The sequence below is a fragment of the Ixodes scapularis genome, unplaced genomic scaffold (genome assembly GCF_016920785.2).
Source record: "Ixodes scapularis isolate PalLabHiFi unplaced genomic scaffold, ASM1692078v2 PGA_scaffold1__304_contigs__length_218370807, whole genome shotgun sequence".
Lineage (NCBI taxonomy): Eukaryota > Metazoa > Arthropoda > Arachnida > Ixodida > Ixodidae > Ixodes > Ixodes scapularis.
This window is the reverse complement of record NW_024609846.1, coordinates 38,227,988-38,293,036: the sequence shown is the minus strand read 5'-3', so window position 1 is coordinate 38,293,036 and position 65,049 is coordinate 38,227,988. Positions and strand designations below refer to the sequence as shown.

General features: G+C 47.9%; 1 protein-coding gene and 1 pseudogene across 1 annotated transcript; both read left to right on the top strand.

Moving 5' to 3' along the window:
• Positions 1-2,194: 2,194 nt before the first annotated feature.
• Positions 2,195-4,495, top strand: LOC120843182. Its single transcript, XM_040214437.1, has one exon. The coding sequence runs from the start codon at positions 2,195-2,197 to the stop codon at positions 4,493-4,495; it is 2,301 nt and encodes a 766-aa protein (XP_040070371.1).
• A 19,728-nt stretch (positions 4,496-24,223) lies between these two features.
• Positions 24,224-24,903, top strand: LOC120843192 (annotated as a pseudogene).
• The last annotated feature ends 40,146 nt before the right edge of the window (positions 24,904-65,049 follow it).

Here is a 65,049-nt window from a genome sequence, read left to right as displayed (position 1 = left end):
GGGAAGACGGAGATAAACAACACTTCCCGACAGAGATCTTCCCGACGGAGATAAACCGTCGGGAAGATCTCCGTCGGGAAGATCTCCGTCGGGAAGATCAACGTCTTCCCGACGGAGATAAACCCCACTTTGGAAGCGCCCAGCAGGCGCGTCCACCCACCGCTGTTTTAACCTTTTGTTTCTCGCGTCGATTGCCTACGTTTTTTCTTCGAGCTGACGAAGAACCCCGGGGGGTGGGGGGGGGGGGGGGGGGGGGCTGCCTGGCGAGGCGTTTGGGGGGGGGGAGGGGCGATCGCCCCCACCGCCCCCCCCCCCCCCCCCCCCCCTTGGACCCGCAACTGCTCTGGTGTCGAATTCCCACTTAACAAGCCCTGCCGTTCGTCAGATCGTAAACAGATTGCTTTAAAGCGAAGAGCGGAAACAACAGAAACCTAATACGATGCACGGTGTCAAATTCGCGATTGTGGAGGCTGTCACGTCGAGACATGTCTCGCGGTGCCAATCGTTTCGTAAACAGGTTGCTATAAAACTGACGGACGTCCACCGTTTCTTCAGAGCGTGCCACTACACGTGAGGGGAGGGGAAAAAATATTTGAAACGCGTTTATTTTGTTTTTTAACATACATTTTTATTACAGGAGCCCACTGCCGCCACCGCCGACCCAATGATGGAGAACCTCGTGGGCAAGCTTAACTCCTTGAAATCGCCGTCAAACTTTGTTAAGATGTATCTGATTCCGTCTGATGTCAATCTGACTGTGTTAGACATTGCACGTTTGGACACACGTTACGGGCCGTCCGTCTTCGTATCCCTCCAGCTGCCAGACGACATTGTCAAGGTATTTTTGCATAAACGCTTTTCAGAGCTCAGTGACGAAGAGCTTGAAAGTATGCGTCACATGACGGGATTAGTTCTGCAGAAAAGCAAGGGCGACGGACGGTCACCCATCATTGTCTTCTCGAAGTTGGACATTTAGGTGTCTTTTCTTTTATTTCTGGGAAATGGTAACCTGTCATTTGTGTAACGTACGGGAAAGGCAACAATATTTCAGCGCAGAGGCATTACAAGTTCATCTGGCTCTAGTACAGAATGTTCCCTATTTTGTGAAGGCCTCTGCGCTTTTCGAAACTTTACGATGCGCTATGATATGCATTTGCACGAGCGCGACGACGAGGCTCACGACGTCTCTACGCTGTTCCGTCATCACTCAGATGCAATGTCCAACATGTTTAGACATTACGGAATGCCGCTGCGTTTTTTTATCACGTTAACCACGGAACTGACACGACTTAACTCCGAAGGTGAATTTGACTTTAGCGTGCATTACTTTCACTCTTTCGTTCCACGATCTGGGCCGAGGGTAACATCGCCGGCGCCCTGCAGCTTGCCTGCGGCGAGATAAACGCCCGTCTAGAGCAGTATCAGGAACGTGGGTCGGGTTTCGCGCTCGTCGCCATCCAACAGTGTAGCATCACAGTTGGACGTTTCGTTCCCGAGACGTTCGGATGTCAAAGTTTCACTTTGCCGAAGGAACTGGCAAACAAACAGTGTATTTTGAATGTGAACGAACGCATGAAGGACTCTGAAAGAAAAATGTGCTTCACCTTTTCCGTGCTTGCGGGGTTGCATCCCACTCAACATAAAACGAGAGCGTCCTCATACAGGGACCATCTGAGCAAATATTCGTTTCCTACGAACTATCCAGTGACGTTTCCAGAAGATGTAGAGTCTTTCGAAAGAAACAATCGCGTGTCCATCAAGGTGTACGGTTATGACCGGGAAAATAAGGTTGTCTACCCTCTCAAAATCAACGATCACGAGTTGGAAAAACATGTAGATTTGCTTTTGATTGACGATCACTTTGCCGTCATTACCAACTTCGCCGGGCTTTTCGAAAACAGGGCTAGCTACCGATTCCGTTGTAAAAGATGCATGATGGGTTTTCGTTTTCGGACTTCTCTAACCAGTCATTTCGCTTTGTGTAACAAAAAAAGCCAGTCCGAACGGTCTCTCCTAAAAAAGGGGACGCGCTTTATTTCCGTAACACACACCTCATGGAGCCTTTCCCATACTTCTGCGTCTACGACTTTGAGGCCATCTTGAAACCGGAAAACACGGGTCACGTTTCGTTTACAAGAGTCACGTACCCAGCTCGTTTTGTGTTCTAGTGATTCGTGCTACAGACTCACGAATCATGGAACATTTCTTGTATCGAGGCGAGGATTGTGTCGAGCAGTTCATTTCAACTCTCAATCAAATGTCCAGACTCATTCCCGAGTGGAGTAGGAGCGATCTCACGACGGTCAAAAAGACAGAGAACTCCGACAGTCCCTGTGATGTATGTGGTGAGTCGTTCGACAAACGTAAAAGAAAGGACAACGATCATTTTACCGGACCTTACAGGCTGTGCCAAGGCTGTAACTTAAACGATAGGAATAACAAAAAAGTCAATCCCCTGGTTGCACGCAACCACTCGTACGACCTTGCCTTTATTTTACCGAAACTACATTTATTCGAGTCGAGAGATATCAAGGTTCTCGCCAGTAGCTGTCAACAGTTTAAGCGACTCGACGTGGGTAACCTACGGTTTCTCGACAGTCTAGCTTTCCTCCCCGCGAGCTTAGACGCACTTGTGCAGGACCTCCATTCCAAAGGCTTGGAAAACTTTCGCTGCCTTCGTGAAGCGTTCCTTCAACATATTGAGTTGCTGGCACGTAAGGGTGTGTTTCCATACGATTACATAACCGACTTCAGCGTCTACGATGAGCCCGAGTTGCCACCACGTGAGTCGTTTTACAACAAGCTTAACGACGCTCACATTTCTGAGACGGATTATCACCATGCCCAGGCCGTTTTTGACACGTTTAAGTTAAAAAACGTGGGAGAGTACAGTGACTGCTATTTGAAACTCGACTGCTTACTTCTATCCGACGTAATGCAAAATTTTAGGAAATGGACCCTGGAAACCTACGAGATCAATCCCCTGCATTTCGTGTCGCTTCCTGCCCTCAGCTTGGCCTGTGCGCTTAAGCAAACAAAAATCAAACTTGAATTGCTCAGCGACGTCGACGCATATCTTTTTATCAAATCGGGTTTACGAGGAGGAATCGTGCAATGTGCAGTTCGACATGCGAGAGCCAACGTTCCAACCAGCGACTTGTTCGATCCTAACAAAGAAGCTTCTCAAATGTTCGACCTCGATGTGAACGGTCTTTACGCGTCAACGATGAGACAATCACTTCCGTACAGGGATTTCCGATTGCTCGATCGCGAAGAAATCAATGCCCTTCAGCTCGCTCAGGTTTCAGACGACTCACCCACTGGTTACATCATGGAGGTAGACCTAGACTATCCAGAGGAACTACACGACTCGCATGCAGACTTTCCTTTGGCTCCGGAAAAACGAGAGGTTCCTTTCGAATGGCTTTCGTCTTTTCAAAAGGTGCTAGTAAAAAAATTTGACCTACCCGAGAGAGAATCTGAACGTAAGCTTCTTTTAACACTATTTCTCAAACGTAATTACGTTATTCATTTCCGAAACCTAAGGTTGTACCTGCAGCTAGGGTTAAAACTGAAGATGATTCATCGCGTCCTGAAGTTTTCCCAGCGAGCCTTTCTAAAAGAATTTATCGACTTCAATCACGATCTGCGCAAGCAGGCTACCAACACCTTTCAGAAGAATCTGTCAAAGCTCTTTATGAACTCGATCTACGGAAAGACGATCGAAAATCCTCGCCAGTACAACGACATTGTCAGTAGCGTTTCTGAGAACGAAGTCGTAAAAAATCTGCAAAAACCTAACCTTAGACAATTTACAGCGATCAGTCCGAACGTGGTCCTATTTCAATTTTCACAGAAAACTTTGCGCCTGAACAAGCCCATATACGCAGGTTTCTTTATCCTAGAGATGTCGAAGATCGTCATGTACGATTTCCTCTATAATCAGATCAGGAGAGTTTTCCCGGATGCTCGCGCTGCATATAGCGACACGGATTCATTTATCCTCCAATTCAGCGGTCGGGACGTCGACGAGAGACTCGCAGAGCTTACTGAGAGCCACCTAGATAATTCCGGTTACCCGTCGGAGCACGCCTTGTATTCGCTTCAACACAAAATGCGACTTGGAGTTTTCAAAAACGAGCTGCCGAAAGATCACATTCTAGGATTTGTCTGTCTTAAACCGAAACTCTATGCGCTCGATCTAGAATCTCAAGAACATTGTGTGAGGGCTAGAAGAGTGAAAAGATGCGAGTGGCGTAAGCTAACTTACGATCTTTACCTTCAGACTCTCGAGACACAAACTCTGCACACTATCACCCAAAGAATCATTGCTCGTAAGCAAAATGAAAACAAAAGTGTCGTCGTAGAAAAAATTGGATTGAACCCTTTCGACAACAAGCGTTTTATCGAAGACAACGGACTTTCGACGCTTTCTTATGGACATTTCAGACTCGGCGAAATGTCCTCCTCCAAGACAACCGGGTGTGTTCGGTAAAAATGTAATGGCGGCAGTGTATATTCTTTTTTTCTTTTGGGAGGAAGGGAGTAATGATATGTTTCCAATCTTGGAAATGTCGCCCCCACCCTATGTACTCGATACAAATGTTATTCCGACACTGTAATTTTTATTATTTTGAATTTTTTTTTTCTATCAGACTCTTGAGATGTTGCCCCGCGATAAAATGTTATTATGTTAATGTATTCTTATAATATGTTATATTGTAAGTGTGTATTCATGTCTGTTTTCTATGTATAGCGTTTTCAATGCGTATGAATCCATGCAATAAAACGATTCATGCTTTACTTTTTGTGTTTGTTTTTATTTGACTGAAAAGAGATTACAAAACGCTGCAGCAGGATCGCTCTAACTTGGGAGATGGAAATTGTATCCGCACAAGTACAGATATCAAGCGATCGTTCCATCGATGATCGGTTGGCGAAAACGACTTGTTGCATTCGCGGAGTGGTACACCACAACACAGGAGAGCGCCGACGTATAGACAGTAAAGTCCACACGTATTTGACTTGAATCCTTGAATTCTCTTTTTTTGAACAAGAAGCTGGAAACATTTCCGATAAAGTCGTAAAATTCTTCGTGTATTGGAATCATACCAAAACTGTCAAAATAACTAATCGAATTGTCCTTTGGAGATATGAAAAAAAGAAACGAGTGTTCGCCGGAAGATGATCTCGGTGCCGTGTTAAGTACGTAAAGACCCTGGCTTGCTCTCTCCTGGCCAATCTCGTCGCAAAAAAAAAAAGTACCGCGAAACCAGGGTCGCGTACACTGGTTGCCTGCGAACACCGAATAAAATTCGTGTTCTTCGATTTCTTCAATTAGCGATCCTGACCCGTCTCTCCTTGTCAATTTCCAAAACGCGTGGTGTTTCTGACATGAACAGGATTGTGACTGCCTTATTTCGGTCTTGTTTGAAAGTCAGGGTGAGCCTCACATTGGCTGTGAGGATCGGACATAAACTCTGCTCTTTCCTGTCGGGAGTCAAAGTGTAGTAGAGAAGAAAAGAGTCTTTTGAGAAGGCACCTTTAGAGAACGGAACGTCTTTTCGATTGAGTCGATGCAGGAAGTTCATATAGGCCTTCATAAAGATCCTGATTAAAATCGAACTTTTCCGTCCGCTGAGACCCACCAATGTCTAGTACGGCCGTTTTCAGATTGAAGTGTTCAAATTTGAAGGGGTCGTGTTCGCGTCTTTCCTGAAACGATTCACTATTTACGAACGCGATGACGAGCTTAGATGGAACCCGATGAGAATAGAGGTCGTCGAGAACGATATGTGACACACCGGGAGAAACGGTTCTGGTTTTGATCTCCACTCCACGTAACAGGTATGATGCGCGAGTAGATTGCAGTCGCCTTTCGATTCCGACAAGAACTGTCGGGGCCACTTGGACTCGTCGAATGTACAGAACGATGCGAGGAAGCTGAACAATGTGCTTTTGTTGAATCGTCGAAGCAGCCAAGAGTCTGAAATCTTCGGTATTTTGTCGCAGCACGATGCGGATGTCCACGCCATTAAGTAGGAGCTTTTCTTGCTGGCAAATGTCGCTGAATATCGGACAGAACAGGTCGCAAAGGTTAGATCCCTCGGTACGCTTGAAGCGAGCGGCAAGTCCCTTGGCATCCGGTGTAATTTCCAGCTTTTCCGGTGAACTGACTGGATCCTTTTCGTAGAGCATCGCAGAAAGAAAATGATCTCTACTTACCTGGTTTGCATTAAGCAGAATATCAAGATATGAACGATAGGCATAGTTTTCGTACTGGCTGACAAGAGTTTGATTCAGATAAACGTGTAGGTATTGAAAGAGGGAACTTCCAAAGGACTGAACCGGAATCAGTTTATCGTTCGTAACCGACCCGTCGAGTGCAACAGTGCCTGCAGGATCGCCATTAGCTCGAACGATTTTAGATTGAATGTGAAGGAAGCTCGATTTCAAATCGTAAAAGTGTGGACCCAAAGAAGGGACGTGAAATTCCAAAACGGACGTGTAGGTTGCACTCGCGACGGGAAAGAACTCAAGATATTCCGATTTTTCCAGGACAAACGAAGTAGGCAGCAGCGAGAAAAGTTCTAGTTCGCCGGTTGTACACAAACAGGATCGTTCGTGGAGGGTAAAGATACCGCTCGACATTCTCTACGTATCAAAAAAGTCCAAAACCTTCCGTCTCTTTTCTCGTGGGTAGACTGAGGAAGGTTTTTCGGTCTTCTTTCTTTTATGACCTGCACCGGAGAGCTTTTGCAGAAGCTCGTCCCTCGTGTTTCGCTACGTCTTGCCAATTCCTTTTTTGAGGGCATCCCGAAGTGAGGAACCTTGTTTGACGAGCTCTGCTACGTCTCTGCCGGTGGCCACGAGTTTTCTACCGAGGTACGGAGCTACTCTTTTTGTAAACACCGGCGATATTCTTTGATATATGTCGGACAGTAGACCGCTCCCCACTTGGAACACAGGCCCGGACACAAAATGCGGCAAATATTTCTCTCCGGAACCGGAAAAATGGTCCACACAGCACGGTGCAGACTTTACGTGCATTTTCTAAAATTCAGGGTTGCCGCGACAGGACCGGATTCGTCTAGAAATGGAATGTAAGTTCCTTTCTCACCAACGAGCTCCAGACAAATGGTGTTGACTTTCTTTACGATCACCCTCTTATATTGTAACAAATTGAATGAATACGATATCACCTCATTTCGCTTGGCCACCACGAAAGGTACGACTCTCAAAAGAGGGGCTTTCACGTCACCAACGTGTTCCGCTTCTATGATATCGCAATACGTAAAAATGTAATTATTTGGATATAATATGACTTCACGATCTGTTACGGTAAAGGGGGTATACACGGTCTTTTCACCAAATCCGAGCATGTGTGACAAGTGCTGATTGATCAATATATATCCATTGTGATGCAACTGCAACGCTACGAGTTTTATGTAGGGGCTATGACGAAGCAGCATTTTTGAGGGAGGGAGTTTGACTGTAGATTGGTACGCACTGTTTATCGCATCAATGAAGTGTTCTGCCGATTCGTAGAAGCACTCGAGGATCTCAATACGGTCCTGTGTCACGACGTGTTTAACTCTTGTCAGCTCTATCTCAACCTCTTTATCGAACGTCAATTGCTCTACGGGACGGCCTTCCATAGACTGACCTATACCAAATATTTGCTCTGAAAAGCCAAGTTTTTTGGCTAAGAGAGACGACATGTGCAAAGCGTTGTTTCTCTGGAAGGTTAGGAAATAAAAGCTTTCTTTTCGATCGAGGCTCGCTTTGGGACCGAACAATTCTCTCAACCCACTTCTCAACAACGAGAGGACGTCTTGTTTTGCAGGGATTCGAATCTTTTTGCTGGATTCCACTTGCCCAGCGTCCGATGGTCTGACCAAATAGATCTCGTTAGATGGCCTCGTCACATTCTTGATGCTAAATGGAAAATTTAATTCCTCTAGGGCGACCTCATACGGTTCATTTAAAAGGATAGGTTGGGACAGCTGTACCTTAAACTTACTTAAAGTATTATCGTGAAATATGTCACTGGAGGCATTGGAGAAAAGGTTCACATAAAATTGATCGCTCATTCTAAAGACCGATCCTGCACTCGGTGAACACCAGACTGACCGGACCGATAGCGAGGCCCGATCTTTTCTATCGGACAAAATGAAAGACAAATAAATTAAGATGGTAATTTATTGTCACGAGTCCACACTATCCGCAGTGACCAGCCTGTATCGAAGAACATCCGCGGCCAGCCGATGCACGTAGGTTGCTTCGATGTGATGCTTGCACCGCACTGACCGCTTGATGATATGCACCGTGTCCGAGAGGAACTCCACCACGTCCGTGGTTTCCGCTTCGGTCACTCTGGACATCACCTGGCTCACCCATCCCGACAAGAATGTGAAAGGACCCTCGTGCGATGGCCACTCCTTGTACTTTCCCTCGTAGTGCTCGTACACGCGGGACACTACACGGAACACAACTGGGTCCACTTCGTAGGGAGGGAACTTTCCGAACACAATCAGGTCGATGAGCAGTTCCAGTGCAGTCACAAAGAAGTCGTTGTTTGTCTTACGGTCTCCAGTGCAGACTTCTATCTCGCTCCAGCGAGTGTGTTCTCCTGTGCAACTAGTCAGACGCCCGCTCGAAAACATCTCGACAGTTCGATCTTCACCACACGAATGACATAGAGAGTTCGTTGCCTGGGTTATACGACACCTTACGAACCTGTCAACAGATTGAAGGTCACCGATAAGATAAGCCGCACGACTCGCGACATCTTGTGGGAATATCACCAACCACACTGCACATGGCGCCGTCCAGCGGCGTGTCCTCACACTTTTCCACGAGTCAACGAGGTAGGCGGGGAGTACGCTGATTGGTGTGGCGACGGCGACCTCAAGCGCCACCTTGTGGAAGCTTCACCAACTATAAACTGAATTGACAGAGCGTAACAGAGCGGCGAACCCTAGTACTACCCACGATTGCACACAAAGTCTAAGTATTGAATATTCCCTTCCCTTTGCGGCGCAGGGGTACCGCATCGGGCTACTGAACGAAAGGGTCGCTGGTTCGAAACCGGCCCAGCCGCAAGTATTTTAAAAGCCTTTTTCGCAGTAATTAATATTCGCAGTTGTCACGTGGTTTCACTTGACAACTGCGTGGCACTGATCGTCTATCGGCCGATGATCGATCATCGGTCGAAGATGGATCATCGTTCGATAATAAATTTTTGATTTTCGATAATCGATCAACAAATTTGAGAAACAGAAACGGATGTCAGAAACATCTGTTTCTGACATCTGAATAGGATAGGATTGGCTTAGGGCCGGTCGCGACTCCTACGTCAGACCCAGCGGCGGGCGCGCAGTTAGTGATTTAGATATCCGAATAGATAGGATCGATGTGAGAAATAGACACCCGCATATCGATTCCATAGATAGTATCGATGTCAGAAACCGGACACCCAGATATCGAAAACACACAGCTAGCCATTTAGACATCCGAATAGATGGGATCGATAACCCGGATATCAATTCCTTAGACAGTATCGATGTCAGAAACCGGACACCCCGATATCGGAAACACATGTTTTAGTATTGATGGATTATTGGGCTGATCGTGCACACTTTTACTCTGACTCTGGTCGCGTTTTAACTTTCATGAAGTCATTCTTGAAAGACCGTCATTTAAGTAATGGTAGGGCCCGTCAGAGTGCCTGAAGGGGCAGTTCTCTCGCCCACCCTCTCTGATATTTCTATGGCAGAGCCCACCTTCCGACTTGAAGAAGTGGAAGGTCTCGTTTTACAATATACACTCTAAGAAAAAGGGGAGCGCGACTTAGTCCCCGAGGGGAGGAAGTGCGTTTCCACAAGCATTATACCCCTCGGGGACTAACGGGAAGGGGAGTAACAGTTGCGCCCCATTAGTCTCTCGCACTGGCATTGTTGGAACTTACTGTTACGCCGTTTCAATTGCACCTCAAGGACGAACTGTTAGGATAATAATGCAATTAAATGCAAAGGTGCAAGCGAGCTGGACAAGAATGACGAAAATTATCCCTGGAGAAGGGAAGCTAGAGGGACAAATGACAAACCAAAATATCCAAACACAGCTAGGTGACTGGTGCGCGACCGAAAAAATCCGCCTGGATCTTTCCCCGTTACAGGTGGAGCGCTCTCCCAACTTAACTAACCAGGGGTTAGACGTCAGTAGAGCAAACGGGTTTTATCAGCCGCCACCACTCTAACACCATCAAGGCTTCACCCTTGTTGGTGTTGGTGTAAAAAAGATAGGCCATGCGAGAGACCGAGAGTCATTTTCTACCTTCATCAAATATACAACAATTTCGAAAGGACGCACCAGAGACATGATGTTCCTCTGGTGATATCTGCATAACAAACTAACGGTTTTGCGACCAGGAGTTGCCAACAAAAATGAATTCAAGCGTATTTGCTCAGTCAGACATAGGAACAAATATGTGGAATATACGATGCGCATCGAGTATGGGATTCCGCTCACGAGCGGCAAGGTATACGTTAGAGATAGGTCGCTCAGGAGCGAGTCGGATCTCCTGAGCCGCTTTTTTTAAAGAGCGAGTGAGCCATGGCTTAGTAAAAGTGAGCTGCTGTTCTTTTGGGAGCCGGTTCTCTCTCGCTCAGTCAGCCCTGCCGAGTCCTGAGTGAGAGCCGGGCATTGGCCGGGTCTTTTGCCGGGTGCGATTTGCACGCCATCTATTAGTAATGCGGGAAAGCACCTCCATTCCGTTCTCGGAGGATATATGAATGAGTAGAATAACAGTGTTATAAGTAGTTCACTGCTACCCTCGAACCCCGCACCAGCACAAGATGCACGTTTGGCGAGAATCGTGACACATTGTTCGAATGGCAGCGGTCAACAAACGGCGCCATCCGTGGACCCGGCCACCCGGCTCCGACAGTACGGTTCGGGACATCTACGGGCACGGCTCAGTGAACGAGAGAGAGCGGACTTTCTCTCTCCTAAAGAACCACGGCTCAGTCGTTCTTTAAAGGGATACTTCAACGAAATTTGAAATATCCCCGTCGTGTTCAAATATAGGTTGAATTTGATCCACAATATCCGTAAATGACAATCGCACGTTTGTATTTTGAGCATGGTGGCTGTATTTTTCGTTATAAACGGCCCACTTTGAGAAGCGCTCGGAGAAGGCCCAGCGAGGACCACGTGACATACAACGCAATCGCGACGTAGGTTGTCTCGGGACTAGCAAAGCTACGGTGAGGCTGACGTCGAGAGGATGGCCTAGTCGTTCCAGCCACCGAAGCGGCTGCTTTTGTACGAATTTTGAGTGACGGGTTGATCTTCTATAATATTGTAGGGGGACAATAGTGACTTCTGCGACACACAAAAGTCATTCTCGAGAAGAGGGGAGTTAATCCTTCCTCTCTTCTCTCGTCGTTTCCGGAGGCGAGACACTCACCGTCACTAGCTGTCAAGGTTCCCATACGAGCATTACAAGCGAGGCGTTAGCGACATCCACCAGGTGCTCTTTGCTAATCGTTTAATTCGTTTTAAAATTCCTTTTCGAGACTTTTTTTAACAAGATATTGGTATGTTCGATGTGATACTGATTCTTTGAACACACATAGACCAAAAAATGAGCGCCAAAATTTCGTTGTAGTATCCCATTAAAGGAGCGGCTCAAGAAGATCCGGCTCGCTCCTGAGCAACCCGGTCACCGAAGTGAGCCGGTGAGTCGTTCAAATGTGCCGGTTCATTTCAGTGAGCTGAGCCGTTTCGAGCCGCTCACTGAAGTGAGCCGTTTTGCCCATCTGTAGTATACGTTGGCCAAACAGGTCGATGTTTAAATGAAAGATTGCGTAAGCATGCTAGGTCTCTGCAGTCGACAGCTGGGGGGGCACTTGCCGTTTCATTGTGCGGATTGTCGATGCCAGCCCGACTTCCATCACGTAACGATTGCAGGAAGGGGGTGACATCAGATGACTAGGTAAGTTTTATAAGTCCAGACAATCAAAGTAAGTGACTGGGTAATGTGTAAGCCAAACATCGGTCCTTCTACATAGCAAAAAGATATTGTCACGAATGACAAATGATGAGGCGGGGAATAACTGAAGAAACTAAACGTTTAATGGGGCGAACTTGTGCCGAAAACGAAAATAGAGAATGGCTAGCGTCGCAGGCGTCGAGCGCTGGGGCGAGACTGACTTCGGCTTGCCAGGTGGAGTCCCTTTTGTACACGCGTGGGCTTCTGGAAAATTCGGCGTAGAATATTCTGTGCGTAGAACATTCTAACCCCGAATCAGCCAAGAAGGCTCTCGAATTCACCAGAACATCACATTACAGAGTAAACAAAAATGTGTAGCCAGGGCCAGGAATCTCACCCTGGCCTTCTGCGTAAAAGGCAAGCGCGATAACCGTTAGGCAACGGGCAGGCTGCCTAGATGGTCAGCTGCGCGCGCGGCAATATGTTATCTGGACACATACTGAATTGGCAATGGTGGTGAAATACTGGTGTTTACGTCGGTGTTAATTTTCAGTAAACACTTAAGTGGCGAGTAAGTGCTTGTCCCGTGTTCACCTTCTACTTCGCCTTCGTTTCTTGTGCGCTTTGTCGAATCTACTAAGCATGAGACAACTAGACAGCATCGCCTCCCTAAGTCGTGGTTCGTGCTCCAATAATCAAAATTTTACGGAATATGAGATTACCGAGGTTCGCGAAGAAACATTCAGTTTTTATTAAACTTGCTTATTTGCGCAACAACCACACTCCAAAAAAAATCACAACCCTGGGTAGTCAAAATACCGTTTCGAGGCTTTGACTACCCGAAAAAGCGAGTGACGAGCCTTTAGACAAAATGTCGGCCCCAAGCCGCTATGCAATAACCATTTTGGAAATCAGGGCACCCCATAACCCGGCCGCTGTACCGGCCCTTCCTAGATGCCTCCTGACGCCAAGTAGCAGCCTGATCGTCAAACCATCAACATCGTCGCCTCTCGATCAGAGAATCACTACACTTTAGTGCCTCGGCCGAGCCTGTCGGCCAATCCCGTTTTTTTTTTTTTACTGTATACCTCTTTCCAGGGCAGAAAAAGCACGAGCGCAAGCGTCACTTGCGCTCGTACTTGTTCAGTTTTTATAGGGTAGTGTATAAGCTTCTGAGGTTCTTTGCAGTGTTCCAACGCTTGTGTTCCTTCAGTTCTTTCAGGACTGTAAATAAATCCCTGAGGTTCTTCACAGTGCTCCAACGCTCGTGATCATTCAGTTTACCCGTCTGCCCTGCAAGACGTGACCTTTTTAACCGTGTGATATTTTCCCTTCGGCCAGTCGCTCTGCTGTACCGCTTTTGTACTTCACAAAATTTCATTCCATTGAGACATGCTGTCCTATACTCCATTCACCCCTAAGCTGAGACTGCAGTGGGAACTACGTCCCTACCGTACCAATCAGCCGCCTCCTTTCATCATCTAACATAGTTCTCTGCACGTGTGTATAAGCTGGAGTGTGATCACGTGGCGAAAAAGATATGTATGATCGGTCCAACGAGTACGTGGGCTTCACCACAGTCTCAGCTTAGGGGTGAATGCAATATAGTCAGCGCGCAAGATGACCGCCCAGCTCCGGCCTCCGAGGAATTTGGCGTTTACAAGACGACCGCTGTCGTCATTGGCCTCGTCGCTCGATACCCTATGGCGAAGAACCCTCGCACACCAGCACGGGCCACGAAGCTTCATCAACGGCTGCCCGTCCGTGAAGGAGCTGGCATCTCCTCCGTTCATGACGAGTGCTTTTGCTGAATTTCATTGTTGTGAAATTAATTTTTTCTCTTTTGGTGTTTCCTTCTAAGAAAATTGTTTTCACCATAGACGCCTGGGACCTCAACAGCAGCCGTTGAGCCGACATTTTTCTCCTACTGCAAATATCTCATATATGACTAACTTTACATGAATATGCAATTTTTTCAATATAAATTTTCATTGACTACTTGTGTGTTTCAAAAGATAAGTCTCGTGCTCTCATGTTTTATCACTGTAGTCTCTTTCTAGCTATTGTTAAAAGAATGATATGAAAAAGAGAGCAGAAGGTTTTTGTTCTTCTTTAAAGGGGTGCGAAAGCGAAATTTTCGCGCCTATTTCTTTGTGTAAACGTGGTCTCCTTTATCACAGCAGCTCACAAACAGCAGTCTTCCCTCCGTAAACGCAAGAAAAGCAATTTTAAAACGAATAAAACGATTTCCCAATACCACCGGGTAGTTTAGGGGGCCGAGTTTTGTTCGAATGTCTCACGTCACGGGGCCACCAGGAGTAACTCCACGGCGTGGCGTGTCCGATGGTGGCGCGCAGGAGCGAGCGGCACTTGGCACACCTCTCAGTTTTAGCACACCATACCTCTAGTATACCCACTCGGCGATATTGTAATGCGTTGACGATAAAGCTGGCGCCACCTAGTGACGACGATCGTAATTATGATATCCCTGGGGCTGTGTGGGCCCATGATGTTGGGAGCGTCACGTCACGAGCAAATATCACGAGACGCAACGCGCCAACTCGATGGCTGATTTTAAAGCGCTCGCCAGATTCCGTCGCTTGGAACAAAAAATGATGTAAATCTGTACAGCATGAACTAATTGTATTTTCGACGGTGATCATAGCAAAAATAGCATGTTGTTATCTCAGAGGTTGACAGCAGACGCTTGTGAACTTGAGAGACTGGAAGGGTCCTTTTCCGAGAAGCGTTCTGCACACGCGCGAGCGCCCAATGTCAAGTGGCGGAAATTGGCACGAGAAATCGAGGAAGTTCGGAAGGGCGCTGTAGACCAGCGAGTAGAGCACGTAATTGCAGCATATGTATAATTGCGCTACAGAAAAAAAGGAACTGGACGGAAAGAAAAACACGACGTTTGGGTGGACGCCGCGGATGCCCCTCTTTAAAGTCGCGTTGGTCGTGCGACCCGTCAACAACTCCGTCGGTAAAAAGTACCTAGAATGGCGGCGCTACAGTATCTCTAATCGCTGTAGTCGTCAACTATGCAACCTGTGCTTCACCGAAATCACCAGTACTTCACGCCTTCATCGCCTCTTCCTATAGAGTACGGTCAATCCCCGCTCCCGCGGCGTGCCCATGGTCACCCAACTTTTGAGAATCCGCCAGGTTGAGCAAAGAATTGCTATTTTGTGATTGGCCGTCCCTCAATGGGATGAGGCGGCGGCGTCCACCGTCTCCCGTTGGCGCCGGGGACGTAGAACACCGTCGTTCGGCTTATTTCGGCTCCGGCAGCCCGATTTCCGTCCGAAAACCTTCTGCCCCGCGCGAACGCCGCCCGGCTCTATCGCCAGGACGGGGTAAAAGACGGATTTCTGAGTGCCTCCTGTGACCTGTCACACCCGTCCACCGCCATTGCCATTGTGTCTCGCCAGCTTACCTTGCTTTTCGCGTGTTCCCCCTGGTTCTCCCTACGAAGCTGATCATGAGGTATGAGAGTCCCTAGGTGCGTACCTTCGTACTGCTCGTGTGGCTCGCTTGCCGTCGCGCACGCAGCGCAGCTCAGAGAGCGAAGAAAGTGGTAACATAGCTCCCATTATCGATTGGTAGCGCAGGTCTCTTGCTAAATATTTAGATTGTGCAGCCACCGCCTGGTGCTGTCGGTATGTGGGAAAAGCTCATTACAGCTATTGCGACTCCAAGATAAAACGAGATTTCAGCTGCTCGCAAGGCCACGGCCGGGATGTGGAAATGAAATTTCAATCCTCTGGTGGGGCGTGCTTGTTGGTTTAGGCCGTGAAACTTCAAACATTTTTTCCTTGCAATGTCAAAATGTTGAAAAAGCTTTTTTTTTTGTGCGTCTAGTTAGCCTAAAACATCTCTGTTTGCTACATTGCTGCAGGTTTGTCACCCTGTTTCTTTTTTTTTCTGTAGTCATGTAGAAGTGCTATGAGCAACACCGGAGCCCACCGCCGAGTGCAGCATCTCATGTGGCAAGCATAAGTCAAATGACGCTAGAGAGGGTTGGCAGACAAGTCCCATCATGTAATCGATCCCACTAGCCCCACTTCCGACAAGCCCACATATAGTAAGCAATATACCAGTTGTCGTCGTTTACCTGTCTCGACCACGACACGGTGGCAGCGGTGGGATCCAGTGTTGCCGACGACAAGAACAAAGGCTGGGTATTATAAAAATGATAGGAGACGAGTGAATATTGCAGTATGCGCTCCTGCCATTTGCATTGCAGCCGCCTACAGCTTGTCAGCAACCCTTGAATAGACCATTTCCAAAAGTGTGCGCCATCTATACTCGGTTTGTCCTTAAGCAGAGACTACAGTAGGAGCTACGTGCCTGCCGGACCAATCAGCTGCCTCCCTCTTATCATCTGACCCGGCTCTCCGCGCATGGGTATGGCCGGGAGCGTGATGACGAGGCAAAAGAGAGGCGTATGACTGGTCTAACGAGGACGTAGCTTCCACCACAGTCTCAGCCTAGAGGTGAACAGAGTACGGTAGCTGCAGCACCAATTATCAAAGTCCGCCATTGATGGGGCACACACTCTGGGCATGTATTAGACACGAGGGCTATGCAACCATTCGGCGTGAACTCGGCTCGGCTTGTATCGAGAATGAATGTTGCGCCAGAGTTCGGCAAGGACCCTGATGCCATTACAGGCTTCGCGCCTAAGAGATGGTGACCGCCAATGTTGCTTGATGAGGTAATGAAATGTACTATTACAGAGATAATTTCCTTATCTCAATACACCTTATGCGAAATTGCTTGGTGGTCGGACAACACTGAGAGTGTCGCTATTTTATTTTTAGGCAGCGTTGTCGGTATACGTTGGAGGCATCGGGGACAACCGTACGGGCAGTGTGTGATAGCGCGGCAGCTGTGTTTTCCGTCTTCCGGCCATCAAATGTGGACGAACAGTTTAAACAACCAACCACAACTGTCTGACGAAACTCTCAGAAGCATGTGTACACGCTGGCGACAACCCACAGTGTGTGAGCTTCCTCAGCGAAGGCGTAGGACTTGCTCCACTGCTTCGACGAGGTTGTTACCAGCGTACACAGGCCTCCAAGAGTTTCTTCAGACAGTTGCGGTAGGTTGTTTAGACTTTTTGTGCACATTCCATGGTCGGAAGGCAGTAAACACAGCAGCTGCGCCATCGCACATTGCCTGTACTGCTCTCTCCGATGCCTCCACCGCGCTTCTGTAACGACGACGCTTGCCAACATTAAAATGGCGATGCTCTCAGAGTTGTCAGACCACCAAGTGATTTGCATAAGGTATATTGAGCCTAATGGACTGGTTGTCACTTTTTTATAACAGGCAAATTTTCAAAGCTTTTGACATAGTAAATCATGCTAGGGTGGCCGCAAAAGTAACCGGAAAGAACTTCTGAAGGGCGGGGTGTTTGTAGTACCAGTTTCCGCAGCTTGCAGAGCTTAGCAACACCCTTTCCGAGTGAGTTTGCCGACAGGAATTGTCTGCTATGATTTTTTTCCCAAACGGTTAAAAATCATTTAATTAAACTTGAGGAAGAAATCGAGAACGGACGGACACTTTATAGCCAGTGTATATATATACATATATATATAGTATAGCTTGAATTGTAATGCCCTAATATTTTGAGCTTCATACACGCTTTGTATGAGGTGTCCCCATGCTTGGATATATTTTTTTTTTTTGCAATGTGCGATACGAAGGAACAGCATGCGGCCGGGAAATTTTCTTTTCTATTAGGGAAAATGGTGCCGGAAACTCTTGTAATGCTTCATAGAGCTTACAAAAATGATGTTAATGAAATATCGGAAGTCTACGAGTGGTTTTCTCACTTGAAAGCCGCGCAATTACTATTGATCGCCAACCAACCTCGTTCAGGGCGACCCTCAACCTCCTCATCTGGTGAAAATATGAAAACAATTTGGGTATTGTTCACTTCGAGTTTGTTTCTCTTAATCAAACTGTTAATCAGGTGTTTTACATGGAATTTCGCGGCGTTTGCGAAACTCAGTAAGAGAGAAACGCCCCCATGTGAGGGAAAGGGGAAATGATAGTTACATCACAGCAATGCCCCAGCACACACTGCTCTGTCAGTGAAACAATTTTTTAGCAAAAATGGCACTATGCCGATTCCCCATTTACTCTATTCTCAGGACCCCACCCCGTGTCACTTTTTTTCTCTTCGCTCGTATGAAAAGTCGTGAAAATAAATAGTTCTGTGAATGTGGGATATCCTTCAAGTGATACACTGCAAAAAAACGAGGAATGATTTTGAAGTGCTTGGGGAAAAAAATAACACAGTTCCACAAGATCCTTAGCAGACGACGCCGGTGGGCAAACTGACTCAAGAAAGGTGCCGCTTAGCGCTGCTAGAGGCGGATGCTGGTACTACGAACGCCCCGCCCTCCTGAAATTCATTCGAGTTACTTTTGCGTAGCCCTTCATATTTTTTTTATTGTTAAAACTGGTCCCATGGCCCAGTATATTGCTTGGTGTAAATCAGATAAGTTTTGTGTTTTACATTGTGGGAGACAACGAGCCACGCTGAACGTGGATGGACGGCCCCGTGAGCGGCGAGGAAGAAGAGAAAGGGACGCTCGTGGTAGGTGCGCGTGGACAGAGTTCGAAGGGCCGTGAGAAACGAAAGAGGCAGTGCTGAACGAGCCCAGGCAAGACCCGGACCACAGGGCAACCGTGGCCTTCCACAGCATCGACGGCACAATTTGAGTATTTATAAAGTGTTTGTCTATAATAGCGCTCCTTGTGTGACTTCCTCGGAGCGAGTAGAACTTGGCCTGATCGGGAATTGACAGGCGACCCACATAACTGGCGCTTCTAACGTGGGGCCCGATCAGTTTGCCGTTGTTTCTTTTCGCTCCCAGGGAGTCCCACGAATCGCGATTTCTAAGTTTAGGTTTGTTTTGTTTTTCCATTTGCATTTTCTTATTACTCCGCTGGACATCATTGTTTAACGTTCTGCCGCCATGTCCAGGTTACGGAATAAGGCCGCCCATCCCGAGGCCTCAACCCAGTCAGTGGCGGATATTGACTCGGACGTGGGAGAAGGCACGAGTGGGCAAGCGCGCGTTGCGGAAGCGCTAGAACCCCCAATTCCAGCTGTTAACACGGCAGACGTCAGCGAACTAATGCACGCCATGACGGCGAGGTTCGCGACGTTTTCTAGACAGATGGGTTTGGCCCCAGGGGTGGTGAATCCCGCGCCTACCCCGTGCCTCGCCCGCGGTTGAGCTTGCCCACGCCGACCTATTCGGGCTACTCCGACGCAGCATCGGTTCACGATTTCTTGCAGGACCTAGACGCGTACATTGCCGCGTTGGGCGCGTCGGATGAAACGGCCCTGATACAGATCGTCCCAATCGCGTTGACGGATGACGCAGCGCGTTGGAGACGAATGCAGAGGCCGTTCCTTTCGATGGCAGATTTCCGGACACGATTCAGAGAGGAATTTCTGCCTCCCGACTATGAGATGCGGATCAGAGATGAGCTAGCCAGCCGTACTCAGCATCCGGATGAGAGCCTCATAGAATACATCCGCGCTCTCCAGGAGCTCTACTCCAGAGCCGACCCCACAGCGTCAGACGCGGAGAAGGTAGCTAGGGCGATCCGCCAGTGTCACCCTAGATTTAAACCCTACTTGCGCAGACGTGATTTCGCTGATCTGGAAGCACTTGCCAGAGAGGCGCGCATCGTTCAGGCGAGCTTGCTCGCCGAGTTGACGTATCTGCCCCCTCCACGCGCAGAGGAATCTCTGGAGCCGGGTTGCGCCTGGACAGGACGAGGCGCGGGAGCTTGCGACGACTCACGTACGCCGTACGTGGCCGTTACAGGACATAGGAGTGGCGCAACTGCTGTGCCCCGCGCCTTAGATCCCTTCGCTTTTGAACAGAGGCGCAGAGCAGCTAACGCGGGCTCTTCCAGGGCGCATCCCCGTAGGGGAGGCGGCGCAGCCGACCACCGCGGAGTCGCGAATCATTACGAGGGTCGCGGGAACTACAATGACCCCCGGCGCGACACTGCTTCGCGTGATGGTAGCGGCGGGCGCTCAGCACACAATGGCAGGAGACAGGTCAGGTGCTATAAATGCAATCAGCTTGGGCATATCAAGCGTCAGTGCACATGGACGGCAGCTCCCCCCCATGGGTCTCAGGGAAACGGGAGAGGCCGGCGCCACTAATTGGACTTCCCGACTCGCGGTTGCCGGCCGCTGCCAAGGCCCCTCATCAGTGTGCCAACGGGGCTGGAGTTGCGGTCAGCGACAGGTCGGTGTTTGCCCCGTCGGCATGTCGAACCCAGGGTTTGACATCTGAGAAGGGGCCGTACGTGCGCGTCGAGATCGGTGGTAACATTTGCTACGCACTAATTGACACCGGTTCTACTCTTTCCCTAATCGGCGACAGAGTCTACGAAGACTGTCGCCGACGAGCACTTCACGTGCGGGAAGTTTCCACCACGCTGCGTTTAGCAGCAGGATCGGCTAGGGCACAAAGCGCTATACGCCTTCACCTTAGCCTCGACGGCAGTCGAAGGAGGCAGCGTTTTCTTTACCTGCCAGGCATGCAAATCCCTCTGATCTTAGGACAGGACTTCGTCTGCCGGGAGGGGATTATCATAGACTTGAAGAATAACGGGTACCACTATAATCCGTTGACTCCCCTTATCCCCTTTGCCGTCCCACCGAGTTTCGGTCAGGAGACAGAAAGCTCACTCGTCGCATCACGAGAGGGCAAACATTAGCTGCGCGAGTCGTATCGGGAAACGTTGAAGCGATTGTCGCTTCTTACAACGGGCCGGTAGAACAACGGCGTAGGTTAGCAGACGCCTTGCATCGACACGCAGCTATGTTTACCGAGAGGCCAGGACTTACAAACATTTTACAACACAGAATCGACACAGGAGATGCTAGACCATGGGGTTGTAATCCCAGACCGCTGAGTGCGCACAAGCGAGCTCTCCTAGATAAGGCTCTCGATGAGATGATAGACACAGGGGCCGTGAGGCCGTCACAGAGCCCCTGGGCTTTTCCGGTAGTCTTAGCGCCAAAAAAAGACGGTACCGCTCGTCTCTGCGTTGACTACCGCCGACTTAACGAGATGACACGAAGGGATTCATATCCCTTCCCATCTATTGAGTCCATCATGTACTCGTTGTGTAGCGCGAGGGTTTTCACTACCTTGGATTTTAGCAGAGGTTTTTTGCAGATCCAGGTAGCACCACACGATGTCCAGAAGACGGCGTTCACCTGTCACAGGGGTCTGTTTGAGTTTATCCGCCTTCCGTTCGGATTGTCTAACTCGCCATCGAGTTTCCAACGGCTTATGGACATCGTGCTGGGGGACGCGAAGTTCAACTTTGCCATTGCATACATGGATGATGTAGTCGTATTTTCAAAGTCATTCGAGGAGCACCTAGCACACCTTGAGATTATCTTAAGCAGAATGAGGAAAGCGGGGTTAACGATTAATCCAAAGAAGGTCCAGCTCGCGGCGTCAAGGGTCAACCTCTTGGGTTTCGTCGTAGATGATGGTACCTTGAGGCCGAACGAGGATAAGTTGAGGGCCATTCTTGATTACCCACCACCGCGCGACGCGAAAAGCCTTCAAAGGTTCCTTGGAATGGTCGGTTTTTATCGGCAGTTCATTCCAGGGTGCGCTGGACTCACACGGCCACTGAACCTGCTGCTCCACAAAGGCTCGAGATGGGCCTGGGGCGAAGAACAAGAGGTAGCTTTCTCTTCCCTCACGAAGGCGATAGCAGCCACGGCCAGCCTGTGCCTGCCAGACCTTAACCGTCCGTTCGTGGTACAGACAGACGCGAGCGACTACGGCGTCGGTGCGGTGTTATTGCAAGAACATGACGGACAGCTGCGCCCGGTGGCATTCGCCAGCCGAACCCTTACACCGCCAGAACGCAATTACAGCGTGACGGAGAAGGAGGGGCTGGCCGTCATGTTTGCTCTAAAGAAATTCGACCTGTATTTAGACGGGACAACCTTCGTCATTCAGACAGACCACGCCGCTCTCACCTGGATTCAAAGGTTGAAAGAGCCGGCGGGGAGGTTAGCTCGGTGGGCACTCACTTTGCAGCGATACTCCTATACTGTCGAGTACCGAAAGGGCTGCACCAACAAGGTTGCAGACGCACTTTCTCGGGCGCCCCATGATAGTGGTTGGAAGGAGGAGACGCAACCAGGGGATTGCGAGAGACAAGCTTCCCGCGCGGCCGCTCATAAGCGAGACAGCGGGAAGGGATCGATGCAACAGGAGCTCGTCGCAGTGTTAGGAGGCCGCACGAGGGAACAGAAGATCGTGGCTTGGGGTGAAGTGGTGAGCAAGGAAGAGCTTGTCGAGGCCCAAAAGGCAGATGGTTTTTGTCAGCGGGTGTTGGGGAAAATTGCGGAAATGGCAAGCAACACCGGGAACGCTGGCGGTCAATTTAACGAACATATTGATTCATACCTGCTGGGTCAGGACGGCTTATTGCTCCGCTACATTCCAACAATCGACGACGAGGAGGGGAACGACTCTCCGTTCAGGGTGGTGATTCCTAGGAAGCTACGGAGGCGGTTTATCGGATACTTCCACGACTCGGCTTTGGCTGGTCATGGCAGCGGCAGCAAGACTTTTCAAAAGTTATTTCGCGTCGCGACCTGGCCGGGGATGAGACAGGACACACTCGGATACGCCCGTAGCTGCCCAGCCTGCCAGAAAGCGAAGCCGCGAGGGGGAAAGCCCCCAGGCCTGATGCAGCCTGTAGTGAGTCACTACCCGTGGGAGATGGTTGCTTGCGACATCATCGGCCCACTTCCAAAAAGTCCCCGTGGGAACCAGTATTTATTGGTAATAACCGATCATTTCTCAAAATGGGTGGAGTTACACCCGCTAAGGAAGCTGGTCTCGGAGCGCATCTGGGAGAAGTTGTTGGAAACTTTCATGCGCTTCGGTACACCCACGTGTCTCATCAGCGATAATGCTAGCTATTTTACCAGCAGAGTGTTCACTGACTCCTGCTTGGCGCTAAACATAAAGCACAAAAGGACGACACCATACCATCCTCAGGCTAATATCACTGAGAGAGTGAACCGAAACTTGAAGAGCATGCTGATCACACTAACGGAGAGACACAGGGACTGGGACGAACACATTGTCGAGATGGATTTTGCAATCCGGACGACCGTGAACAGATCTACTGGGTTAACGCCTGCGCTTCTAAACTTGGGTAAGGAGCTATCGTCTCCGCTGGAGAACGGGTTACGAAATAACCAAGGTTCGACAGAACGCCCACTCTCTAAATACGCGGCGGAGTTGAAAGTTCGCCTTTCGAATGCGTTGCACGACGCCAGAGAGAACCTCGTTGCAGCAAGGATCAAACCGGCGGCCCAGTACGATAAGACTCATCGTCACCTGGAGTACAAGGTGGGGGACTTGGTCCTCAGGAGAACCCATCCTTTGAGCAATGCAGCGAGCGGATTCGCAGCCTCACTTGCTCCGAAGTGGGAAGGGCCCTACGTGGTAAAGGCACGACTTTCACGTCTTACCTACAGGCTCGCTCAGGAAAATGCGAGCGAGGAGTCTGGCCCGGTCCACATTACAGACCTGAAAAAGTACCATCTTCGTGATCGGGATGACGATGAACGAGAACAAAACGAGGAATCCTCCGTTCCGCGTGAGTCTCGCGCGCGACCGGCAACGCGGCCTAAGCGCGGTAGCCGAACAATGCGCGAACCCGTCGGTGAGAGATCCGATAGGTGCTCTGCGCGGCGCTATAATCTGCGGCCTAGAAGTTGATCTAATCTTTGCAAGATGTTAATAGAGCTTGTTCTGTCCAGAAATGCCCCCCGGAGGAACCAGAATGGGCGGCGCCATACGGGAAGGCGACCTTCCACTTTCCGGGATACCGGCGGAGCCAGCTGGCCCAACTCCCAGGGTGGTCAACCCTTCCGGCAGAAGACCAGTCAGCCCAACGCACCGGGTGGCCAACCCGTTCGGCAAGAGAATGGCCAGACAAGCCGACAGGGTGGTCAACCCGGTTGGAGGGAGAACGGCCAGACCAACCAACAGGGTGGTCAACCCGGTTAGCAAGGAGCAAGACGAACCAACCGTCAGGGTGGTCTACCTGGTTGGCAGAGACGGGGTGAGCAATCCCGACGTCGACCACGTCAACGAAGGCAGGGTGGCGGAGACGCGGAGAACCGGAGAGTCCCAGGGACACGCTGAAGGACGAGGTGCTGAAGACTATGCCGGTGCAGAAGCAGACGCGTGCCGGCCAGCACACCCGCTTCAAGGCCTTTGTGGCCATTGGGGACTTCAACGGCCAGTGCTCCAAGAGCTCCAAAGAGGTGCCAGTCCTGCCATGTGCTCCCAAGAGGTGGCCACGGCCATCCTTCAAGCCATCATCCTGGCATAGCTGTGCGTCATCCCCGTCCGTAGCGGCTATTGTGGAAAGAAGAGTGGAAAGCGCCACACCGTACCCTGCAAGGTGCGTGCTGATGCGGCTGATCCGGAGCCCCGCGGTACAAGCATCGTGTCCGCCCCAGTGCCCAAGAAGCTGCTGCAAATGGCGGGCATCGAGGACTGCTACACCTCGGCCCGACACTCGACAGCCACGCTGGGCAACTTTGCCGAGACCACCTACCTGGCCATCCAGCAGACGTACAGCTACCTGACCCCGGACCTGTTGCGGGAGCGAGAGCTCATCAAGTCCCCCCACCAGGAGTTCACCAATCACCTGATGCACGTCCACCGCCACCAGCAAGGCGGAGATGGGCGACTTGGAGTCCAGTGACTCGGTCCAGGGACTCCGGATGCTCCGGACCCCCCCGGAGTTTGAGGCTTGAGGGGAGGGGAGTGTGGGAGACAACGAGCCACGCTGAACGTGGATGGACGGCCGCGTGAGCGGCGAGGAAGAAGAGAAAGACGCTCGTGGTAGGTGCGCGTGGACAGAGTTCGAAGGGCCGTGAGAAACGAAAGAGGCGGTGCTGAACGAGCCCAGGCAAGACCCGGACCACAGGGCAACCGTGGCCTTCCACAGCATCGACGGCACAATTTGAGTATTTATAAAGTGTTTGTCTATGATAGCGCTCCTTGTGTGACTTCCTCGGAGCGAGTAGAACTTGGCCTGATCGGGAATTGACAGGCGACCCACAACATATTTTCAGATTTTTTTTTTAGAATGGTGAAAAGTTGTATGCTTTAATATGTTTGTAATGCATACATAACATTGTTTTTTTGGTTAAATGTTCCCTATTTTCATTGAAGTTATTGGTGTGTTTCATATTCAGAGGTGCCAATAAGAAAGCTGCAAGGTTGTTTCTGGCCTCAGAAAGATCATTACTATAATTATAATAGTTTGATAGCCCAGTACTGGAAAAACATTACTCTTTCAGATTTCCATTTCTATAATGTTTCAAAAGTTGTTGTTTTAAAACAAGGTTGTCTTAAAAGATTCCAATATTTTTTAAAGAAAACTATTTTTGATATACAATTTTATATCAGGATTGGAAAATGAAAGAATATAAACAAATGCCACCTGAACACTAGCTGTCTCCATTATAGCCACTTTATGTATTTACAGTATAGTTTTTATTGTAATGCCGTAATGTTTTGAGCTTAATACACTGTTTATACGAAGTGTCCCCATGCTTGAAATGTGCCAACCATTTGTTGTCAACACAAAACTGAAAGATTTAAAATAATATAATAGGAGTGTATATGTTCTCCAAATGGAGCGCATAAAAATGGCTATGGTAGTTATATATATATATACATATATATAATTCTATCACAATACTTTTGAACATACATTTATTTTTGTTTTTTTTTAAATAGAGAGAGTAGAGCGACTCATCGGTCGCTCGACCAAGACTGGATAGCGTGCCGGCATCGTTTTCCCGCTACAAGTAAGTCACCTATTCGCAAGCACTAAATTTAAGGAAAAAAAGAACGAATCGAACAACACAGGACTAAGAATTATGTTTCTTCTAGTTGATTACTGACTATGATTGAAGATATTTTTGCAACTTTTGCTGCTATTACACGCGCGGAACGAGAATGGGGCAACATGGCTTGAGTATGCTTGGCACTACGTGAATTTGAAACCGAAACGGATCGGGAGCATGTCGTGCGGTGTTACTTTAGCCGATTATGTTCATATCATGTTACCCTTCGATGCGCTAGATTAAGAGAGATTTCTAGCCTGCCAATTAGAAAGGAAACAACAACAAAAAAAAACAAAAAAACAGAGGACTTATATTATAATAATACTTGCAAATCCTCTTATTCATCTAGTAAACAGGGGCACTCACTTGCGTAATCATTGTCAGAAAATGGTAGGGTATATAAAAGAATCGGGTCAGTAGGGTGGTTAGGGTAGGGAGTCGCGGAGGTGTCATGTTGGAGTTGTTTGTGCCCTGTACTACTGACATGTATGTACCTGTTCGGTATGTTGGTTGTTGTTCGTGCGGCGTGTGGCAGTGTAGGACTTGTTGTACAGTGAAATCTGGAATAGATAAACATTTCTTTTTTTAACGCCATCTATTGGTCACTAATACACTTCCTAGGTGGCGCAAGCTGCCGCCTAATTCATTAAGCTAAGTGTTTGCAGACACGTATCTATTGAGTTACGGACAGCTGGTCTGCAATCCACTGCCCTCCCTACCTCTCGTTCGATAACAATCTTGATAATTGTGCCCTCAGCTGATCGGGTGTTTTATGCGCTGAATATCGCCAAGTGCGTGCACAGTCGTGGTGCGGATTACCAGGGACTTGAAAGTGGATAACGAAAGCTAACCGGTGAGCAGGAGCGTTGAACGGTTTTGAAGCGACGCCCCTTGAATCGGTGATGCCTCGCCTCGCCGCTGTCAGCCGAAAATGCCGGATCCCTTACGGCAAGCACAGCAGTAAGCAGATGCTATGTTCAATAAAGACGGCATTCCATTTGTCGCTATACGATTCATTCTTTGAATGTTTTCTGGCTGCGAAGGAAATCCTATCGGCCGCGCGAAAGGATCGCGGGCAAACCCAACGCGTATCCCCCCCCCCCCCCCCCCCCCTCACATTTTCGCCCCTACTCGTAATAGCTGCCGGGGCTTCGAGGCGCGTTTGGGAGTGCTTTAATGAGTACGGAAGACAGCAAACGGGCGTACGCACTTGAGAATCGTATTTTAGCAGAGAGCAGTCCACCTCGCTAGGCCTTACTCGTATTACTCCTCTGTCGCTTGCCAGCCGCCGTGTTTCTTTTGCGGGTAGCAGGCGTGACTACATATTGATTCCGTGCCGTGTGACTACGCATGGGTCATTAGCATAACTAAAGGGGGGGGGGGGGGGTCACGATATCTGTGACGGCTTCTGACTACCCCAAATCTAGTACTCTACGACTCTCTTTTTGTTTGGAGTGCACGGCAGCGGACTGCGCTTTACAAGTGAAGGAAAACGGGAGACAATTGCCAAAAGCAACCCATACGGTTTCCAAATTGATAACCTGTAACTGATTAATTAAATTGGTGACTTTCGGTATCATATAATCGTGCGCTAAAATTAGAAACTTCTGAAGAAACCGTGCTTTACGTGGTTTGTTTAAAAGCCCATGAATCAAAATCTCAGGAACCTCCTAAACCCCTCGCCATCACGGCCAGGTATCGGGACGACGTGGGGTTAAGCAGGAGCCAAGGGGCTAGCATGTCGCGAGAAGTCAGGAACAACATGACAGCAGCCCGCCTTATTACAGGCCAGCGACATCAGCACTCAACCCCAATCCGGCGTCGTCGTGGTCGACCATCATACCTGTCAGCGTTGCGATGCGTCCGGCTTTGGATAGCTTTGGCTCTTTGAGCCTCATGCAGAAGTAGCACATTTCTGCTGTTGCAATTCAAAATTTATAATCAGTAGGGTAATTGTGCCTGTGCTTAAAAGGTAATATTAACACGGACATACTAGGTAACTAGATGTAAATAGGCATATACGTTTTTTTCTTTTTTCTGCAAAATTAGAAATATATATATGCGACACAAGTGGTTTGGTCCGGGGCTTACAAATATGATCTCTTTATTTTTTTAAAAAAACTAATAGACTGAGCTTACCAGTTTTTATATTTTTCTAAAATATACTAAGTATGAATGCGGAATTCTGTATTGTTTGCTGGCTTGCATGTACAATTACCAGGACTGTGAACGCACGGAAGAATGAACTCGTCCATGATGGGGCTAATTCTAACAAAGTAGATGGGGAGATCGGTGGCGTTGCATACCTCTCCGGAGGCGGTTATCAGTCCCATCAAGTTCAAGCGGCCATCCTTTGCCTTGTACAGCAACGGGCCTCCATAGTGTGGGAACCATTGGGTTCCCTCTATCCCTATCTAGGCCTAGCTTCAAGCAGGCCGTGGGAGTCGTCGTCACCAATGGCGTCGGCCTCCCGGATACAAGGAACCACGAGGCCGAATTCCCCGAAGGGGCCGGTTCTCCCTTGCCCTTTTGGGTGAACGCGCCATCGGCACACCCTTGGGAGTGATTATGGACGCGTCCCGTTTTCGAGTGACCTTCTACCGGCCTCCCCGGGCGCGTCTATTTCCCGCAGGCTACATAAGCCGGCCACCCACCTGTGGCCGGGGCTCTTGGTTAGGGGGGGCTACGCTCGACGGAGCATTCATCGTTATTTTCCTGCTCCCCCTTTTCCGTGATCCTGCCAGTTCCGGCAGCGCGGACCCTTCTCCTGGTGATCCTGTCAATTAAGGCAGCGCCAACCTCATTTCTCTTTTGTTCCGCCTACGGGCGCAAAGCGTGTGGCGTAAGGCCAATAAACACGTTTCTACGGTATCCCTGTGTTTGGTGTGGTCTCCCGTCCACCGGAGCCTAGCGGCAACCAACGGACGGACCCGGCCGTAGCCGCCATAGCAGCGGACTGCGGAGTGGGTTTTGCTTCACAGCGATCAGCAAGGTAAGTCGAAACCCATCTTTTGCAACCGACGAGTTACGGAGTGGGTATTTGCCTCACTGAGGACTTTGGGGTAAACTAGAATCCCACAACTGGCGCCCCAACGTGCGGCCCGTCCGGCGTCTGCAAACAAAGCAGCACGCTCGCAATGGCAGCGAACCAGGCCAATTTCCGGCCTTGGACTTCGTGGACGGAGGGAGAGGCGAACGCCCGAAACCCGACGCCACCCAACGGCTTAGTGGCCACGTCAGCCACGCACGGACACAATGCAGTGTCTTTTGAGCCGAGCTTGCTCCTAAGCGGTGGCGCCCCAACGTGCGGCCTGTCCGGCGACTGCAAACAAAGCAGCACTTTCGCAATGACAGCGAACCACGCCGATTTCCGGTCAAGGATCAAACAGGTGGACTGTAGAGGAAACGATTGCTGTCATCCATAGGTCGCTGGTTCGAATCCGGCTCGTCCGGGGAAGGCTCTGGGCCACGGAGCCTCGTTCTTTTTGGAGCTTTCCCCATTCCACGAATCTGCCTAATGCGGCAGCGTGGGCCCCCTCCAGGTGAATCTGTCTAATGCGACAGCGCCGACCCTTTTCCGTTCTTTTCTTTTATTAGTTTTGCCGACGGGCACAGCGTGGTGGCACAGCAGCCAAATAAACCCGCTTCTTCAGTATCTTTGTGTTTTGGAGTGAATCCTCTCCTTGGAGTCCACGGCAGCCTCCGGACGGACCCGGCCGTAGCAGTCCTCAACATCGAGCTACGGAGTGGGATCGACCTCGTGGTGCAGTAAGGCAAGTCGAATCCCACAATATATATATGTATATTTACGCTTAAGACAATATATTGGTTGGACCATATTCAGCTGCGCATTGAAACGGCGTGCTGCGGCTCCGTAGCTTTGGTTCCATTGCTACATAAGGTTGTGCTTGAGTATTCGAGACTCCAAAGAAACGGACGTCACCTAGTGGGAAAACGCTGAACTAGACGGGACAGGTTTTTTTGCTATTTCTGCTCGTCTCTTGTGGCTTCCTTGATTACATGTTGTCGGTGGTCTGCATGATGAAACAGTCCTCCCGGTGACTCTGTAGCAACTGTAGTATCTGCTTTTTACCTAGGTTGCTCTGAACGCATCCTACGCATCCGCGTGAATTAGCCATTCCGCGTTTTTCATCGTTCATCAGCACCGTGGAAGGACAGTAGGCAGTCCTTTTGAGAGATGGCAGTTATGACATTAATTTAATGAAATTGCAGTAATAAAATTACGGTAATGAAAATAATTTTTTGCTAATGAGTAATGTAATGAATTACTTTTCAAGGCTGGCGATTCAGTAGTGCAATGAACGACTTTTAGTCAGTAGATTAAAAACAAATACTCGTTAATTTTGAAATTACTTTTATCCCAAATCAGAAAGCTCAGTTGCCACCTTTATAGAAAGAAATAGCAAAAATATTTTATAGGGAAATTTCGTGAAACAGACAACGGAGTAAATAACGACGGCCATCTGAACGAAAAACCTCGTACGAAGAGCTCGACAGACGCACAAAGGCGGCTGAAAAGGCGAAAGAGAAAAGCTTACGTGCAAAGAGGTCACTGGAAGACCACGGCTCACGATTCCCATGCAAGCAGATTCGCTGCGGTTACGTCATCACGACGACATTTGAGTTCCTTCATACGTAATCTGACATTGCGGTGGTAGCTATACCAGGTCACAAGAACCAATCAACCATTTTCCTTTGATCGCCTGACCCGTCCATTTCTCGGCACTCAGGTATGAACGAGAACCCCGTTATGTGGCAAAAGATGGACGCTTGACTGTTCCAACGAGCACGTAGCTTCTACCCCACTGTCCGCTTAGGGATGAACGGCTTAAGGGCCAAAAGGCGAAGGGCACATCACAAGTGAGGTCAACACATTTTAAAACTTGAGACGACAGGACAAATATATCCCCAGCCTTCTTGCTGGAGCGTCAAGCAAGGTCAAACCGTAAGCTTCGATCATTGTGAAAAAGTAACGACCGGAATAAATAGTTAACAACAAAGGCCTTGTGAAGGCCCCAGACGTTTCATGCGTATCCTTGGCCTTGTTAAGTAAAAGCAATTTTAGCAGTCAAAAAAAAAAAAAAAAGGGAATCGAGCAAAACAGCTACCGCTCGCCGTATACCTCTCTGGCTACCTTTGAGAACTTTATACGCCAATAAGCCTACGAGGAGATATCGCAACCTGTTTGATGGGAAAGTACAGAATTTTAGTAAGCTCGCGGCATCCATTTCTTTAGGTAGCGACGCTTGCGCTCAGCGAATATTCAACCCCTTTGTGTGATAACGCGCAACAACTTAGGCTTTTCGGGTTTTGGGGAACAATACTGATTGAGAGGCATGACCGGGAGTACGTCAACTAGTGCTTTTGTGAGAATAGGATTAGATTAAGTAAGGTTAATGTTTCAGGTAAGGATTTACTGTAAGATCGAGCTTCCATGGCCCTACTTAACATACTGACACGGGTTTTTAGTCATTCTCAATGAGTAAGTGGGAAACAGCACCTTTTAACTAATAACGTTCCCTGCTGAATGAACCGAGAAACCGGTCAGTCGATTCTTCTTTAGTCACAACTAAAGAAGAAGCTATTCATATTGTTTAGCGCTCATGTCGTATCCGCCAGCAGAACGACCATTCAGTATCGATCGGCTCGTGCTGCATCGGGCTTTTGCGCTGTAAACAGGAGGACCTGAGTTTTGGTACATATACTATAAATAAAATGAGCACAAATGACCGAGTCGATGCATTGAAAATAAATGTGAAAGTAATTTTATTACCTTTTTGAAGTAATTGTAATGTAATTACATTTAGTCTGCGGTAATTTGTGATGTAAATTATTTACATTTCCTCAGTTTCAAAAATGTATATACTAATGTAATTTAATTACTTTTTAAAGTAATTTGGCTATTTCTTATCCCTTCTTTGCTTTTTCGAAGAAAGTCAAGCCTATGAAAACTCGGTTACGCCAGCACATTGCCGCAGGTTCGTAATGTTGAAGATAACAATCGGGGCTAGCCATTTTAAGTCCAATGGTTGCTTGATGATGCCGCAGCGTTGCGCGTTGAGCTGGCACATGGTACTGCACAATCTGGTTTAAACCGCCCTATTTGTCCGATACTTGAATCCCCCATGGGTCGCTGTAGTCACAAATATACATAGAGGCGGAAACGTGGGCTGTGAACCCCAGAGGAGCAGTTAGTAATATCGACTGGAGCAAATATTTATCGCGTGAATGGTATGTTTACTAAGAGAATAATCATTTATACCATTAGTATTCTATGTCGAGAAACGATATTAGCGACAAAAAGGCAAGTTGTTTGTAAATTATTGATTCGCAATTTGTCACCGAGAAAAGGCATGCTATAAGAAAGTCGGGTACAAATGTAAGAATAGTAAACGACGCAGCAAGCGATCGGTGTAGCGTGGGTTCATGTACGTGTTTTCGGGTGCTACGTTTGTTTACGTGAACCCTGCATGTGGTGCGTTCAGCCGATTTATGGCGTGCGTTATGTTTGTGATATATAAAGTGTAGACGGTGCAATCATATCCGCGCGAGCAATGCAAATAATTTTGTGGCCTTTGAATTGGGCTATAGCTAGCACCTCCTAGCTTCTTCTGCTAAGTGGGAACTAGATATTTTACACCAGTTAGCATTCACCTCTAAGCCAATGTAGTGGTTTCTGCGTGGTCCTGCTGATGAGACTAGTTACATTTATTATTTTTTTAAGTATTAACTGTTAAGAACATACCGGTTACACGCTGTAGTTGGTAAGAAGTTAGTAACCTATGCGACAAGAGTAATTAATCAAAAGTTAGTAAATAGTAGGACCTTTTTCCTAAGAGTACCCTCTACTTAATCTGGCCAAATCTATACTATACTAAAAAGTATCAAAGTATTTTGCGCACGTTGGTATAGTACGCAACGCTCGTCAAGGCGGTACCCGGAAGGAACAGATTCCCAAGACACATATTTCTGAATTTCTGATGAGTACAATACAGCTGAACGAAAAATAAAGATGAAGTAATTTCTGCCGTGTCGCGTTTTATCCGTTCGACAGGTGCAAGGGGTTAGGTTTTTATATACTGATGTGGGTAAGAAGGACTATTATTAAGGGTTAACGCCAGATAGTTAAGAGCAAATCTAACGGTTCAAATGTCACCCACAGTCGAATCGAATGATTATTACGTCACCTTCGATATACATTCACTATGCTCACTGCAGATGTGTACGGACAAAGATAAGGCAACGGAAAGTCTTGAACCTTACTGACTAGCAAGCCATGTTCTCCACGGGAGTGAGGAAAGTTTTAGTCCTAACACCACGAAAGTGACTTCTAGACCTGGACATGAACGAGCGAAACAACCAAGAATCTTCTCTATTAAAGACATGTTCATTACTATTTATCACGTGTAGCAAGAATTTGAAGCCTACATTTTTATGCATAAACTAATAGTCTGCTGTTTCGTGCAAAACACTATTCCAGACTAAACGTAAAAATTATGTTTTTAAATTGGTATACCAAATCCCGGCGCTCTTCAGTGAAGATATATTCTGATGAGGCTTAACTTAAAGGGGCACTCAAGTGGTTTTTGAGTTCGTGTTTTGATGATGACAACTGAATCTAGGCGCTCTAAATATCACTAAAAAACAAAACATGTAGTCATGCGGTGATTATTTCTTTAATAAAAATGTAATTGAAGGCCGCCGAACCTCTGATCCATCCGAAAACGAAACCACTCTCATTGGTCACCGCACGCATATCAAAACGATCTCGGGCCAATGGCGTTGGACGACGTTCCGTCGCGCAGTGATCCCGGGATAGCCGCACCGGTCGAACTTCTCTTAAGGCGGGAACACATTTGCGAAAAAACGAACCGAAAATCGGAGAGAAATCGGAGGCTGCGAAAATCGTAGCTTGCGATTTTCGGAACACGAGCCACATGAGGTGGAATCCGCGGCGCGGAAATCGCAATGCACTGCGGTTTTCGTGCTCCGACTTCAGGAGGCTGTGCGATAGTCTGGCGAACTGGCGTCCCATATTTCGCGCCTCTTAAAAACTTCAGCTATTAAAACCTCGTTGAATGCCACGCGAGCCTTTGTACCACCATCCTTTGATAAAGACAGAAGGGGTTTTCGACGAAGTTTGAGACGAGAACGCAGGAATGGCATACGATGTTACCTGCGCTGCTTCCGAAGCTGCGCGAGCCGCCATGTTGCGAGCCGATCGTATCTTTTCGTTCCGTCCTGTTCCGGGCTTTCGCTCACCGAGCTCCTCCGCCCCGATTTCGGAGGCGCGGTGCGAAAATATCTGGCGCTGCAGATCTTTCGAACCGCTCCCGATTTTCGGAAAAGGGGAGGAGCCTAGCTGCCGTGCGATTTTCGTGTGCGGTCTTCGCACAAAATTCGGCTTTTTTTCGCAAATGTGTTCCCGGCTTTATTCGAGCTTCGATCATGGCGGAGTTCTGTATGCTGGAGGACCTGACGCCGTTAAAGGTTGAAATTCTTCGGCAGACAGCCGACCTGGGGATGATTTCCTATGACGCCACTCCGACGTGCGTTGTGGACGATAGCAGCGCTTCGGAGTCGTGTTCGGGTTCCGATGGACGACGAAAACGCAGCCCTTTTCGGGCGTTCTTTGATTTGCGGTTCGGGCAAGCCGTAACCAAACAAACGTTTGGCATCGCAGCGTAACCTCTGGTACGTGATATGAAACGATGTCGCCACGTTGACTTTCGTCTCGGAAGGACGGCAGGCTGGTTCAGACATACGCAACGAGCGCGTTACCTGCGACTGCGTCCGTTGCAACCGGAGCGACCGGAACGACCGCTCTGCGCCGCGCGTGCACACACCTGCAACCACCGCAACAAGCGCAGCGGGTCGGCAGCACGGCGACCACTTCTACGCCGCCGTCAGCTGCTTGAGCGGCGCCTCTAATAGGGGACGCATTGCCACTCAATGCCATAACAGAATGTAGACATACAGTTTCACACGCTTTTTTTTCGATTATAAAAGACATGTAATCAATTTCGTGATCAGATAGACGTTGCGAGCGTTCGGGATTGATAACACTAATCACATTTCTCCGGTGATGAAAACGCGTGAAAATTCGACGGCACGGGCGTTTCTGCTGTCTTGAGAGTGCCGCCACGACATCGCCGCACGAGTAGGTGGATCGTCCCTTCTAGAACGTGCTGGTTTATCATAGCGACACACGACGAAAATTCACAGTCAAGGATAGCGCTTTTACGCGGAACGATGTGCTTTCACCACGCCGTCCACGTCGACGACCACCACCGACGCCATGTTTGAGTCGCGAGTTCATGATACGTGCGCTTCCGCGCATCCCGAGGGAACGGGAAATTCACCCCCGCGGAGGAAGGCAAGGAGAAAACGTAGTCCCTTGTTTGTGAAACGATAATTGCAGTGTCGCGTATTCTAAACTAGAAATATTTTACGTCTTGTGAAATTATCATGCACAACATATCTAAATGAACTGAAAATTGTTTCTTTAGCGAAACTTTACAAAGGCCGCCAACATTTTGAAACAAACGATAATTTCATTGGTCGGCGCAGGAACAGAAAAGACTCCGCACGTATTTTATTCATGCGTGATTAATAGGCGGTTCTGTTTTCTAAAACTGAAGATACTCATTCACTGACAGTTCCTTAACGATATTACACCAAAAAGTAGCTTCCCCCAAAAAACAGCTCGAGTGCCCCTTTAAGACACAGGGATATTTACAGCGCGTTCAACGTTCTACTAAAATATATGTTTATTTCAAATCTAAGTAAATCTAGAGGGTGCCAAAAGGCAACTAGATACCCCAAGGCACGTCAATTTGTACCGGAGCCTCTGAGGGGGATTGTTTGATTGGTAAAAGGACAGGGAAGTTCGTGATCCTTTTCAATCACTAAATGTCCTTTTCGAAATGCAGTTGTCCTGCGGAAGTTTTCTCACACACGCTTATTAACTTGTAGTGCTTTATTTTTATACGATCGTTTTATCAACATGCAATGTTGTCAAGATCAATATAACTCTCTAATGAGCAAGACAAGTTTTAAAGGAGAAATCGATAAAAGCAGAAATATATATTTGATTGGACTTGAGTCGCGACTTGCTTTTTGAACCAGTCAAACTCGATACACATGTCTCAAAAAGCAACGAATGCACCATCGTAAGAAATACTAATGTTAGTTGTGGCTGAGTAACGGCGTTTTAGATTATATAATTAAATGATAACAGAGATATTCGCAATTTGTACACACGTGCTGCGTGAGACTTAGCGCAAAGGTAAGCATAGAGTTGAAAATTCATGTGTTCGCTAAAGTTTCTGTCTAAATTTGTAAATTCTTACCCCTTCGCTCATTAAATATGGTTTTCTCACTTAACAAGTGGTATATATAAAGTCGTACAGGAGATGATAAAGCGTAAATTTATTGTTCTCGATATTGGCATGTACCTTCCAGGCTGCTCTACTATTTCAGGTTGGGGAGAAAAAGTCAAATGCTACATAGACATTTCTAAAACTCAAGACGTAAGCTGCAAAGAGTGGACAAACACAAGACGTCTCAAGTTCAGCCGTGTTAAGGAAAGACGTCTCAATGGAGACGTCTTGTGTTTGTCTGCTCTTTGTAGCGGCCATCTTGGGTTTTAAAAATGTTCAAATTTAATCAGCTCACCTGCCTTAATACGTTATCTTCATGTGCTACGTGTCCGCGTTAAATGAGCTCATGTTGATGCTGGCAGCGTAGCATCTGCCTTCTTTCCTCCGCAGACACAAACCGCACGTACAATGGCATTTGAACTACTAAGTGGTTTTCCCGCTGCGCAGATGTGTTTTTAGCGTCGGGTATTACCGCCCACTTCCAAACGACTTGAAGAGACTCTTTAAAAATATCTCGGGATAATTTGTCCTTACATTAAAGGTTTCAGCATTGAGGTGTCAGAAGGTTTTAGTAATTCTACTATAAATCTATTGAGCGGAAAGCTGAGGTAAACTCATTACTTATATGGGTTAACTGTTTGAGTCGGAGTTCTCCAAAACACTGTACGCAGGCCGGATCCCGCTCGCGGAGGGCGTCCCACGTGGCGACGACTCGCCGCGGTCCTTTCAGTGGCCTCCAGGCCACTTTTCCGTTTCTAGCAAAAATAAGCGCGTTTAAATAAATCACAACGCGACGTTGGCCAAACGCTTCGTATTATTTACTTGCTTATTTTCTGGCCCTCGAGGTTGCGACAAACACCCAACCCGGTCCCTTAGCTATAAAGTTGGGAGATCTCTGGTATAATCTTAAAGACTTGTCCTGAATTGTTGAGCAACTTTACTGGGGTTTCGACGTATCCATGTCTAGGTTAATTATACATTACAGAGATTAACCGTCATAATATTAAAAAAAAAACATCGTTCTTATAAAAAAAATTTATTCGTATAATTTAAAGAGCAATCCAGTGTAACTCGGCTCTCGTGATTGTGAACGGTGACATTTTTCAAGCAACTACTTATAACAGCTTGATAACGACCATCTCCGTACACAATGCCTGGGCATCTTCTCGCCAGCTCTACTTCACCTTGAGGTGTGGGTGGAAAGAAAACTGGTCTTTCATACTCGAAGTGTGAAGCGTGATGTTCTCTACCCTGATGGCACATTCACACTTTCGGTTGAGCTGCGGTTGCGAAGCCGCGACGGATACGGTTCGCGAGCGAACTGCCTCTTTTGTTATCGCGGCAAAGAGGTCTGGATGTTTATTGTTTCGGTTTAGTTTGGGTTTTGGCGTGACATATGGATACCGTAGTGGTATTTTCACTCAGAATGTACTGCTCCGCCTCAAACTCGAAGTTCCAGACGCTCCAAGCACTGCTCAGTATCACGCTGTCCTTGCCGCAGATCTTAAAGGAGCCTTCGGCAACCTGTCCCACGACCTGATTCTTGAAGAGTTGGCAGCCACTGGCTGCGGAGCGAGTGTGTACAATTACATCTCCAATTTCCTCCGCGACAGGTCTGCCAGCCTCGTTCTTGGTCACCTTTGCTCCCCCTCCGCTCAGGTGGCAAACCGTGGTAGTCCGCAAGGCTCTGTACTCTCTCCCCTCCTGTTTAACCTTGCTATACGAGGTCTCTCTCCCCTTCTGGATGAGATCTCAGATGTCAGACATGCAATTTATGCAGATGACATTACTGCCTGGGTAACGAGAGGCTCCCTCGGACACATAAAGACTCAGCTACATCAAGCCGCGACTACCAGCGAGCAATATGCCCGGCGTGGGGGCCTCACATGTTCCCCCACTAAGTCAGAGTTACTGGTCGTGACAAAACACATTCGCGGACAAACCGATCTTCCCCTCACCATCACACTAGATGGCAAACCCGCCCCGCGTAAATCGGCCATACGGGTGCTTGGCTTCACGTTGCAGTCCAACGCCAAGGCAACACAAACCCTTCACCAACTCACTAACCAGTGCAACCAAATCATGCCCATGCTACGCCGCGTCTCTAACCGCGGAAATGGCCTTAAAGAGGGAGATGCCTTGCGCCTTGTCCAAGCCTTGATTCATACACGCCTACTCTACCACCTACCGTACCACAACTTCACCCAGACCGAACACAAACGTATGTCTACCCTACTACGGAAGGCGCAGAAACTGGCGCTCGGTCTCCCCGTTCGCACAGCCACCGCTTGCCTAGAGCGGCTTGGTGTGACCAACACCCTGAAGGAACTTATAGAAGCGCGTGAGTCTGCCCAGTTGATGCGCTTGCGCTCGACGGCTCAAGGGCAGAGTCTCCTTGCCACCCTTGGTTTCCCAACTTGCCCTGCTTCCCTTAGCGCTGCGGGTCTCTCCCCCGCTGCTCGCGCCAAACTCATTGTGGCTCCTATTCCCCGCCATATGCATCCTACCCGTCACTCGGCCCGGCGTGACCATCGCTCGCGCTACCTCCGACGCGCGTATACTGAAGGCGCGATACCGTTCGTGCACTCTTTACGGACGCCAGTCCGCAGGATGCACGGGGGGGGGGGGGGGGGGGAGGGGGGATCGCAGTCGTTGGGAACAATGATCTCAGGCTGGTCCACGCTGCCACGGAACATGGTCTCACCGACGTGTCCTTCCTGGAGGAGCGTGCGGTTGCCAGGGCAATCCTTTCCACCTCCACTCTTTCCTCTTCCACGCCCACTCACATTCTGACTGACTCCCAGACGGCCTGTCGCCACTTCCCTTTACAACACCCTACATCCCTTCACTGCGTTCCTACTCGACTCTTTCCTATCCTCCACCTCCCACACTTTCCGGTTAGTCTGGGTGCCTGGGCACGTAGACATCCCTGGTAATGAGTGCGCACATGCGCTCGCCCGAGAACTCTCAAACCGGGTACCTGGGGAAGACTCTGCTACCACCCGACCAGCCCCTTTTTCATGCTCCACTCACCTAGCTGAACTATGCCTCGCTCTACAACATTATCCTCCTCCTCAGCCTTCCCTTACTCGCAGACAGGGCGTCCTATGGCGTCAACTCCAAACCAACACCTTCCCGACGCCCCTTTTCTACTCATACGTGTACCCCTCCCGCGGTCCGCCTGAGTGCCCGCACTGCGGCGATCGTCCTACCCTTCTCCATATGGTCTGGCAATGCCAAGTCATTCCCTCTGTCTCGTCTCTTCCCCACCCCTCCCCTACCTCCTGGGAGGAGCGGCTGATCGATGACACGGCCACCGGCCAGCAATGGCTGGTGGACCGTGCTGAGTCGGTGGCCGCCACGTATGGGGCCCCGGACTAGGGGCTCCAGCTGGGTGTACTAGAACCCATACCTGCAATAAAGTTGATTCATTCATTCGTTGATACAACCTAATGGCTGCCGCGTCATGTGATCCCAAGATCGCAGCGCCCATGCGGAGGAGGATGAAAAGGTCTAAACAGGAATTCTAGACCGAATCGCACCGCCGCGCTCCCTGACGGCGCGCCGCCTGCTGCTAAAAACGGCGCAGTGCGCAGGCTCGTTTTTTCTTATCTGCTGGCTTTCTCGTTTGTTCGCTCTGCTCGCTGACTGAATTCCGGCGATAGACGCCGCTTCCGCAGTCGTGATTTCACAATCTTCGCTCATCGCTCTGGACAGCGGCCGAACGGCGGAGCTCCCGTGCTGTGCTGCACGGGCAGTTCACGCGACTCTATTGCTCGACTAGCAGAAGCGTCAAAAACAATCGCACGCAACTCAGCATATGCGCCTCGGAGATTGCGGAGCGGGGTGGCTGCACATTTGCCTCTACGGGACTACAGTTACTCCGAGCCATGGGCATTCGCTTCTTGCGCCCCCGACATCGTCATGCGGGATGAGCCCGTGGACGTTTCTTCTGCTGCCGCCGTTATAAAAATTTACGCAACACAATAAACCTTAAACAATCGGAAAGAATAAACACAAATTCGGGACAAAAACAGACGCATGCAACAGCTGTATGCGTCTGTTCTCGTACCGAATTTGTGTTTATTCTTTCCGATTGTTTAAGTATATTTACCAACACGCACAATTAATGATAATAAACCTTTTCATCAAATCATTTGTTTTGCATGGTTTTGTGCAACGGGTTTCTGTGCAGCAAAGGGGGGGGGGGGGGGGGGGCGTCTGCTCTGCGCAGCCATCTTTCACGCCAACCTGGACGACCACCGGCAGGCGTGTGGGCTCGGATACGCCCGGTGCTGCGCAGGCTCCGACAGTTCGTCAACTACGCCTTCTACAACTCGCCGATGATTGTCTCCTGATGCGTTCGCTACACTAGACCCGCATACAACGAGTCTTCCTAACCGAAGACTTCCGCGTGTCTTTAAGTGCCTAAATTTTGACTTGGGAGTAATATCGTCGTCAAAGACGTCAGAAAGGTATGCTCTAAGATATATGGAGTGTTGGCTTTCCTGACTTTTTTGTTGCCACAGAGTCTGGAACGCGCTCAAAGACTCCTAGGTAAAAGAACGTGGCGTGGTGTTGTTTAGGAAGATATGTTATGATTTATCGTTGAATTAGTTTCAAGATGATAATCTGTTTCAGCTTGAAAGTGCTCGGCGTAGTGTACATGACATGAGTCAATCAAGGCCACCTCTGATCTTGTTGTTAATTGCTCGATTGTTTTTGAACCCAAGATTTCCTATCTATTGTGCTGTAGAATTTTTTTTTTTACGTCCGAGTGCAATACGTCCGAAAACATTTCTTTGAGCAAAAATGAATGAAATGAAAGGAAATGAAAGCGCTTGAAAGAGCCAATTGCTGCAATTTAGGGAGGCCGCTCGTCGATTGACCAAACTAATAATGCGTTTAGAACCACAAAAAACGGTCTGCGCTATGGCACCGAACAGGGTGAAACATACGTCATGCTCAGTGCCAAAGCGCGGACAGTTTTTTTTTTTTATAATGTTTAGACATATTACCAGTTCCGTCATTCACCAAGCCCCCTCCGGATTGCATGCAGCGCTTGGCTAATGCCAGTTGACTTGCGAGAGAGAAGACGCTCCAGATGTGTTAGATTGATGTACACTGCTTATTACACTTGTCCATAACGCGAAAGGAAGCGACTTTCTCCTGCGAGCGCTCGTCTGGTGGCATTAGCGGCAACTAATTTAACCACGGGGGGAAACACGGAACGTCTCGCTCGAGGGGTGTCCTGCCTGCTCCATCGGGGTCGTCGTCTAGAATCACTAAATAAGCTATGCTTTCAGAGTACCACATTCGTTTTCTTTGGGATTTTGCCGACAATACAGTCGCTCTAGTCAACAATATTCTCGTTCGCTGCGGCATCATTGGACAGCGGCAGTCACGTGAGTCGCTAACATCATCATCCCGTTTTTTCAACGCCACCATCTTGGGTCCAGCGAACCACTGCCTGCTGCTGTTTTACTGTTTACTGGGCGCGCGCTGAAGTCCGTCGCTCAGCATGCAGTATTTTCCTTCTGACGTCGAGATACAAACAACACGACCTTGATTCGCTGCTACAGTTGCGGCTACGGCAGCTGGCGCAGGCGACGACTACAGCTCGGCTTGGATCAGTTTCAGTCACTCCTCCATCTGTGCGTGGACCCAAGATGACGGCGCTTGACGTCCTTCAGACGCGTAGCTTGGGAGTTTCGATACTCTGAAAGCGTGGCTTTATTTAGTGACTCTAGGGTCGTCGAGCCCTGTTATCGCGCTCTTCGCAAACGTCATGAAACCCTATGCATAGAACACAGAAATAAAACCCGATGGCTTAGTAACAATGTGATTACATATGAAAAAAATTTTTTTTTTCCTCGTGCTGTGTTTTAAAAGTATTTACCCAATCTCTTATAAACCAGGCGAAGTGTTTGTCGACGACACCCAATCAAGCGGGCAGGAAACCCCTCGAGCGGGTTGTTCTATGTTTCCCCACGTGCATACATTAGTTGCCACTGACGCGACCAGAGAGCGCTCAGCGGAGAAAGCCGCGCGCTACCGCGTTATGAACAAGTGTGATTAACACTGTACGTATATAGAGAACCGATTTGTCTAAAGAGGAGTCACCCGAGCAAGGATTCGAAACAAATTATTAACTAGAATGCCACGTTATGTCTATAAAAAGTATGCCGACTCATAAGCAAAACAAAGGGCGTTTTTTTATTATTTAATAAAACTAAAGTTGTTCTTTTCTTTTTTTTCCGCCCCGTTAAAGCGGTTTCCCGCGTTATAGTCAGAGATTTCGAAATTGTGAATAAACAAAAACTAAAAGTTCTCAAAACAATATATTTTTTTCTGGTTCATTTTTTTTAGTTTTGATCTTTTTTGTTGAATCTATTTCTGCAACTGCCAATAAGTGCAAAAGATTTTCATTCCTTTTGCCTTACTTCTCTCTGAATTTTTAAACTGGGTGCTTCACTGTTGTCTTTCTAATGTTAGATGCTATATTTGTTAAAGTGAGTGTGTTCTTTCTTGTTTTAGAGATGAAGTTTTTTATCTTTGTGATTAAAGAAGAAAAAGAAAAACAGAACAAACCTAATGAGGGTCGAAAGTGTGTTGAAATAAAGGAATAAAAAAAAATTAGAAAGTGCGCTAAGGACAGTAAACGTGAATTGAAAATATAAACTGACCGCATCTCCACGTGATTAACGATGTTGATTGGGGCGAAGCTCTGGTGGTGCTGATGATACTGATTTTGTTCATAGATAGTGCTGTTGGTGCTTATTTTTTTTTTATTGCTCATAGGTAGTGCTGACTTCCGGGTTACGTTTCGACTTCATTGTAACAGCTTTATGGTCGGTAAAAGGCGGAGCCAGTCGTTCTGCTAGCGGATCAGCTTGGATCCGCTAGAAGCCGTGGGAACGCATCTCCACCGCCTAAGTCAACGGTCCATGTCAGAAAGAGAATGCGTGGTATGGAACGTGGTTATATACGCATTTGAGCATCTGACCGCAGCGCCCTCTCGTCTATAAACGTTGAGCCAATGCATGCAAAGTTTAAAGCGATTATATACGTATTTGACCGCAGCACCCTCTCCTGTATAGACCTGAGGGGCTACATGCAACGTTTCATCCATTTCATCCCCAACTCTTGAGTTACTACCACATCTCAGAGACCCCTACTCGTCCCGCAGCCGTGGCAGAATGCTTAAGGCGATGGGCTAGAAATCCATTGGGGTCTCCCAGCACAGGTTCGAATCCTGTCAACTGCGCAAACATTTTTTCTCCTTTTATTAGCCTCGTCCCACTAGAGCGACAAACACCGGTTTTGTCCGACGACACCACAAAGTTTCGTGTCACCGATGCTGTCCCACTGCAACGACCGACACCCGCGACAATCGCCGACAAGCGCCTACAAACGATGACGACGGACGAGTTCTTGTCTGTCGTTGGACTTGAAGCGTAGCGAGCAGTCCCACTGAGGAACATCTCTCGGAGGCAAACTTATCCTCCTCGCCTGTTTCTGCCTTCTGTTGCCTCCCTCCAACCCTTCTACCCTTCCTCCCGGAACGAGAAGCCCTTGGCGGCCACTCCTCGTTCCCGGCCCCGCAGTTCCGGTTGCTCGATTGCCCCGTAGTGGTCGCGGGCGCGGCTTGCTGGCTGGCGCCGGGCGGTCGTGTTGCGAAAGGGAATTCGCTGTGACTGGTTTCGCCCGCGAAAACTTGGTGCGCGAGGTGGCGCTTGAAGACGCCGAAATCTATGCCCCTGCATCACGATGGATACACCCATGTGCGAGGACTGACCAAAGTAAGACCGCTTACCACGAAGTAGAACACGACGTTCCGCGGCAAGCCATTCCGGGAGACGAGATACTTGTCATCACGCTCTGTGATAATCGGGATGCCGTATTGTCCACCAAAGACCGCCTGCCCTCCATCATTCGAAGATGAAGGTGTAAACATCCTCAAAATCAGCGTGAAACTCAGCGGCACTCGCCTTGAATGCCTCGAACAGCCCAAAAAAGGAACGATTCGGGTATTTCTAGTTCACAAAATGTTTGGTGTCGATTGTCATGACTATTTACGGAAAGTCACCAACGACAAATGAAGAGAAGCGGAAACTTTAATCAAGAAATAAATTAATCGTCTCCACTTTTACCGTGTTTGTCGGCGCGTTTTATGCCCAAAGAGAAAAACACGAAAACCGCGTCGCCAGAGTCTGTTTGTCTGTGTATTTTGAAGTGTGTTGTTGACAACTCCAGTCCCACTAGGAAACACGTTTCCTTGCCCCTGTGTTCTGCGTCGTGTCTGCCAGGTGGGACGGCGGACTCCGACAAACGGGCTGTCTGTCGGTGTCGTCTGTCGCTCGCTGTCGTGTGTCGCTGTCATTTGTTGATGTCTGTCGCTCTAGTGGGACGCGGCTATAAGAATACATATGGTGTGGCAATCGATGTGAGCACGGACACCGGACGGACAAGGCCAATCCCTAAGGAGCTTCGCCCCTAAAAATGTACTCCAAACTGAGCGCGTAGGTGTCGCTCATTATTTTCAAGTATTCACGCAACATAAGCATGGCCCCTGTGGACATGTTGAAAAGCAACTAAGCAACTGCCAATCATTGATTTCTAATGTAGTAGACTCGATCGCGGATGGGGAGCCCGGCGGAGGCACCACCTGCGGTCATTGCTTGACACCAGACAATAGACCCTTTTCGAAATTCAGCCTATCCACCTCTATAACTATCATCATCTAAATGTACATCATCCGTACATGCTAATGGCGGCATTTGATGGCTGGACAGGCAAGATTTTGAGGATGGACACCTCAACATTCCAGACGTTAGTTCGTGTGGTCCGATGTCAAAAAGACGAAACGTATAAAATTTTATGCACTCTGCTTTTGAAAGCGTCATATAAATCCTTGAAATGCTCAGCTTCGGCACGCCAAGGCAGTTGAAGACAATTAAATGTAAAGAATTTTATCCAAGGTGTTACTCAACTAAACACCTCCAACCGAGTAGTAGTTTCTTCACTTCATCGGAACTGAAACAAACCAACAAATATTTACAGCGAAGAACACCGTAACTTCCGTAAGTCTACCCTTGACTAATAGGTACTAGGTTTTGAGTGCCATTAGCATACACAAATTTAGACAGGTACTAGAGTTACTTGATTGATTGATTGATTGGAGTTTTATGGCGCGAGAGCAACTAGGCCAAAATGCGCCAGGTGCATACACTATTGCGGGAAAGGGTTAAGGAGAAGACAGAGCTATAGTAGCTGGTGATTCAATAAAAGTATGAACATGAATCGTGTAAAAGATATGGATATGAATTTCAGGTAAGTATAAAAGTTATAATCAATAAGGAATTATCTGAAAATAGAAAAAACATGCTGAAAAAGGAGGGGTTATAACAGGTATAGATAGCCTGTTATTTTAACAAATTCCAAAACTTTACTGAAAGGTACAACAGGTTCATTTCCTAGCAAAAATTTAGGATGAAATGGAGGATGGGATCTAGAAATAGTGGAAAAACATACTTGTCGTTTTTGATCCAAGTACCTACAGTGCCACAGAATATGTAGGACGGTCAACGTTTTGCCACTATGCTCACAGCACGGGGTGTCATCATTACAAAGTAAATATAGATGCGTTAAACGAGTGTGCCCAATACGCAAGCGGCACATCAAGACCTCGTGGAACCGGTTCCTCTGGTGGGAACTCTCCCATAATCCTAAACAAGGTTTGATATTATGTAGTTTATTGTCTGTTTCTTGATTCCATTCTAACTCCCAAAGTTTATAAATTGATTTTTTAATAACTGGTTTAAAATCCTCATATGGTAGGCCGACCGATGCTTTTAGGTCACCATTAACAGAGGCAGCCAATCTATCTGCTGCCTCATTATCTGGAATACCTACATGGCTTGGCACCCAGCATAGTTTTATATCAAGGCCAAGCAGGAGAGCGCGATTCATTTGGACACGCGCTTGTTGAACGAGGCGATTCTTCGTAACGGTAAGAGAACATAAAGCCAGTAGAGCACTCTGGGAATCTACGAACAAAATAGCCTTCCTCACACGGTCTTCTAAGATGTGTTCAACCGCCATGACCACAGCGTAAAGCGCGAGACACATGCGCGAAAAATCCATCCGATCCGACGTCCGATCCGGCAGTACGACTGCCTGATCCGAAAACTTTGGTCGCTTCAGACGTCGGATCGGCGATCCGACGTGCGTCCAACGCGCCAGATAGTTTCGCACGACGGACGGATTGTCGGATGCGTCCAGCCAATGACAGCACAGCTAGCGCGAACGTCATGATGACGTACTGGGTCTGGCGGGACGAATAAGAAAACGGGACGGGCGACGGGAAACCGGACGCGTGGAGATCCCGCTGACCCATTCGAAATAGATGGCCGCGGCAGAGGATGCACACTGTTAGCAAGTCCCGTGTATTTGGCGAATATTTGGGGTGAAAAACACGCTATTTACACAAATTGCCATAAATTTACACGATGAGTAACGGATAATTCGTTCAGAAATCATGCGAGGTTGTAAAAAACGTGTTTTGGTTCGGTCATAGACGCATAACCGTGTAGCCGACCTCGATAACACGCATCGCCCCCAGCGACGACCGCGGCATTGCCGGCTATCGAAGCACCGGAATGCTTGGGAACACACTTAGAAAGGACCGTCGAGACAAATGCCGCGGAAAGAAACATGTCTCGGAGACAGATATGCACCAAAAGCAATTGCGCCATGTCGCAGGAGGTTGACGGAACCCCCGCTTACCGTGCTCGCCGCCATCTTCTGGTCGCTGGCAATGCGGCTTCCCTCATGTCGCCCATGTTCGTATTTAGTTTAGGGGTCCTGATAACAGCTTCTTAGACACCACAAATAAAGTTATGGGTCTAATTATTCGTTCCAAACAGTTAAAATGTATATAAAAAGCGTGTCCTCGATGTGAACACGTGACATTGCAGTTGGTTTCGTTTTTGCTTCAACCTTCAACCACTTCAACTGCAAGCGATCTGGCCACGGCGCAAGCGCAACGCCGATGTACGCTGGAAGCAAGCGCCGGTTGGCTTTCGTTATTTTTGTTTGACCGGAGAAAATCTGGCAAGTACGCATGGCGCCGCTACTGTTTTGGTTTGACGGGACGCGAGAAGCTTCGCATAGAGCTTCGGAGTTTGCGAGCACATAGTGCTCGCAAACTCCGAAGACGTGATCGCAGACGTGACCGGAGAAGTGCCCCTGTGATGTCCCTGGAAGACGGAAAGTAGCATTCGTAATCGTCGTGTGTGCTTTGAAATCGAAGGGAGTCACAGGGTCCACGAGTTCGCAACCACAAGCCAAGGTTCACGACAGCGCGGCGTTGACTTCGGCGATCTCGTTCTGTTTGGTGCAACCCGGCGATGCGAAAAAGAGCTGAAACATTCGTCGTGTGTGGTGCGGTGCTTTGTATTCCGGGTCTGTTTGAACCACGCTTTTAACACGGAGCGCTAATTGTTTGTTGCGTGGTGGAGGTTCAACGAGTACAGTCCCGTCGTCGTCAGCTGATCCGGTCCAGCTGGTCCGGGAGAACGCAGCGAGCGTTTTTAAAAGTAAATCTTCCTTCGTTCCGTTTCAAACTGTGGAAGTATCCCGACACATACCGTGAATAAGAAGCAGCGGGCGTTTTCAACAAAATTACGTTGTTTTAATTGAATAATGGACTCCAGATTGTTGTCTTAAATCTGGCGTTTTTATGCTTCGTGTTGGACTGCGTTTGCATAGCGACGCACACCACTCGAGTAGATGATTCGGTCCTTCAACGAGTTTGTTGCGCCAATCATGCGGCGTGAATAAATTAGGGCAAGGTTTCCTACCTGCCCACAGATGCATGTACTGAGACCATTTTTTATGTTGTGAACGTGGTGCTCTTTCTTTATTTCGGAAGACGCGTTAGTGCATTTATTATGGTACAATCACTTGAGAGTTGAGAAATTGGAGAGCGAGCAAGCTTTCTCAACTTTGTCTCTTTCTCTCTGGCACTGCCCTGTTTCAGTTTCAGTAGGCATATCTACTAGCAGGTACAAACTGCTCTAAAGCAGGTAAAAAACGGGAAGCTTAGGACGGTGCGGACTCCGTGTTTCGCGCTTTTCGCAAGGTGACAGGGAAAATTCTTTTGTGAGATATGCGGAATATGCAAGCGATTTTGTTATGCCCGTCGTTTGCGTCTCTCCAGCAAAACGAATAAGATGATCTACTACAAAGGCGCAATCACAAGCCAAGATTTAAGATCGCAGTCGTTTGCTTCGGTGATCCGTGTAGCTGTATTTTACCCTGCTCTCTGCAACACCGTCTCATGACGAAGAGCTGGAATGGTCACGGTTTGTGCTGGCCTCCCGGTTGACAGAAACCCGCGTCGCCCGCATCGGCACCAAGTGCGCTTGGGCTGTTGATGCTCAAGCCTTTCATCCGCGGCTTGTCGCCAGCTCATCCTGCTGCTCAACGGTGAGGAAGCGGCGAGAGTAACCTCGGAAGTGAATGTAAATCCTCATTCATTCAGTTATCCGGTGTCAAAGTGTGGAAGATGTCCAACGTGTACTGAGGACGGGAACTACGAGCGTTTTGCCTTGCTTTTATAACCGAAACCAGACCAACGAGATAACTGCCTTGCGTACTCTAAAATGACGGAAGCAATAAGTTTCAACAGGTCGAGTACGTCACCGGGGATGTAGGCGAGACCGTGCACACTGTTTAAACGCTTGCAGTATCCACGAGTGGTACCAGGAAAGCGACGTCAACAGAGAAGGAGCTCGCGATTCAGCATAATGCACTGCTACGGGCCCGTGTATCTTCAAAGTTCGGGGTGGTGGCAGTATAAAAAAAAGACGCATCAGCGCCCCACACCAGTGTTCACGAATTACACCGGTCACAAACTCCCAAGCCCCACCGCTCTTCTCGACACCGACACGACATACGACAACAAAGAAACGCCCCAAAAGTGAAGGCGTCTGCTCCCGTACTGCAACTGCTGCAACTAGCGGAAGTGAAGTGTTGGGCGGATATCCGGATGTCCTTCACAATAATATATAAAAAATGCTTTGCGCAAGGAACATTTTCATTTATTATTGTATACGTAATGACAAAATCCCAATAATTTGTTTTCCTATCTGATTCAAGCTAGTTGGACTGCTCATAACACTGGTCAAGCAAGAAAATAACAAAAATTTGAACTTTTTCATGACCGGTTTAAGATTTACTGTCAACATATTGTTATTTATTGCAACGGACTAACATCATAGATTTTGCCTCTATACTTTTTAAATGCAAACAGTTCTAACACACGGATGTCCATTGCGCCGTGTTTTGTGTATTCTTCTATAAATCTCTAATGGTCAGCGACCAAAGAGCTCACCCGCACATGTCAAGCTTATATGCGCCGCGGGGAGAAATGGATATCAAGTAGGAAGTGTCGGGCGTAGTGTCGGTTGTTGTGTTTGTGTACATGTCGGTGCTGTGTAGCTGTGTGCTGTGTTGCCTGCGTTGTATGTAGGGTTGCTGTGTAGTCGTGGTCGTTCGCAGTGTTAACAGACTCGTCTTTTTTTTTTTAAACAGGCTGCTAAAAACTTGATAGGTGGCACAAGTTACCGCCCGATTCCAAATAGTTTGCTTAAGTTATTTATCCATGTGGGTTCGGCATTCGGTTTTTTTTTTTTTTTTTTTTTTTTTGTCTAGCGGTTTGTTGAAGCTACCGACGCCGCCGACCGCGACCGCCGACAGCGCACGTACGTACCTTTGCAAGTAGCTACGTCCGCCGCTTGGAGACTTTACTGTGTATAAAAGACATCGAACGAGAACTAACGCGCCCTGTGTGCTTTCAATTCGGCTGAATATCTCGCCTGTTCTCGGCCGCTGGCCGCCATGTTTCATAAGGAACACGCTCGAAACGGTTTTGCGGAAGGCAGACACGGTGTAGCGTGTTAAGTTTACACAGCACCTCATGTGTAGACGAAAAACACAGATGGCCTCGTGTAAAACGAACACGTTTCGACGTGTCCGCTATGGGACAACGGTTTACACGTCTGGGCGTGTTATTTTTGCTAACAGTGCACGCGCCAGCGACAACGAGCTCCTAACTTCGCTCGTGCTGGCTAAACCGTCAATCTGGGACCAGAGGTCCATGAACGCGAACCTCCGATGGAGTGCTTGGATCTCCTGGGCGGAGCCAAACGGATTGTCGTGTCGCATGCAAGGTCGGAAGCGTGTGTCTCAAACTGTCGCGTGCGGCGATTCGGAGCGGCGTTCGGACTGTCGGATCGGACGTCGGATCGGACGAATCCGCCGTCCATGTGTCTGGCGCTTAAAGCTCAGCAGTGAAAATACTTGCAACACTGTCAATACGACTCGCTCTACTCAAGTGTTCCGAATAAACTGCGGAACCTACGAAAGACGAGCTTTTGGCCCCGTCAGTGAAAAATTGCACATAGTCTTGATATTTCTCTTGTAATGCAAGAAATTCCTTGTGAAGAACCTGATGGTTAACTGACCTTTTATTATATTTTGTAAGCGACCAGTCACATGACAATCTCATTGCCTTCCAAGGGGCAACAGTCCGTGTTTCCTTAATCAAGTTACTTTCAGGAAGAGCCAGCTGCAGGGAGGCAGAAATGCTCTGAAGCCGGAAGCTTAATGGGCGTATTATGCTAGTTTTGTTTTCAAAAAGCCACAAAAACATGGAGGTGTGAACCGAATTGTTTGATGGATGCATAGGATCAGATTTCACTTTGTACCCATAACATAAGCTAAGATATTGTCTGCGCTTCTCTAGTGATTTTTGATGTGTATCTACATACAGGCTCAAAACAGGCGATGTCCGAAATGCTCCTGTGGCAAGTCGAAGGCCAAGGTGATGGACCGGATCCAGCATTTTTAAGACAGATTGCCGTGCTGATCTGTACACAATAGCACCATAGTCCAGACGGGAACGGACCAGTGAGTTGTACAATCGGATGAAACATCGCCTGTCAGACCCCCATGATGTGTGTGAAAGTACTTTGAGAATGTTAGACGACCGCAAGCATTTCTGCTTCAGCTCCTTGATGTGAGCCAGAAACGTAAGTTTCTTGTCGAAAATAACCCCTAAAAATTTGTGCTCGTATTTTACAGGTATTGCGGCGCTATAGAGCTGCAAACAAGGATCAAGCACCTGACCACGACATAGTGAAAAGGGCACACACACTGTTTTTTCAGATGAAAACTTAAAACCATTTTCATCGGCCCAATCGCTCATTTTGTTTATTGAGAGTTGAAGCTGGCGCTCGCAACTTGAGAGATTGCAGGACGAAAAGGAAATCTGCACATTATCTACATATAATGAATATGAAACTGATGGAGGTATCACTGCAGCAAGGCTGTTTATCTTCACCACAAACTAAGTGACACTCAATACAGCCCCTTGAGGGACACCATTTTCCTGAGGAAAAACATCCGAAAGTGTGGAACCAAACCTAACCTGAAAAGTTCGGTTGGTCAAAAACTCCGTTATGCAGCGCAACATGCGGCCACGGACACCATGTGTGTATAAGTCCTTTAGACTCCCGTAACGCGAAGTACACTGTAAAAAATTTCCGTAATTTTACAAACACTTTGTCGTAATTCTGACGGACAGTGTGTCCGTTTCTTAGTTAACGGACATAAAACACGTGTTTCGTTAGGTTGAATAAAATAGTACAGTTGTGTGCCAAAGAGTACCATAGTAGAGGATAAAAGCCTTAGAAGTGCTTTTATCGTCTAATCCTGCTAAGTGCAATTCGTTATAGTAAAGAGGCCAAAGACTATACCATGAAACCCGCAGTACCCTGCAAAACGAACAAATAAAAGTGCGGGGAAACACAAAATAGAAATCAAGTAAAAGTCTGCAATTCACGTTAAAGCACATAGGCACTGCTCTACCTCAGTGGGAGTGAAGGTAGCGAGTTTTCTGTCTACAGATGTTTTCGAGCTTGTGATGATTGTTAGGGGGGTTCTGCGGGAGTGCAAATAAAGGGATTGCCAGAACAGTGAAGACCACACCAAGAAGGAAGGCTGTTGCTCTACAGTACGAAACGGTTGAAAGGCACCAGCAAAATTCTTGCAAACAACTCCCTTCAGTGCTGTCTAATGAACTTGCAGTTCCGCAATGCTGTTTAGGAGGCATAATAAGACAACCCGCTGGAGGGCCACACTTGAGATCAACTCTGGTCGTCCAGTGAAGGGCCAGAATTCTAGCCAATGTCAAAGCAGTGAGTGATCCGGAGTGAGCTTGGCTGCTGAAGAAGAGTGTATAGTTGCACTTCGATGAACACTTTCAACTGATCTTACAAGATCAACCTCACAGGAGTCTCATATGGAGCTGCAATACTCTAGGTGTGGCAGGACCAGGGCTGTGAAAGGCATGGGCGTACCAACCGGGGGGTCAAGGGGGGCGCTTGTCCCCCAGTTCTTAGAGTGTGGGGGGGGGGGGGGGGCAAGTGATGTGTTTTGCCCCCCCCCCCCCCTAAAACAGCCACCACTGGGCAGGGCAAACACTGGCTGGCAGCGCCCAAGGGGTACCAAGGGCACCGCTCCTCGGCCCCGGGGGGGGGGGGGGGGAGGAAGGGGGGGAGGAGGGGAGGGGAAGGGGGTTTAGTTTGCCCCCCCCCTCAAAGACCAAGTTGGTACGCCACTGGTGAAAGGCACCTAAGTTTGTTAAGGCCTGGTCTACTGGACACGCTAAGTACAAAACCCAGTGTTCCGCACGTTTTGAACAAAACTGTCGTCAGGCTGTGCGAAGAAGCATAGCTGGCTGTTCATAGTAGACCTTGTCGATGTTGTTCTGCAAACCCTGGTGGTTTCTGGGTTCACCTGATAAGCGGCACCAGTATCAGTTCGTCCGTAACAGCAGTGGAGTTGATTGCAGGGATCACGATTAATAAACATGTTGAGAACAAGTAAACTGAGCACACTGTACCGTCGAACTGTCGAGTATTTGGGGCCACTGGAAATGGTTCCATGGTATACACTGCACTCCGAGCGACTCAACTTAAAGAAGTCTAGTATGCACACATTTAATTAAATCGTGTTAATGAGCACCAGTGGCTTGCTGGGCAGGTCATAGGACTCAGCTTTCACGGAAGCCAAGTAGCATGCACAGTATAGCAGCCCCTTGCCATGCCTGTGAGAGGCTCCAGCTCCAGGTCGTGGCGTCGCCAAAAGGGTAGTAGAAAAGGTACCATGACCAGCACACCCCTACAGTTTTTACCACGATCCTTTCTGTGAGTAGTGTGCTCCACTGTAGCAATTGACAAGGTGACTGCCATAAACCGAATCCTGCATCCACGCTTTACATGCCGCTAGAACTGTTCAGGGATGCGTCTCATGGAGTGAGTGAAGGTGCAGCAGCTTATTCGGGACCAAGTGCCCTGTTTGAAAACCACACTGCGAGTTGAAGCAACGCAAACCAGGGAGTACAGGGATGGGGTTCGTCTGGGCGGGCCAGGGTGGTGGAACACGGGGGCAGCTTCGCTGGTTGCCCGGGCAGGCCAGAGTGCGGTGTCCATACTCGACACAGCTGTTGCAATGATGGGCTCGAGGTTTGTGGGGACGGCAGCAAAATTCAAGGCGGCGATAGTACACTGTGCAAAGGACATGGGTTCCGATGAAGGTGATGATGGCTGAACCTGTTGTGCCTACTCGCCTTGCGTGAAGGATGTCACCTTGATAAGACTCCAGATCATTGATGGTCTCGTCGGGGGTGGCCTCCGAGGCAATTCCACGTATAACACCTCGGCAGGAGTTGTTTGGAGCGGCTAGGTAGGAGTGGAAGGGAGGGGAAGTGTTTTGTAAGGTGATATTGGTGATGCGAAGTAGCCAGCTGACGACCGCTTCGTGATGGGTGCGGAGGACGGTTATTTTGCCGGAGGTGGAGCGACACATCGGTACATGCATGAGCAGGGGGCTGTGCGGCTTGCAAGAACGCCGGCAAACTGTCAAGAGGCAGCACAGCTGCGCCAGCAGGACGGACTGGGAGATGCACTATAAATACGTGAAGTTCGGGGTCAAAGTCGGCCGGAAGACGAGACTTGCGGGGTTTTCCAGGGGTGATCCATTTCCCACCTTGGTCGTCTCGCTCTAGAGAGATTTTCATGTCCTGGCTCAGGATGGACGCAAAGAGATTGGTGTGCTGCGAAGCGGTAATGTCGGCTGTAGCCATATTCGAATCAGAAACGGGCGTGCCGCTCGCAGAACGAGACTCGAGCGAACCGATCTCTTGGCGGACGTGCTGCGGCGGGCCGACGGAGCGCGGCGATGTTTATACCAGGATCACGTACTGTCGCGTACAGTTCTCTGGGGTTTGCGGAGCCCGAAGAAGACGTCCGCTCTCGTCGGAGGTTTGCAGCAGTCTGCGGACACTGAAGGTAAGGGAGTTCACATCGAAGAGTTCACTATTGAAGGGGGGCTACTGAGGTTTTAAGAGCCACTGATCGTAGCAATCGCATTCCAAAGACACCGCGTTGTCGTAGATTGTTTTTCACCGGCTACGTCCTGTAGGGCTGAGGCCAGGGCTGGGGGATCCATCGCCGGAAACGGGGAGGAACCAAGCAACGACGTGAGGCTTGCCGAGTCGGTTCGTGGGTGCCGACGACATTCGAGCAACGCTTCCAAGAAGACTGGATATTCTTTCCGGCGAGGACACAATACTTAGACAGCATGCTTGCGGCTGATGAGGATCGCAGGAGGTGGATAACAGGACAACCAATGCACAGCAAATAGGTCGAGCACGGTACACGGCATAATAGTGGTCGCCGCCATGTTAAATTGAAACGAAGCTGACGAAGCCAAGCTCCAGTTTAGTACACAATGCGCTTCGACATGCTTTATTACAAATAATTTTATAAATCTTAAAACTATTTTTTGTACCATAAAGTTTTAATTTTAGTCGAATAAAACAAGCAAATTTACGTTGCGTCAAATAAACTTGGTCAGAACTCGGAACCAACGAGCATCGCCGCATCGCCATCGCCATCGTAACAAAACGCAAAAACTTTCAAAAACAAAGCGAGTTTCAAAACTTTCGAAACTTTCGGGCGCTTTCAGAATTTGGGAACAAACATCGAAGAACGTTCTTGGAAAAGGGAAGTGTCCTAGGTGCCGGCGTGCCCATAAAACCAGCTGTGGATATGGGTCTAATTGGTGAGTGCTCGCTCACTCGTTTTACTTTTTGAGTCCTTTCTGTTCGGAGCGTTTATGACGTGATCCTTTTGTGTGCAGTCGGCGTGAAAGCGAACGTGTGCGGTTCCTTGTCGCACAGGTGCTTTCCGCATTGGATGACCCTCGAGCTTTTGCCAAGGAAGCCACGGAACCGACGTGTCACTGCACGTGTACCCAGATTGCGGGAACGCAACCAAAGGCAAAGGTCTCACCGGAGGCAAGGGGGGCAAAGCGAGGCACTTGGTGAGTGTATCAAGGAGCTTGATTTCTGCAAATCGGGTGGCGGCTTGGTACCAGGTAGCTAGGCGGTATGTTTTGCGGAACCCATGACTCCTAAAGGCACCCGTTAGTGTGATGGCGCTTGTATTCGCTTCCACTCTGGGAGGTTAGATTCAAGTTCGATTTTCGTCCTCGGAAACTACTCGAAACATTGCGTGACGTGCGCCTTTAGAAGTAAGGTCTGTATTGATGATGTTGCTTGCGAAGAGTATAAACGAGTTCTCTCTCGACTGGGGCACTGACTTCTCATAAAAAAATTCTGTATATGGTGCACTTATTTATTAACCCTCTGGCAGTACTTCACTGTAAAGGTTAGGAGAAAAAAAAAACGCGCATTGACTAGTGTCAAAAGAAACAGAAAAAAAAAGTGTTTTAAACTACTTCCTCCTCAGCTCATAAGCAAAGGGAGAAATCACGTGGTCGTATTTCACTGGAACCCAAAGTTATCCCAGCAGTCTGAGAGTCAGCAAGGGCAAAGCCCTTAATAAATTGCATGCTTCACATTTTGGCAAGTGCCAACAACTATAAAGTATAAAACGCATGTAAGCAATTTAGCGAGCAACAAGAAAAGTGATGGCGACCCTTTTTGCTATCGCTCGATTAGCTGCACGACGAGGCAAGCCACATGAAAGCGACGGGAGCAATCGACCGAGGCGATGAGCAAATCTTTCTAGAAATCCAAAAACCTAGCTATGAGAGCTCTCCGTCACTCATAGCCGTCGCTCGCTAAATCGCGTACATACGGTTCAGCTTGAATTGTATGAACGCGAGAGACACATGCAACTCACTTCCAAATGCCTTTCGTTTCAGGGCTACACTGCCATTTGCGTCCAAGTGCTGCAAGGGCCTTGTGCACTGGCACTTTGACACCACTTAAGAAACTAACACAAACATATCCAAAGGTTTTAGGTTAGGTTAGCCATCCTACAGAAAGGTGCTGCTCAGTTAATAGACGATTCGCTATTTTCCCGAGCGCCCCGGCCTGCCCGCGAGGAATTATGGGAGAGATTGTCCTCGCCTGGCCGCTCTGCCTTGAGATCGCATTGCCATGTCGCTTGCCTTCTCTTAATCTTGTTTTTCGATTCCATTACATATTTTTATCTATTCCAGTGTATTGTTTATCGCTTCTAAGAGTTTCTATTTTCTTCTGTGCACAATATTTCTTGTATATATATAGTATTTGTGGCTTTATTTTGCCTTTTTCGACGGGAGTGCCGATGGACAACACGCCGCTTCGCGCGTCGTTTCCCGGGATGAGTACTACCATTGCTACAGATTCCTATCACGCTGTTAGCTGTTTGTGTTGGTTCAATTTGACCCGCGTACAGTCGAGAGGAGCCGTTTATGAACACCTGCGCACATGTCATAGGGATAGGCACGGCTCTGAATCAACTATCGTGACGCGAGAGCCGAGCGCGCTGTGATTTGGCCACCCAGGCTCGCTCCATTTACTCGCACTGTAGCGTATGCCTTCGAGTGCCGCTTACTTAACTAAGATACAGCACACCGCTGTATCTTAGGGGGCAGGGCAGGGCCCGAGGGTGGGGCCGTGCCCTGCCCCCCTCTCCCCCCCGCGGATCTTACCAGGGGGGGCACGAGCCCCGATGCCCCCCCGATGTCTACGGCTATGCTTAGAAGCAATAAAAAATACATTGGAATAGATAAAAACAGGTAATGGAATCTTTGCTTTTCTTTACTTTGCTGGTTGAGTTGGTAGGCAGGAGATTGCGAGAAACAAAATGGTAGATAAAATACAACCGTCACTTTTACTATGAAAACCTTTTAATACAGGAATGGCGAAAAAATGAGAACATGAAAAGGTATGACGTCCCGTCCTCCTCTTACCCTTCACTTTCTGTAACCTAGTCTGGTAATTTAGGATCATATACTACTACATAAGATTCAACGACGTGGAAGGTGTTGGTGCACCTTAACCCATTTTGGACGAGCCTCGCTCGTCCACCTAGGGCCGTTCCTAAACCGTTTAGGATGAGTGTAACTCATCCCCGCACTATACCTCGCCCCTTGGCTTTTTTTGGACATCCCAGGCTTGTTCCGAGCATAGTTTGCGGTGCTGCTCAGATATGGCAGCATGTATTTTTTTTATTGTACACATTTTCAAGGATGGCGACTGATTGTGGAGACATGTGCAGCTTGGGCCGTACGTGCAATAAATATAGAAAAAACAACTTAGGATCAAAAACTGAAGAAAAAAGAAACGGTTAAGGTAAACAGTGTGTGACATTACTATGCAGTTTCCTCGTTCCTTCGACAATGTCTTGGATACGAGACACACTTTTATGACGTGCAGGCAACGTCAACAGAAATGTTTGGCGTGAAATGACCCGCCAAAAATAGAATATAAGATAGCTATACTGCTAGGACCCATTGTATGTTCCTGTAACCCTGCTAGATATGTTTTGAGAATGGCGCGATAGTTTTGTGGATAAATCCACTTTTATGTGAATCCCTAGGAGGGGCGGATCCAAGCAAAACTGGAGGCTGGCTTTGTAGCCAGCCTCCAGCGCGATGTCTCCTTGCGCGCACTCATAGATTTGGCTATCTTGGCGTCTCGAGCTACAGTTTTCTCGTTTACCTTCCACGTTTCGAGCATGCGGTTTGTGATGATTACGTCTACGACATCGCTCGCCTTGTCAAAGTGTTCGACATTGATTGCAGCAGCGATGAGTATGATTGCTATCAAGAGATGTCGAAAGCTGTTCATTTTGACTGCGACCCGCTGGCGACAAACTCCAGTGACGGCGAGTTACGGACTAACTCGTTGTGGTCACTGTCGCCCGGGAATATCTCGCAGGCGCATGCAGGGTGGAAGGTCAATGGGCCGGCGGCGAGAGCGAGAAAAGCATTTGGGTTACCGAGTTGTGCGAGCGGTTTTGATCATACCGCGGCGAGGAGGGCTTGGGCGATCATGGGGAATGAGAGAGCGTTCATGGTCACATGCTTCATGGGCACCATTATGTGACTAACTTGGGCAGTGTTGCCTGGTCGCCAGATGAAAATGATACAAATTCGTAAATTGAATAGGGCAATTACCAGAGCTCTAAAATTGCGTAACTTGGTGTATATACTAAGTAGTCTATGAGCAATCCATTTCAAGAATAATAGATCCATTTAATTTTAATTTTCGTGTCATAACGCCTTTAAGTCACTGCAGACTTTGCTGTCCACTTATGGCCGATTCACATGATGAACTTATCCGCAGAGAAATTGATCAAGTGACAAGACGTCCAGGGAACATCAGTCCCCCAAGCACATCCATACGGAGGAGACGAGCAGATGACAGCGAGGACAAACTGAACCTATTCCCGGCCCTGCATTTCCGCAAAACGCCAACATCGCACTGTGGCATAGTTTTCCAAGGTCAGAAGTGATGTTTGCGACTACGATCACAGTCCTATTATAAAGAAGTATTGTGCTGCTGTTACATACCGAGCGAGACAAAGCATCATGACAGGCTTAGCGTGAAGCGCTACTAGCTTTACTAACCACATGACACAAGTATCGTCCTGCTCCAGGAGGCTTCAGCGTCTAAGTGATGAAGTCCTGGTGTTGCGGAGGGGCATTTGGAAATGCCTTCACGCACTGCTTGCTTGTGCACCACTCTTCAGCACACTACAGCCGTAAGAAAGGTCTTGGCTGGGTTGAAAACTGGGTGGACATGCAGGGAAGCTGGCAACTTGCTAGGCAAGTTTTCACTGAAGCTTCTTGACACCAACCCGGAGGAGTACCAAAACCTGCGGCTTGTCGGCTGGGAAAAGTTCTTACAGCTTCTTTCACGAGTGGAAAATAAGAATGGTTCGACAAAATGAAACAGCGAATGGACAAAGTACAGTGCACTATCTTTGTTTGGCTCATTTGAAAACCAAAAATATTGCTCTGCCGCTGGTAACGTGACAAACTGTCCACGGATGAAAATTGCGATTCAATCCATCGCGTCAATCTGCCATTATTTGACAATTGTCCAAATATGATTAATTGATCCCTATTAAAAAAGAACAATTGTTCTCTGAAACAATGTAATGAAGGGAAGTTTTTATAAACAATGCCCGCTCCTTTGACAACGGAATAGTACGAGCCTTGGTATAACAGGAACTTTCCGTAGATCAGACATACGTTTATTCCATGCTCAAAGTAAAGACATGAGTTTGTCTTGGCAATGCCAACCTCCTGTGTATGATCTGTAAAAAGTCCTTAATGACCGTGGTCAAGGGAGAGGAGTTTCTGCTTTCAAGAACAGGATGGGGTGACAGAAAAAGTGTCTCGATAAACAATGAACGCTCCAGCTAATCCACTCAGTCAAGTTTCTGCAACATGAACTAGGCTCTAAGAGAAAGACGTAGGATAAGCACTTCGAAATCTTTAGGATTTGCCAAGGGATGAAATTAATTAGATGCACAAAAAAGTAGGGGGAGGAGGATGGCTAGAAAATTTTGGGGCTTGTGTTCTTACACTTGAATTGTTTGTGCAGGAACCATTACTGAAGCAGCACTTTATTCCTGAGGCAATAATTTTTTGCTAGTCAAAGCCTGTTTCCAGAAAAGCATATCAGGTGAGCGGATTTTTTTTTTCTCTTAAACATGAGGTGCTTTTTAACGTTGCCCTCCAATCCCAAAATGTTCATCCGTCCGTGCGCTTTGCCACTAAATTTAGTGGGGACATTTTTGTTGCGGGACCTCTGCACAAGTTCAGTTTCGTCTCTAAATTTAGCAGAAAATTGATGTCACAGGACCTACAGACAATATCAAGCTCTCTGATAAATTTAGCGAAAAAATGGATGTCACGTGAACTATGCAGCGATTCAGTTTTCTTTCTAAATTTAGCGGAAAAATTGATGTCATCTGACCTATGCACCAATTCAGTTCCCGTGCTAAATTTGGTGGGAAAACTGATTTCACATGATCTGACGTCATGTGACCTACACACAAATTCAGGTTACCTGCTAGATTTAACGGAAAAATTGATTTCACGGAACCTATACACCAATTCAGTTTCCCCACAAAATTTGGCAGAAAAATTTATATTGTGTGATCTTACGTCATGTGACCTAGAGACAAAGTAAGGTTCCCGCTAAATTTAGCAGAGCGATTTATGTTACGTGACATTTGCACCAATTCAGCTTTCCCACTAAATTTGCCAGAAAAATTGGTGTCGCGTGATCTGACGTCATGTGGCCCATACACACAATCAGTTTAAAATAAAATGAAAAAAAAAAAACTTCCTTTTAAATACTTCATTTCATGCGTTATAGCACTTTGAAGGTAAAAGTGACTTCCAATTTTGAATAATGTTTTTACTTTAAAGAAACAACTTTTCCCTAATTGTTTTGATTGAGCACCAGTGCCGTAAACTGCTAATAGCAGCCTTGAACAGTAATGTTTGCACATCAGAAGGGTTGCTGATTTTTAACAGTATCTTTTGTCTCTTCCAACTCTTCAGTTCTGGGGAGAATAGATCATCGCTAGTCAATGCCTGATTCCACAGATGCATATCAGGTGAGCACCTCTTAATGAAACAACTTTGCTCTCATTGTTCTAATTTAACACTAATGTGGAAAATCTTGTTTTACTACGGTTGTTGAGGTGAAAACGGGTATAGTATTTCAGGTTAAAAAGTCAAATTTGGGGGTTTTACGTGCCAAACCAACGACGGGCATCTGGCATGCCCCAGCGGAGGACTGAGGATTAATTTGAACCGCCTGGGGATCCTTTGACGTGCGACCGAAAGCTCGATTACATGGCGCCTTCTCCGCAATAAGCCTCCGTCAGATTGCGGGCACCTTGGCCGGGATTCGAACCCGCCACATAAGGATCCGTAGGCCAGCGCTCTCGCCTCGGAGCCACCGAGGCGGCTATTTCAGGTTAATGAAGTACTTTATAGGCACGATGTTTAAAAAAAAGCTAAAAAAGTCCTTGAATTACAAAAAAAAAAAGTTAGAATGTGGACATCTTAAAAATGGTGTCTTAAGTTTTCTTTTGATCTTATTAGTAGGAGCGTCATAATCATTCATTAAAATTTCAGCGTAGCCCTGCACGTTGTGGCACATCGAACAAAGCAGAGCGCAAGAACGGTGAAAAGAAAAACTAGCAAAAGTGACGTCATTGGCAGGGTCCGATAACCCTCGTTCACCAATCGGCTGACTTGGGGATGCCAACAATGACGTCACGACGCTTTGGACAGATTACAGGTGGAAGAGAGACTCACTGCATGCCCCGCTGCAATCACTGCATATATTTTTGAAAAATAAATGCAATTTACATTGACTTTCGCCCAAGTTTAGTGCGATCACTGAATTCATGGGACAAAATGCTATGGAAGTCCACCCTTAACTCAGACTTCTTAAAAAGTGCTTCAGCTTCTTTTTGATGCTACTTTGACTTAGTTGCACTAGCCGGTTCCAGTTTACATTAAGCCCAAGATGCTAAGCTATTAATTTGAATGTGACATACAGTAAACTCTCATTAATTCAAATTCCAGGAAGCCACGAATTTTGCATGAATTGTCAAAAACTCGAGTTATCAGTTCATCTAATATGTTGGAAGATAAATTATGATTTACTATATGGATGGTTGCACACACAAAACAGATATCTGATGATTTCCTCTACATAGGCCTACTAATAATAAGCAGGTATGCCACTCATGAAACATTGGTAAAATTTATGACAAGTTTATTCAACCCTCAAAAGTGTTGTTTATCGGGGACTGTTTAGACAGCGCATGACACCTCAAAACAAAATTTTGTTCAACCAGCAAAAATGTTGTCTCTTATACAGGGTGAGTCAAGGAGAGGCCTGGCTCTTTAAATCAACCGCAAAATTTGGTTTCTTAACCTATCACGCTACGACTTTGTGCAGCTTTGCCCACCGATGGTGCATTTTTTTTTGTAAAATTTGCAAAGAGCGAACTTACCTGAAGAAAAAGTAAAGAAAGAAAAAAGCTTAGCTCCTATGGAAACGCAGCGAAGCCACCGGTCTTCAAACAACACGGCGTCGTTTCGCACGGGAGACAAGAGATGGCGCAACGAACGCTGCCAACAAATGAGCATACGGCGCCGAGAGCGGGCGTCTTTTGGAGACAATCTTTTCGACTCAAAAGCGGTGCGCGTTCCGCAGGCGGCGACAGTCGCAGAAATAAAAACAGGCGCTGTAACAACAAGGAACTGCTATTCCTTGTCTGCTAAGGACGCCGGTTCTCAGCGTCGTCTGCTGGTTGGTTGGCGGCAGTTGGCGTCGCGACAGCTTGCGCCATCTCTTGTTTCCCGTGCGAAACAGTACCGTGTTGTTTGAAGACCGGTGGCTTCGCTGAGTTTCCATAGGAGCTAAGCCTTTTTCTTTCTTTACTTTTTTCTCGGGTAACTTTGCTCTTTGCAAATTTTACAAAAAAAAAATGCACCATCTGTGGGCAACGCCGCACAAAGTCGTAGCGCGATAGGTTAAGAAACTGAATTTTGCGGTCGATTCAAAGAGCCTGGCCTCTCCTTGAATCACCCTGTACTTGTGTGAACGCTGTGACGTAAAGCCACGCCTCCACATCACAGCGTCCACGCAAGTTGCTGTTGAAACTGCCGTGCAGCACCCCTTTTCGTCGCTCATGTCTCCTCTGCTTCAGAGACGTATATAGGGAGAGTTTCATCATTCGTTGGAATGTATACGAGGCAAATGAGGAAGCACCATTGGCCGAAGGTGGGCTGGGCATGTTCCAGAACATTTTCAGAAATGCAAATATGGTCAAGCAGAAGCTGCGCATAATACCCTGGTGGTGGTTGCGAAAAGCAAAATTAATAAGTGCGTCGTGGTAACTCTCGGTGACTGGAAATATGGTGCACATGATGTTTTGATCACGGTCATGCAACATCATGGTGGAAGATACATAAAGATATAGAAGATATAAAAAGCATGCACGACCAACAGAACGATTGACATAATCCGAGCGCCGGGATTCTTCCATGGAAGCGATCTTACTTTGAGCTTCGTTTCTTACATCTTCTTGTATAACCATAATCAAAACATTTTGTGCACCATAACCTGGAAGAGGTACTGCATTTAACCCTTACGCACTTATTAAAACTGTTTCTCACTACCACGGCTAGGAGATTCTTTTTGGCTTCTGGTTGGCCAAGAGATCTTGTCAAGCCCTCTATTTGCGCCCCGGTGTTAGGCATCTGCATTGCCGTAACTTTGTTTGCGCTTTCTTCTCTGTTATAAACTCCCAAACTTAATTCGAGCAACGGGCATCGATGGCGACAGTCCCTCGGTCATCGGGACACCATTGCTCGGTTTTAGGGTACACGAATAACGACAGAAAGCGTTGAATACTGTCTGAGGACCTATGTATCTTGCACGGAATTTGGCAAGGTGAGTGCGGCTGTTTCTACATGACCCCAATCTCCGGTGGCAGTGGTTTGCTTCCGTAAACTGAAAAGACTTTTCTTCAACGCCATCCTCTCGACCGTGCTCGTAACATTTTGTGAATGGAGCGCACACCGAACTTAATGCTGTACCGTCGATGAACATGGGGTACGCTCGCAAGGTGCGCGCAAGTTTTCTCAAGATAATTGCTGCTTCAGCTTGTAACATTTTCTAACTGAATTTATCTTAATATTGACAATGACTCAATTTTATTAACTACAACGCTGAGTTGAAGGCTCATTTCCGCCGCCGGGTGTGGCTGAAAATTGTCGAAAAGCTTGTTCTATTGGTCTTCCTGAATCACGATCTCCATAACAATACCAGAGAGCCATGAACCTATGTAGACCGTCACAATGCGACTAGATTCTTATTTTAAAAATTAGTACATAATGTAGCCGGGAAGAATCCTTCAATTTCTGTTGCTGAAAGTTGAAATATGCTCACGCATCAATTTCGAATCGTTGAATCATTGACCGACTCGCTCCGGCAAAAGGCCCATCTCGACTTTGCTGTTTTCAGTTCTCGACAAAAGACACACTCGTTGGCACGGGATCCTCAAATAAAACGTTTATAAACAGTGATGCATGAGCATGTTTCTATGTTTATAAACAGTGATGCATGAGCATGTTTCAACTTTAAGCAACAGAAATTGAAGGTTTCTTTCCAGCTACATTATGTACTAATTTTGAAAATAAGAAGAATCTAGTCGCATTGTGACGGTCAGCATGGGCTCATGGCTCTCTGGTATTGCGCAGGAGATTGGAAT

Coding starts and splice junctions, on each gene's coding strand:
- LOC120843182 (XM_040214437.1), top strand. CDS start 2,195: ATGGAACATTTCTTGTATCGAGGCGAGGATTGTGTCGAGCAGTTCATT.